We start from the raw sequence: 56824 nt of genomic DNA on the forward strand, positions 1-56824 counted from the left end.
CATGCAAGATATATAAAATATAAGACTTATGACACAAACGAACATACTAAGCATGTAAATAGAATTGCCTGTAATAAAATGTAGTTGATAGATAAATAACATGATGATAGATAAACATAAACATAAAAACTGGAATAAATGACTAAATAATATGAACACTTCATATGAGATGCAGGGTACATAATTGTTGGTTTTTAGTGCTTTGTAAAGCACTTTGCAATGAAAGCTGCTACAGAAATGAAGTTAATTATCAGATTTTTTTCGACTCAAAACTAAATTTATCGTTAATTTTCTGGGTAAAAACAGGCTATCTGTGTGTATTAAACATATTATTTTAGTTGTGGTTGTGTGAGAGGATGCTCTGCCTCCAGCTCCGGTCCTGAGGATGAACCAACTGCATGCAAGTCTTTGCCAGTGACCTTTAAAACGTCACTTGTGATGAAAAAGGTCAGCTCTTTATGATTGGCTGGGTCGGATGACGACTTTGGATGATGTAAAATGCATTTGCCTTTATTTTTTTTAGCGCTCCGTTCATTTCCGTTTTTAATATGAAATGTACAAATCCGGGTTTGTGTGGATGTGAATAAAAGCCTTTGACATTCGGGAAGCAGCTGAATCTGGAGGGCTGGTCTGGAGCTGCGGAGTCAATTTAAACACCAAACACGGGGTCAGCGCAGGAAGTGAGACACGCGGGGTTTCAAAATAAAAGCGCCGAGCATTCTGTAAGGCCGCAAACGCCGCGTTCGTCAAGAGCAAGGCTTTATATTGAAAGGTCACACCGGAAGTGGGCTTTTTGCTCTCGAGGCGGCAGCAGTCGGACGTGTAGAGTCACAGTCGGAAAACACGGGGCTAAAAACAAGACCACAGTCCGTAACAACTGAGCTGAATCCGGGGGAAAAGAGGCGAAGCGACGCCGCCGCTCGGCTCCCGTCCTCCCGCTGAGATGGTCGTTCGGTCCGGTGCTGTGAGGCTCCTGCGGCGGCACTGAAGGTGAGAGCTCCGCCGCTTTGGCCCCGTTTCTCTGCACGCTATTCATTCATTTCTCCAGCTGGAACAGGTGTGTGTGTGGAGGGCACGTTTAGCCGAATAACGCCTCTGCAGCGCTGCCGGATGCAACAAACTTTAAAGTTGCTGGCGAGAATAAAACGGGAATGGAAGCAGGCAGCGGCTTGGGCCACAGTGCAGCAGCTCGACTGAAATATTTATGCTGGAGGTGGAACAGAGAGAGTCCCGATTAGGCCAGGAAGCCCAGAGTAGAGCTGCTGCTGCTGTGGGCCTGTTTGTGCATCCTCCTGTCAGCCTGGAATGAAAGCTGATGGACAAACCGCACTGGTGCTGTTAGACTGACACCAGATTTAGCCACTGCATGAGACAAACACCTTCAATCTGTATTATCTGTGTGTAGCAAGCACTGCAATGTCATCCAAAGTGCAAAAGTTAAGGTAGACAGATAGTTTATTCTTCCCCTTGCAGGATTTCAAGCACAAACATGGAAAAAATTAGGAATTAACATGCAAAATATGGTGCAAATCGTGCTGGTATTCACAAGAAAATAGTATTAGCAAGGTTTAAGTGCAGAATAACAATAAAAATAATAGTAATTATATAGGAGTGGTGGGTTTTATTGCACAATTTAGCCATAAATAAGCAATAAAGCTGCGTGAGACTTCAATTTTTCTAGTCATTTCTAGTCTACTGATTAGACTTGTTTGGAGTTGAAGCATATCAGCGTTAACACTGGTGCTGCTATACTGAGACCAGATTTATAAATTGCATGAGACAAACACCTTCAATCTGTATTCTCTGTGTGCACCAAACATTACAATGTCATCCAAAAGTTAAAGTAGACAGATAATTTAATCTTGCGCTTGCAGGAATTTAAGCTCAGACATGTTATATTTAGAAGAAATAATGAAATTAACATGCAAAATAAGGTGCAAATCGAGCTGATATTCACACAAAAATGAATGACAATAAAAATAATACTAATCATATCGGAGTGGATTTTCTTTCGCAGTTTAGCCATATTTAAACTATAATACCTGTGTGAGATGTAAATTTTTCCAGTTTTTGGTGACTCCATTTGTATTTCGTGGTGTTTTTTCTTCTCCTGGTGTGATATTTTAGATTTAAAACCCTTAAAAAGTCATCTCAGTGCATAAGAGTTGTGGCACAAATTGTGCTGCTAGAAGTAAAAAGGTGCAAAATCGTGCTGATATTCACACAAAAATGAGTATGACAATCAAAATACTACTGATCATATAGAAGGAGTGGATTTTCTTGCACAATTTAGCCATATTTAAACTATAACAACTGTGTTCCATTTTTTGGTGACTTCAGCTATAGTTTGTGATGTTTTTTGTTCCCGTTTTTCCTGCAGCCAGACTTGCAAAGCCAATGCCAGTCCTGGTTTTCAGGGAGTAAAAAATTCCTACGTATATATAGTGTTCATCTATTGGCTAGACTTGCTTTATTCTGTAGAAAGGCTGGTTTGGAGTTGGAGCACACTGATTAAACTGACATACATGAGTTTGGCCCAAAGTTCTCACTCCAGCAGAGGAAAGACATCAAACTCCACACAGAAAAGGCAACCGAACAGCAGTTTCAAACCCAAAACCCTCTTATGTATAGTATGTTTGGGTATATCGTGTTAAAAAGGGGGAAATTATGAACTTAACAGCAACAAGCTACTTAGATTTACTGTGATATTTCCTCTGCAGAGACTGTTATAAACAATGGAGACACTTTACTAGAAAAACTACATATGTGATAACACCATTTCTAAATTATTCCAACCATCTTTTCCTCCATTGTTTTGCATGAAAACAATCCCTTTGTGCTTTAAAATGATTTCTTGCACCCACTCACTGCAGCTAGAGGACACCAGCTCACCTACAGCTCTGTAAAACTATTCTACGCTGCACAAATGTCAAGTTTTCGTACATGTTTGAGTCAGAAAATGAGACTGAAGAAGAATAATGATACTGAAACGCTCCACCTTGCAAGTTGTCAGGATTAATTCCTCCAGTTTGTTATCTCTGAAACCCCAGAAGTCGAGATCGTCATCGGCACTTTGCAGTCAAAGTGGAAACTACTTCTTTTGCTCATTAGACATCCTTCAGCATATAAAAAACACAGTTTGAACATGTAAACAAGGTTAAAAACTATGTTTTAGACAATATTTTTCACTTATGTGCTCAGTGGGATGTTTTACAGTAGAAAAATAAACCTGTCAGTGCTCTCTGGTTGACAGTGTTGTCAAGAAATATAAAAATCGTATTCATTCATATGCTAATAACTATATGCAGCATATATTATATTATATATTAGTCAGTCTACCTCTCAGAGTTTAGTAAGATTTACATTACCGATCATAAGTTTGGGGTCACTCAGAAATGTCCTTATTTTTGAAAGGAAAGCAGTTTTTTCAATGAAGATAACATTAAATGAATGATAAATCCAGTCTAGACATTGTTAATGTGGTAAATGACTATTGTAGCTGGAAACAGCTAGAATGACAAAGTGTATCTGTCAACATTTTAAGGCAATAAAGCACAATTGAAGACTTTTCCTGAATAATCAACAACCTTAGCCATGTTTTCATTTGCTTTTAATCACATTTAATGCTTTGTGCACTTAATAGCTCTATTTCAAGGTGTTCCACCCATTCAGATGGGTTTATTTTAACTCACAGAGTGTTACTCAGATGGATTAAAGCCTCAGCCGTCTGCTCACTTTCCCACTGAATCACTCATAAAGTTTCCTCATAACTTAGTCAGATGTTAAATCGACAACAACAACCTTGTTTTTCAGGCTCCTTTGTGGCTCTTCCTGCTGCCTCGGGCACGTTGGGATGCAGAGCAGAAAGAAAAGGGGTTTTCAGCGTTCAGACGTCAGCGTGACGGCTTAATTAACGTAGCCAGAGGTGAGAAGCTGAGACCCTGGGAGTCTGTGGCATCTGAACTCGCTGCTCAGCTTCCACGGTTTCATGTTTTCATTGAAAGCTTTTCCCTTTGGTGGGGCAGTCTGCTCAAAGTTGGTGAGAAATGTGGAGTGTTCTGTGGGACGAGGCTGAAGTCCTGGATGGTGTGATAAAACGCTGAAAGGTCAGAGAGGAGAGGCAGCATGTGAAGCACTCTGAGGTGTTGACAGCATTAAGGACGGAGCCAGAACTAAGGAGTGAGAGGATAGATACTGAACCGGGTCACCCTGCAATCACATCCAGACCAAAATAACCTCTGTAGCACAGCAGCGCTATGCTACTGATGTTATGAAACTACTGACAGCAGCTGGTGTTTCAGATTTAAACCTGTTTTTCAGCACTTCGTGAACTCATGAAGCATGCTCTGACTTTGCATTCTTGCAGTATCCTGTAGGAATGCACAGTCAGAGCATGCTTCATGAGTCCATTACTTCTTATTACAAGTCTGGTGCTGTTTGGAGCAGTTAGCATGTACAGTAAACAGCCCCGAGCCTGGCTGCTAATGTGGAGCAGTAGTGAAATGTTGTGGTTTGCAGGATGGACGAGATGTGGGTAAGCAAACAGAGTTCTTCAGTTTGAGGTTATTAAGTGTTTTCAAACTGATTTTCAAGGGAAAAAAGCTACATAAAAAGCAGCTTGAGGTCATTTAGAAGCAGTGCCATCATATAATCAGGCTGCACCAAGACCAGAACTGAAGTTTTTTTAGTGTAGAAGCAACGACACAATTCACCATCAGCTTTCTACCCATTGACACGTATTTTTATTGATGTGCAGAACTTCAACCAGAAAGTTTAATCTAGGACAAGATATACAAAAAATACAATGAAATTCAAAAAGGCACAAATTAAAATGTTTTAAAATGAAGTAGAAGATGAACTTGACATAGTGAAACAAACTTGGCAGCTGATAGAAATAGTCCAATGAGTTAAGTTTTTGCAAAAGCCAACAGAACAACTTTGAAACCTCTTGAATCCTTACATAAGCAAGAAAAACACTCAGAGAGCGCAGTACTCCACCAAGGCTGTTCATTCCCTACTATGGCATTGTCAGAAATACAGCATTTGTTTATTAGTTATTGATGATCAGAAATCACAGCAGAGCGGAGTTATATGACGATCAGCGTACGTTTGTCTGTGAGTTCGCTAAAATCTGGTACAGAGCATCTTTCCCCATGTTTAATGTTCTTCTGTACATGGTCCCTGTCAAATAAACTAATGAAATAAATAGAAAAAACAGGTTAAATAGAAGAGATAATAGAACTCCAGCTTTCTAAAACACATATTTACAGCTGCCAACCACATGTCCAGCTGTTCATTTCATTCATCAATATTCTAAAATCTGTCTGCAGCACATGTAGCAGAGTTCGTATCACAGCCGAGCAGATGGTGGTGCTGAGTCAGGCAGCGTCTTGATGCTAAACTGCTAGCTAGTTTGTTGAAAACATTACTGAAAAGTTTCCCTTCTCAAATTTCTCTAACATTTATATAAATATATCTTAATAATATCATCTGATAGGTCGAGATTGTAACTTTTTACTCTTTCAAAATTAGTTTCAGTCCCAAAAACGCAGCATCGCTCAGGTGAGTCATTTGTTGTAGAGATGCGCTTTGTTAATTGATTAGCTAATGGTTTGCATTAATCGTTTCTGTTGATTTTAATGTTATTATTTGTCATTTACCAAGTTAAAATGTAGCTTTTGGTTGAGTTAATTATTGTTTTTAATCCTTCAAATTTTGGACAAAACAAGACATGAAAATATTCAATCTTGTTATGGACATTTTTTCAATTTTATTTGTCATATATAAAACTGATTAATCTGCTGAGTGTAAAAGATGAAGTAGCCCAAAAAACAAACTGCAGCCACTTTTTTACAAGATGCTCAGTGCCAATTGTAAATCTGTGACTTAAAAAAAGAAACACCCACGCTTCCTCATTTTTAAAATGCGAGCCAAATGGTGCCCCTCGGTGCGTCTTCCCTCCTGGAGTTAGTGCCAGCAGACTTCCTGTCTGGAGCCTGGCAGCAGGAAGTGGGGTGCTGCTTAATCAGGCGGAGGTAAACACGGCCTGTGAGGGAAAAGGAGGGAACATTCCTGACATGGAGAGCGAGAAAGCAAGGTTACGCAGATGAAGCAGATCCAAAGACGGATAAGAAAGCTCCCTGTGTTGAGCAAGAAAGAGAAAGTGTGGCTTTAATTGATTTTCTTGAAGCCTTAAAGTGAGATCCCCTTTCAGCCGCTGCAGCATCAGAAGAGCTGCTTTACTTTAAGTGAAGTTTGTCTTGTCACATGAAGCTTCTTTCTGATCCCAGTTCAGCGCTGGTGACATCTGTTGGCTTCTGATAGCTGCTGGGAATTTCACACGGATGGAGGGAAGTGTGTTTGCCTTTGTGAGTTGTTTGCAGAAGGCGTTTGGTTACACACTGCTGCTGTAATCAGGGAAGCTGTGAACACGTTGGTCGCTGCAGGTGCAAAGAAAATGTGGAGCAGAGAAACGCTGAAGCAGAGAGGTTGAGCGCTGCAGTAAAGAAGGACACTGCAGCAGATTGTAGCACACGTGTGACCGCGGAGGTGAAGAGGATGTATGTGGTGTCACACTGCCCTTCAAACATTTCTCTCTAAAGTCCCCTGTTCTGTCCCCAGAGGATGGGCTCAGCGTCCCGGGTCCTGAGGAGATGTCTCTGGGTCGGCTCCTCCGTCGTGCCTCCTCCAAGGCCTCCGACCTCCTGACCTTTAACCCCGGGGCGGGGAGCTCGTCGCTACGCTCGGGTCTGGACGGCGAGATCATCTTCTCCAAAAATAATGTCTGCGTGCACCCTGCCGAGCCGCTGCCCGCTCTGGCCGAACACCACCCAGGTCAGGCTGCACACGGAGCTCAGTCAACTTTAACTTTATCCTCTGTGGTTTTACAAGTTTCCATTGGGGATTGTGTCATTATGTGTGTGTGTGTGTGTGTGTGTGGGTGGGTGGAGGTTGGGGGGTTGTAAGTCTATAATGTTGTCTCTGCTGTTTTTATTGGTGTTGTTGGTCCTTTGTCTACTTCCAGTGAAAAGCCCAACCAGGGACAGGAGTTAAAAATGAGCTTAATGCTATACACTCTATGTACATTACATCAGATGTTTTCTATGTTAATTACATGGTCCCTGATCAATTAAATAAATGTGTAGTAGCAATGGCACGGTCCATCACCAGCTTTTTACACATAAATGTGCAGCATTTCAACCAGAAAATGTCATTTTAAGGAACTTTATGTGTAGAATCTTTTGGAAAATGTTTGGACAAGATGTACAGTTAGTTAATGCTACATAGGTATTTTTCTACTGGCATAAAATCTGTGCGATATTAATACTTTTGTCAGTATTTCATCTCATGAAACAATCTGTGCATTACCACTGGCATGTGCAGTACTGTTATTTCTATAATTAATACTTGTACATATTTTGATTTATTTTTGTACTACATACATGCTACATTTCTTCTGTGGGATTAGCGCACAAAAAATACAGTGAAATAAAAAAAGGTGCAAGTTAAAAGACTTTAAAATGACCAAAATAAAATAGAAGAAAAGCATGATTTAGTAAAACGAACCTGGCAGCTGATAAAAATAGTCTTTCATGTAATTTAAAGACCTGCAAATGAGCAGCAGAATGGGATCACTTTTTGCAGAAAAACCGGTTAAATAGAAGAGAAAATAGAAGTTTCTACTGTAGAAGCAATGGCATGATCCATCACCAGCTTTCAACTCATAAATGTGCAGAATTTCAACCAGAAAAGATCATTTTAAGAAACTTTGTGTAGAATCTTTTGGAAAACCTTTGGATAAGGTGTACAGTTAGTTAATGCTACATTGGTATTGTTCTACTTGCATGAAAGAATCTGTGCAATACCACTGGCATGCACAGTACTGTTATTTCTATAATGAATTCTTATATTTTGTTTTATCTTTGTTGTACATACATACTGCATTTCCTCTCTTTGCTGCTGTGACTTTGCAAATTACCCCACTGTAAGATTGTCTTTTAAAAATACAGTGAAATCCAAAAAGGTACAACTTAAAAGGCTTTAAAATGACCACAATAAAGTAGAAGATGAATTTAATGTAGTAAAACAAACCTGGCAGCTGATAGAAATTGTACTTAATGAATTAATGAGTTCAATTTTTGCAGAAAATCGTGTTGAATAGAAGAGAAAATATAAGTCCACTTCATCTAAAACTCATATTCACAGCTGCCAATCACCTGTTCTGCTGTCAGGCTTTAGAATTCTCTCATTTCTGGCTTTAAATGTGGAATATTTCTCCTTTTAAATAAGCTTCCTGAACCTAACAGTGAAGTTATTCCACCTTCTTGTCTTATCTGTGCATGTAGGATTCTGGTGAAGGTTAGTGATCTGTGCTGCTGGTTTGCATTTTTCCATCGTGCTGCTATGAGACTTGACAGCGCTTCCTGAATATTTCATCTCTTATCTTCTGATTCTCTGTTTGTGTCTCTCAAGGTCACTCCTCAGCCGTCAGGTTTCTCTCTGTCGTCACCTTCTCGTGTTTCTTCTCAGATTACATGTTTGTCTTAAAGTTGTACCCGCCTGCTCATATGAAAGGTTTTGCAATTTCCTCTCTTGTTTCCAAATCATCCTCAATTGAATCATTTCTGGCGTGTTGTATCGCCCCCTGCAGGCTACCTGTGTGTGCACATGGAGAAGGATGAGAGCCTGGGCACCACTCTGATCCTCACCTGGGTGCCCAACTCCCGCATCCAGAGGCAGGATGAGGAGGCGCTGCGATACATCACTCCGGAGAGCTCCCCTGTTCGCAGGAACACCCGCCGCCGAGGACGACGGTATGAAAAACGCCGGAAAATTGGAATAAAACATCTTGAAACTGATAAAGATAAGACTTTATTAATAGCGAAGGAAGTTCTTGTGCAGGATTTTGCTCAGAAAAAATCTAAATGGCGTAAGAAATGCAGCACCTGAAAAGCAGAAAAGCAATGAGATATAATATGGAAGGCAGTAAAATTAATGTATGTTTAGGTAATAAGTAATAATCACACATTCTAATGAATTATTGCACCAGAAAAATGAGATGCAAATGACAATATTGCACAATACATTTCCAAAGGTGTACATGAAAGTGAAATATTGGACATGAAACTGAAACATTGCACCTGAAATGAAACGTGCTACACATGACAGGGAAACAAGCAAAAGTAGAGAAACTAAGGATTTTCTATAGGGAGTAAATCAGTAAAATAATGCAGCACATAATTTGTAATATATGTGATTTTAGAACTAATAAACAGTTATAAAATCTAACAGCTGAATACATAAATTACAGAAAAATTAGACATGACACTAAAATACTGCACCTGAGAGATGAAAATATGAAATGCTGCTCATTAAATGGAAACTGATTTTGCACAAACTGCTGATAAAAGTAATATTGCAGATGATGCTGGTTGTGTTGTACAGATCTATGGGACATTTTAGCTGTCATAAGTAATACTTCTCTTAGTTAGTTTGAAGGTTTTCTTGCAGGATATGGTGCAGACGTCTCTACGGCTGCAGATATCTTGATTTTTATTAGAAAATATGATGCCTTTTGATGAATCTCATCTGGTTTCCATCAAGAGGACTGACGTGTCTAAAAATCGCTTCTGAAGATGTTTTATATGAGGAAAAAAGCAGTTGCACTAGATTAAGATCATTCCTGATTAAAGTATAATACGTTCCGCTGGTGGTGTCCCTCCTTCCAGACCTCACTCTCGTCCCCCGGCGGCCCAGGAGGAAGATGAGGACGACGACCGGAACGTAACCAGCAGCACCTCTGCAGAGAGCCAGGGCCTGGCGGGGGAGGCCGGAGCCGATCCGTCCTCGCACCAGCAGCAGCTGCCGTCGGCCGGGGAGGAGGGCGACGAGGGCTCCTGTGAGCTGTCGGACGAGGTGAGCCGGGACAGCACCATGGGGTCCGACTCGGACACCTTCTCCTCGCCGTTCTGTTTGTCGCCCGTCAGCGAGGCGCTCTGCGAGAGCAGCGGATCGGTTTTCCTGGACAACGAAAGCAGGTCAGTGACACGGTGAAGAGGTTATGCAGACATTCTGAGCATTTTTAAGGTCCTTTGCGCCTCATTTATGATATTTTTTTCCTGCAAAAACTGGGATGTTTCAGGCTCACTGGTGGCTGCACAGAGAAGGTTCAAACTACAGAGCTGCAGGGATGTTTGTTGCTCTATTTCTCAGCTATTTTCATGTCTGCACTGTTTACTTTTGCAGTATTTATAAGAGATGAACAAGCTGCTCACTTTGCAGCCACCAGGTTAGGCTTCACTCAGACTGGAAGTTATGAATTATTATTTTACTATAATTTCTAGTGTAGAAGCAACTTCATGATCCATCCCCAGCTTTCTAACCATAAATATGTTATTTTTATTATGTGCAGAGTCACTGATTGCAAGCAGAAAGTTTATATGTGTAGAATCTTCCAACATCTGTCATTTATTAGACATTAAAAAAAAGCCTTTGTGTCGAGAGATATACAAAAAATACAATGAAATAAGACACAAATTAAAAGGTTATATAACTGCCAAAATAAAATAGAAGGTAGATGCAAACTACAGAGCTGCAGGGATGTTTGTTGCTCTATTTCTCAGCTATTTTCATGTCTGCACTGTTTGCTTCTGCAGCATTTATGAGGCATTACAAGCTGCTCAACTATCAAATATTCCTGCTGCTATCGCTGCATTGTTTCTGCTGCAGCTCTAAAGCAAAGCATCTTCTTGCTTTGTGCCTTTTTTCGTTCCTCTTTGAGGTTTTATTGAGCTTTCTGCTGCTTTGATTCCTGGAGAGTTCCCTTAAGTCTGAAAGCGTTTGTTTTAATAAGCAGCTCTGCATCAGTTCGATGCTGAAAAAGACATAAAAACAGTCATTTTCACACCTTTTGTTGAAGCTGATGCATTCTGCTGCTCAGCTGGAATTTGTCTGTAATGCATTAATGTTAATAAGTCCATAATAATGATCTCAGAGTTTCCCATCAGTCACAGATCTGACTTTTGTTTTGAGGCAGCCCTTTCGTTTCTGTCAGACATCTCATCACAGCATTCTTCTGTTTTCATAAACTTTATTCTTGATTTTGCGATTTTACTTTATTACAGAGCATTTAAAAAGATCTTATGTGTGTCCTCCATGATCAGGACATGAATTTCTGCTGATATGATTATATATTTAGCTGGTAGTATTTATAACTGTTCACTAGTGGTGGGGTCATTACTCCAAAAAAGTAGTATATTACAAATTATGTGATGCATTATTTTTACTTATTTACTCCCCGTAGATACTTTAGCATTGTCACTTTAATTGCATAGTCGCATAATTAAACCTTATATAAACCCATACATTCCCCTGACTACCAGAAAAAAAAAATTTTCCAATCACATTTTTAAAAAAAAAATCCCCAATCTTTCTAAGGTAATTAGAATACTGAAATCATTTTTTGAAGTTATATTTTTAACCCTCTTGTCGTCCTGCAGGTCAAAATTGACCCGATTTAAAGTTTGAAAATGTGGGGAAAAAACATATTTCCACAGTGAAACTTCTGATGTCCACATTTTCAACATTTTTGGGGAATCTTTGAACATTTTTTGGTGGAAAAAAAAGAAATGTTAAAAATGTTTCTTAAGAACATTCACAAAAAATCAACCAAAATCCAGCGAACTTCACTGGATTTTGGTTGATTTTTTTTGTGAATGTTCTTAAAGAAAATATTAGAAATTTTACTGATATATATGGAATCACTTTAGATATTTTTAGGATTTTTTCGGAAGATTTTTACTCATTTTTTGAAAATATTTACAAGAATTTTCTTGCCAAATTTGGGTTTTTTTAAAAAAAAAATAAAACTTTTAAGGGAAGCTTTTAAGGAATTATTGGAATTTTCTTCCTGAAGGTTTTGCAAATTTTCAGAAATTTGGGGAATTTTTTTGCTGAATTTTTGGATTTTTTTCAGAAAAGGAAACAATATTTTTTGGTGGCTGTAAATGAAGACAACTTGAGGGTTAAGATATCATGTGTCCACCACAGTGGACATCAGAACATCATACAAGTGAAACTGAACCTTGATGGCAATCCATTAGTCCCGGGATCTTTCTGCATGGAGTTTGCATGTTCTCCCTGTGCATGCGTGGGTTTTCTCTGGGTACTCCGGCTTCCTCCCACAGTCCAAAAATATGCTGAGGTTAATTGATCATTCTAAATTGCCCGTAGGTGTGAATGTGAGAGTGATTGTTTGTCTCTGTATGTAGCCCTGTGACAGACTGGTGACCTGTCTAGGGTGTCCCCTGCCTTCACCTGAGTCAGCTGGGATAGACTCCAGCCCCCCCATGACCCTAGTGAGGATTAAGCAGTGTATAGATAATGGATGGATGGATGGGTGGATGGACTGTAAAGTTGCTTTTGTTGGCTTAAAGGCAATTTAAATATACTGAGTGGAAAATACTATAACTACATCAGTTGTCATCATCAGCTGGTTTACAGATGAAATGAGGGAAATATTATTTTAGGGAATTTTTGACCATTTTTCTGAGAAATTAGAGTGTAAATGTAAATTTGTGTGTATTTGTCTAAGAGAGGGAGACTAATTAACACTCTGAGAGTTTTATTACAGATTTTCTATAATATCACAGCTTTTAAATATAATATTAAATGCCATAATGGAATTATGGAAACTTAGTGATGAGCTACCCTGAAAAAACACCAAAATGCAAAGTATGCAGTTCCTGTCATGTATTTATTTCTGTTTTTCTGTATCTCCATCACCACGAGTCATGAAGTAAAGAGTGAAATCAGTTTATTATTGATTAATCATGTATTAGTCACTCTAATGTAGATAACAGCCTGCATGCTGCATGTAAAAGGAAACAAATCTACCTGTCTTTAGTGCTGAAACCAGGCAGCTTTTCTTCTATTAGCTTATTTTTCTTAGTCAAATGTTAAATAATAGCAATAATAAAAGCGAAATTAAGTGCTGTATACATATTGAGTTTGTGAAAAGGTGTAGTTTGCACACCTGACAGGACGTTTGATTGCTTCCTCTGAAAACAGAAGACTGATTCTATCTGCTAACTTCTGCTGTAAAAGCTTCCTCTAAGCCACATGGTCACGTGTTGCACCAACTGATCCACTAGATGTGTTTCCAGTTGCACCGAGCGGCCAGAAGGTGGAGCCAAAAAGAAAAGAATTGACGTTATTTTGGCTGGCTTTCAGTCTGAGGCCTCCTGGTGGCTTCGGAGGTCTCCAGGTAGAAGACTTAATCACTTATTTAAAGCAGCTCTCGGCCACAGATGGCTGAAAATAAACCCCTAAGACCCCTCTGCTGCTCCCACAGGCTGTTCTGTGATCAGGAGGAGCCATCTGGACACGGGTTTAGTTGCCGTTTTGACTTTATGATTCCCCTTGTGATTGTTTCCTCTTTGGCCTGAATGTGTGTCGAGGTGTTTTTTAACAACATCAGGGCGATCAGTGCAATTTTTTGGCACTTTAACCAAACAAAAGAGTATTTCTGCTGCAAAAATATATGCTTATTGACTGCTTTTGGGGTACATCCTTCAAAATAACTTCAATTTAACAAAGAAAAACTATGAAGCATAACGGGGAGATCTAATATATGAAACAACTGCAGCAGTTGCAAGTAGAAGTATGTCAGTTTTAAAGCATCCAGGCCAAAAAACACATCAGAAACCGCTGTTCTGAGATATAATCACATGTTAAAATTACATTAGTGAAGCCTCAAAAACCAATATTTCTTTAAAAAGTTGTTTCCCAATCAAAACACCTGCATTAAACCTACTTTAATTCATTTTCATAGAGAAATAAAACAATTTCAAGGAGGCCAGTGCTATTTTTTGGCACTTTAATGGAACACAAAAGCAATAAAAGAGTATTTCTGCTGCAGGAGAGGTATGTTTCTGGATGCCTTTTTGTTACAGACTTCTTCAGGGCTTTAATCACAACTGGAAGATCAAATATATGAAGCTAGTGCAGTGTTTGCAAGTAGAAGTCTGTCAATTTTAAGGCATCCAGACCAAAAAAACATCAGAAACCACTGTTGTGGGATGTAATCACATGTTAAAATTACATTAGTAAAGCTTCAAGAACTAAGATCTCTCTAGAGAGTTGTTTCCCCTGTTGGCTAGAGTCAAACCACCTGCATTAAACCTGCTTTAATTCAAGTTTATTTAACAAGAAAGCAAAAAAAAGAGCATTTTTGCTGGTATCAAACATATGAAACTATGTCAGGACAGCGATTTCCAATGTTTTTTGGTCAGGACGCCTTAAAACTGAGACAGTTCTACTTGCTGGTTTAACATATTTGATCCTCTAGTTGTGTTTCCCAGCTTTTTCTTGTTATTTTTAACAAAATAAATACATAAACATACATTTAAACAGCAGAAATACTCTTTTTTCTCTTTCTTGCTCTGTTAAAGTACAAAAAAATTGCATTGACTCCCTGGAAGTAGTTTTATTTCTCTATAAAACTGAAGTAAAGTCGATTTAATGCAGCTTGTTTGACTCTGGTCATCAGGGGAAACAACTTTCTAGAGAAATCTTAGTTCTTGAGGCTTTACTAATGTAATTTTAACATGTGATTATATCTCAGAATACTGGTTTCCAATGTTTTTTGGCCTGGATGCCTTAAAACTGAGAGATTTCTACTGGCAAACACTGCACTGGTTACATATATTTGATCCTCTAGTTGTGTTTTCACAGTTTATCCTTAACAAAAGCAATCCATAAACATACATTTTAGCCACACAAATGTTCTTTTTGATTTCCTGTTCTGTTAAAGTGCCAAAAAATTGCATTGACCCCAGGGGTAACAACTTTCTAGAGAAATCTTTAGTTCTTGAGGCTTCTCTAATGTAATTTTAACATATGATTAGATCTCAGAACAGCGGTTTCTGATGTTTTTTGGCCTGGACGCCTTAAAACAGAGAGATTTCTACCTGCAACCACTGCAGTTGTTTCATAGATTTGATCTCCCACTTTTCCTTGTTAAATTGAAGTTATTTTGAAAGATGTACCCCAAAAGCAATCCAAAAGCATACATTTTTGCAGCAGAAATACTCTTTTTTTGCTTTCCTGTTCTGTTAGTACCTGTATGTACCAAAAAAATTGCATCAACCCCTCTTGAAGTTGTTTTATTTCTCTACAAAACTAAAGTAACATTGAGTTAATGCAGCTTCTTTGACTCTGGTCAGCAACTTTCTTGGTTCTTGAGGCTTTACCAATGTAATTTTAACATGTGACTATATCTCAGAACAGCGGTTTCTGAAGTTTTTTGACCTGGACGCCTTGAAACTGAGAGGTTTCTACTTGCAACTGCTGCAGTTGTTTCATATATTTGATCTCCCAGTTATGTTTCATAGTTTTTCTTTGTTAAATTGAAGTTATTTTGAAAGATGTACCCCAAAAGAAATCCATAAACATACATTTTAACAGCAGAAATACTCTTTTTTTGCTTTCCTGTTCTGTTAAAGTACCAAAAAACTGCATTGACCCCCCTGAAGTTGTTGAATTCTCTACAAAATTGAATGAAAGTCGATTTAATGCAGCTTCTTTGACTCCGATCAACAACTTTCTTAGTCCTTGAGGCTTTACTAATACATATGGCAACGGTTGCAGTTAGAAATGTGTCTTGCAGCTCGCTCTAAGTGCAGTCAGTGTGTGACTTGGCAGCGCTCTGGGTTTCACAGCTTCTAACCTTTACTAACCCTCCACTCTGGTCTTCCTTCGCTCTTCCTTCGCTCTCTGGCACTCGTGATTTCCCCTTTTTTTCCCCTTCTTCTTCTTCTTCTGGAATCTTCACCCATCCTCTCTCATCTTTTCCCCTCCTGCTCGTTCTCTCAGTTTTCTATCTTTCGCCCACCTCTCAAATGTCCTCCCCCTCCCCTCGCCCCATCCCTTCCTAAAAGTCTGTGTGAAGCCCTTTGATTCCCGGTGCTCCCAGGGTTGTTGTGCTGGGCTGAATGTCAGCTCTCCGGATTAGAGCCCTGAAGAGAGCCGAGCGGCAGCCAAAACCCTGGAACCCCACTCAATCTCCCTTTCTCCCTCTCTTGCTTTAATTGACACTGTTAAGGGGCCAGGAACTGGAAACATGTCACTTGGAATCATTCAAAGAGAAAGAACCTCGCATGGGAGAGCGAGAGCAGATTGAAAAGGGGGCAGAAAGAGGAGAGCGGTGGGAGAGGGCAGGGAAAAAAATAGAAATCCACAGCAGTGTCTGTCAAGCTCCTTAACAAGTTTCTTTAAAGTGTAACTGTAGTTTATGGAACTGTCAGGCTTCACTAATGTAATTTTAACATGTGATTATATCTCAGAACTGTGGTTTCTGATGTTTTTTGGCCTGGATGCCTTAAAACTGAGCTGCACCGGTTCTATATACTTCATCTCCCAGTTTTTCCTGGTTATATTTTATAAAATCAGTCAATAAACACACATTTAAACAGCAGAAATACTCTTTTTTTGCTTCTGCACTCCGTTAAAGTGCCAAAAAATAGCACTGACCCCCTTGAAGTTGTTTTATTTCTCTACAAATTGAATTAAAGTAGGTTTAATGCAGCGTGTCAACAGGGGAAACAACTTTCTAGCGAAATCTTAGTTCTTGAGGCTTCACTAATGTAATTTTCACATGCGATTATATCTCAGAGCAGTGGTTTCTGATGTATTTTGGCCTGGACACCTTAAAACTGACCTGCACTGGTTTCATATATTTCATCTCCCAGTTTTTCCTTGTTTTGTTTGACAAAAGAAGCCAATAAACATATGTTTAAACAGCAGAAATACTCTTTTTTTGGCTTTCCTGTTCTGTTACAGTGCCAAAAAGTTGCATTGACCACCTTAAAGTTGTTTTGTTATATCACAAAATTGAATTATAGTCGATTTAATGCAGCTAATTTCACCCGTCAACAGGGGAAACAACTTTCTAGAGAAATCTTAGTTCTTGAGGCTTTGCTAATGTAATTTTAACATGTGATTATATCTCACAACTGTGGTTTCCAATGTTTTTTGGCCTGGACGCTTTAAAACTGAGAAGGTTTACTTGCAAACACTGCACTGGTTACATATATTTGACCCTCCAGTTGTGCTTTCATAGTATTTCCTTGTTATATTTAACAAAATCAGTCAATAAACGTCATTTTTTGCAGCAGAAATGTTCTATTTTTTTGCTTTTCTGTTCTGTTAAAGTGCCAAAAAATTCCGTTTACCCGCTTGAAGTTGTTTTATTGTTCGGCAAACTTGAATTAAAGTAGGTTTAATACAACATGTTTGACTCCGGTCAACAAGGGAAACAACTTTCTAGAGAATCTTAGTTCTTGAGGCTTTACTAATGTATCTTAACAAATGACTATATTTCAGAACGCTGGTTTTCAGTGTTTTTTGTCCTGGATGCCTTAAAACTGAGCTGTACTGGTTTCATGTATTTCATCTCCTAGTTGTATGTAACACAAAAGCAATCCATAATCATACATTTTGGCAGCATAAATGCTCTTTTTTTTTGCTTTCTTGTTCTATAAAATTGAATTAAAATAGGTTTAATGCAGCTTGTTTGATTCTGGTCAACAGGGTAAACAACTTTCTAGAGAAATCTTAGTTCTTGAGGCATCACTCATGTCATTTTAACATGGGATTATATCCCAGAACAGTGGTTTCTGATGTTTTTTTGGCCTGGACGCCTTAAAACTGAGAGATTTCTACTTGCAACCACTACACTGTTACATTTATTTGATGCTCTACTTGTGTTGTCACAGTTTTTCCTTGTTAAATTTAAAAAAAAAATGTCAATAAACACATATTTACTGCAGCAGAAATACTTTTTTGCTTTCCTGTTCAGGTAAAGTGCCAAAACATAGCCCTGACCCCCTTGGAGTAGTTTTATTGTTCTACAAAATTGAATATAAGCAGTTTTTTGTGTAGAAAGTCTTGGAAAAGAATCCCTCTCACTTTAGTGTGTGCTGTTTTGGGATTATTTGAATATTACCTGATGTATGCTTTTAAAATAAAGATAAAATCAGGTGTTTTTTCCTGCGCTGACCAGTTTCCAGTGATCCTGCAGCGCCCTCCCCTGTGTTCCCAGCTCCTCCCTCAGCTCCCTGCAGGGTTCAGCTGAAGGACCTCTGAGGCCTGCAGCGCTCGGTTCTGGTTCTCTGCTTCTCAGGGTGACCAGGCAGCACTTTGCCCTCCGGGGTAAAACCTCCTCTCTGTGCTGGGGAGTGTTTTGAAGGGCCTTGGGGCAGTTTGATGCCACCTCGGCCTGGAGGGACGTTCAGGTTCCAGCAGAAACAAAACAGCTTGTTTACATCACCCGTACGGTTTGTGTAAATGAACTGAATCAGGCTCTGGACTCTGATGCTGCTAATTGCTTGCTGCTGCAGTGCTCTCAGGGATCAATCTGCGCTTTAAAGTCACAAGTCGAGTGCTTTCTCGCTGTGCTGTTTGTTCAGCGTTGCGTCAGTGTGGCAAAATATGCAAAAACATCTTTGCATGCGTGCTTTAAGAGTGAAGGAAATGTATGTGAACACCCTCAGCTGGACGTTGAGTGGAGTTATGTCAAAGGAAGCCCATATTTCAGGCTGACTAACGCCCTAAACAGAGCGCTCTGTGCCTCTCAGTGCTCCACCGTCTGGTTTGTGGCGTGATACATGAGACAGGGAGCAGTAAATCAGCAGATAGCATAAGGAAACTGTGCAGCTTGGATTGATCAGCCTTGTTATTTTCCCATCTGCTAACAAGGAAATGATTAGCCAGACATGATTGATTCAGGGTGCCAGAGATTAGACTGAGCCCACCTCCCTCATCGCCCAAGAGCCTCCCGTGTTTGCCTGTAAAATCGTTGTAAATGGAAAATAGTTTTCTGTTGAATTCACACCAGAAGGAGAAGCCGTATGAATGCCGCTGATATTTTCAAACTGAATGACTTGTGTTGGATTTTATAGCAAGTAGCAAGAAAACAGCTTCATTTAGACGCCTGCTTCTCAAATGTCAGTGGATTTAACGCTTTGCTGTTTCTCAGCGTTTGCATGTCTGCAGACGTGTCTGAGAGTGTATTTTGGTCATTAGTTACGGTTCAGTCACTCGTGTGTTCATGTGAGAGAGAGAAAGCCTCATTTTTTTTTTTTTTTTTAACAATTGATGTGTATTTGTGTTGACCGCATGCAGAGTTTGGTCCGTTTTCTGTGTTTCCACATGTGTGTTTAGCTGCATTTATGACTGTATTTTTTGTGTTTGTGTGTCCAGAGGAACCCTCAGCTCAGGTTTCAGTGCCGGGAACAACATGCTTACTGTTGGGGGGGGATGAGAGGGAAACTGGACGGCAGACAGTGTGATTTGTGTGTGTACAGATTTATTTGTGTATGTACACCACCGTTCAAAAGTTTGGGGTCACCCAGACAATTTCATGTTTTCCATGAAAACTCCCACTTTTATCCATGTGCTAACATAACTGCACAAGGGTTTTCTAATCATCAATTATCCTTTCAACACCATTAGCTAACACAATGTAGCATTAGAACACAGGAGTGATGGTTGCTGGAAATGTTCCTCTGTACCTCTATGGAGATATTCCATTAAAAATCAGCTGTTTCCAGCTACAATAGTCATTTACCACATTAACAATGTCTACACTGGAATTATCATTCATTTCATGTCATCTTCATTGAAAAAAATGCTTTTATTTAAAAAATAAGGACATTTCTAAGTGACCCCAAACTTTTAAACAGTAGTGTACATTATTTAAAGTTGCTCTAAATGAGTTAAAGTTTCTCGATATTAGCTAAAGTTGATATTATTAGTTTAAGTTGCTCTATATTAGTTAAAGTTGCCCTAAATTAGCCTAAGTTGATATTATTAAAGTTGCTCTATATTAAAGTTGCCCTAAAGGAGTTAAAGTTGCTCTACTTTAGTTAAAGTCATTTATGTCAAAGATATTTCTAAGTGACCCTAAACTTTTCAATAGTAGTGTATATGTTCATGTCCTCAGTAGCCTCCATCTATTCCTCCTACTCTCAGCTTCTTTATGGTGGAAGCATATTGAGACAGAAAACCAGTGGGCAGAACTGAGCTGCCAGGGATTCGTCTGCACAGTTAGCCGCTGTCTGCAGGAAATGTATTATTAATGCTGCACAGTAAAGAAAGAAAGGGAAAGAATGATGTTTTAACACCATTTACACACAAGAAACTGAATTCTTCTATCCTAACATGTAATTGTTTTGTGTAATTTCTTGCCAGGGAGCTGTGTGAGGAACCCATGAACCACTCGGTGAGCTCCGCCTCCAGCCTGGACAGCCACGCCCCATCAGAGAGCGGCAGCCAGTCGCAGGGCATGCGGTGGGAGGAGCAGCAGAAGGTTCTGGCTCTGGAGCAGCTCTGTGGAGTCTTCAGGGTGGACCTGGGTCACATGAGGTCACTGAGGCTCTTCTTCAGGTCAGCAGGGGGTCGCCTTGACTCGCTGACATGCAGCGTTGCTTTTTTTTAAGTTATTTTCCTGACTTGTCGCCGTGTCTTTGCAGTGACGAGGCGTGCACCAGTGGCCAGCTGGTGATAGCCAGCAGAGAGAGCCAGTACAAGATCCTCCACTTCCATCACGCTGGCCTGGACAAGCTGGCCGAGGTCTTCCAGCAGTGGAAGTGCTGCAGAGAAACTCAGCTTAAAGACCAGGTTGGGTTACAGTCCGCTTTGGCATCTAGTTTTATTGGGAAGGAATGTAATTTTTTAGCTTTCCTCTCTTGGTTTTTATTCAAATTTCACTTCAACATTTTTACCCTGAGTCTCTCCTCCCAGGTGTCGGATGAGAAGTCGTGCATGCAGTTCTCCATCCAGAGACCCACCCTGCCGTCAGCCGAGACCCACCCAGAGGAGAGGCTCTACCGGAGGCTGGACGTCACCACCTGGCTGCGTCACCTGAACCACAGCGGACAGGTGGAGGAGGAGTACAAGCTGCGCAAGGTAGCGTGTGATCATGTTCTTCTGCTGCATCTACAGCCTCAGACGCAGCAGAGCGGACAGCATCATCACACACAAAACACGCTTCCACAACACTTTTTTCCTGCCACGGTGAGACTGATGGCAAAAGCAAAAATGTGAACGTTTCCTGTGCAATAATTCGTCACTACCTCACCACACCTATGTGCAATATGTGATGTATGTGCAGTATCCTCCACATGTGCAGTACTCCCTACATACTGGAGTGTCAAACTCATCTTACTTCAGGGGCCACATTCAGGCCAATTTGATCTCAAGTGACCAGTAAAATCACAGCATAACAACCTATAAATAACCACAGCTCCAAATGTTTCCTTTGTTTTAGTGCAAAAAAAGCTCATTCTGAAAATGTTCACGTTTAAGGAATTGTTTTTTTTCAAAACATTATGAACAACCTGAAATTTCTGAAGAAAAATAAGTTTAATTTCAATGATATTGTGCCTCCGTTTATTGTTTACACATTAAAACTTATAGATCAGAGTGTCTACAAAGGAACAAAGCATTCAGTCACAGGTATTCACAGTAATCACAGGAACTGAACAATATAGTATTTTGCTTTATGATCAAAATGACAAAAACGAGACACAAAACAACAAAATGGTACAAACAACACGAAACAGTTGTGTTGTCTGTTGTGTCGTCTGTTCTTTAACTCAACTTCCAAGAAAAGCACGGCACAAGAATTCCTGTGTGCCTAAACTGTCTGTTTATGTGCATAAAGGGCAAATATAAATCTTGTAATCCTGAGGGATCGGTCAGAAGAATAAATCATTCCGCCCAGGCATCAGTCAGGCTGCACGTTTTCTTGCCTTTTCCTCTGAATCCCCCACGCTGAAAGTCATTCTGAAAGTCCAACCCTCAGTGTGACTTTCAGTTTTAATCAGCAACCTTTTCTGTAATAATAAGAAGGTTAGTCTTGGCCAGTGTCCCCCCCTCCAACCGCCGTGAGTCATTTCAGTTCTGTGGAATTGGCTCTATTAAAGGTTTGCGATTCTGCTGAAATGACTCAGCGGCAGTTAGAAACTTCCTCTGTAATTGAGCAGATGCAAAAACAGAAGAGCGTTGTGATTGTTTTTTCAGGAGGTTTCATTTTTGCAGCACTTGTGAAATACTACATCTGCTGTAGTTCATGAAGCTGATAGTTGAGCGTAGGCCGTGCCATCCGCCATCTGCAGGTCCTGTTTGCATACAGTCTGTTCTCACAGTTATCAGCTCTGCACCCTGTTTGCCCTCTGAACGCTGCCTTTGTGCTCACCATATTTGTTCGCCTCCCGCTCCTCCCCAGGCCATCTTTTTCGGTGGTATCGAACCCTCCATCCGTGGCGAGGTGTGGCCCTTCCTGCTGCACTACTACAGCTACGACTCCTCGTCTCAGGAGAGGGAGGCCTGGAGGCTGCAGAAACGCACCCACTACCACGACATCCAGCAGAGGAGGTGGGCCACGGAGAGAAATTTACAATAAAATATTGATTTGTTGCCCTGAAATGTGAAGATTTCCCTCCTGCTGCCGACATCTAGGCAACAAAATCCTTTAAAGATGTATTTAGGTATTTCCAGAACTGGAGGACATTTGGGCTTCAAAATGTTTGAAAAATTATCCTTCTCTTGTCCAGTTTTCTGCTCCATATTCATCAATAATAGGTACTGATTGGCTCAGCTTCCACATCAATGGTAGCATTTTTATTCCATGTTTTCTGTGTTGTTTGCTAACCCTACTCTAATCACAGTAACAGGGTTGCTAATCCATGCTAATGTGATCTTTTTCTCAGCAGTAGAAGCTAGATATTTAGCTGCTGTTACTGCTGACCAAGAGGACAAACTGACTGATGGAAAACAGTCCAAAGAATTAGTCTGATCCTGATAATATGAGGTAGAGGGAGACATTCAATCAAGGCTGACAATGGGATGAAAATGTGAAAAATAGAAGAGAGGACATAGCTTTGCTCTACACATTCTTTAGGAAAACTGATGATGTTGACTACGAAACGAGACACAAAATGACAAAAAAAGGCCCAAAATGACAAAAAAAGGCACAAAATTACAAAAACTAGACAGAAAACGACTAAAACAGGACAGAAAACGACAAAAGCAAGACACAAAATGACAAAATCAAGACATAAAGCAACAAAAACGAGACATAAAATGACAGCAAGACAGAAAAGACAAAAACATCATCATCAGGGTTGTTGTAGGACACATGTTCCATGTATAATAATTATTTCAAATATTATGTTGATTAAAAACATGTTCCCACAATTACAAGGGACATCAATGAAAAAATAATACCAAAAAAGGAGATTTAAATTTCATTTTAACTGTTTTATTAGAGATTCAGTTTGGTCATCAGGGGGGTGGGACAAGAGAAAAATGTCATTTTAGGTGGAACTCCAGACTTATTTGGTATTTTAAAAATATTTTCAATCATTCTTTTCTCCTAGTTTTTTTAGATTTGGTCTCAGGACAAGAACATTTACACAACAACTGCATGTTTTTCGTATTTTGTCCATGGATTATTTGAAATCTGATGGGTGAAATGTCCTCCAATTCTGTAATGACCCATTTGACGTTATGGGAATCAGTTAATTTTAAAGTCACATCGCTGCTCTAGACCCTACAGATAAACGGGCTGCCAAACGCTCAGTCAGTCAAACATTAAGCCACATGTGAGGCTATTGTGGCGTCTCATCGCAGCGATCAATAGGCTCAATCAGGGACGTGTTAAAGGGGAGGTGCCGAGTGTGAAATAAAAGGTCTCTGGAGAAAAAACCAAACATGTCAGCGCTTATCAGATCATACTCTCCTGTCAGGAGGAGGGAGGGGGAATAAAAGAGGCAGCACTGGTATGCATGGACAAGCACACGTCACATGAAGAGCCAGAGAGTCTTCATTTGTCTCCATCCTACCATCAGAAGGTTAAGTGTGCACATATTTTCACACGTTCCGCCGCTCCGTCTATAATGAACGTGATAATTGGACAGGTTTCATCTGTATGGCCTATTAACATTTGGACTACATCAGAGGGTCTTATTGCAGTCGGGTAATTAGAGTCCTTGTTCTGACTCCGATGTGGATTCCTTTAAAGATCCTTCGACCGGAGCAGCCTTCAGGGCCGCTGGTTGATCATTAGGAGCAAGGAGACATGTCGGCGGTTCGTTTCCTCGCCTCCTCGCCTCCTCACCTCCTGTCCTTCTCTTAGCTGTGATAACCGAGCAGGTGAAAGTAGAAGTTGTGCAGAGGTAGCAGGTAAAATGACTTAACCAAGGACTGCTCATATGTGAACAAATCGACTGGTATTATGGGCTGTTTTTCGTGTTTTTTTCCCCCAAAATAAATAATACAAAAAGCAAAACAAAACCGATGCATTGAATAAAAACATCAAAAATCATTAAAAAAATTTAACATTCATGACTTGTTTCATCGCTATAGGTGGTAGTGCATGAAGTATCCCCCATTTAAAAAAAAAAAAAAGGATTTTGCGTGTTATTTAAATAATAAATGCAAGTTAAAGGGCGTTTCTTTCTTTATTTTTGTTCACCAGTAGCTAAAATTCCAAAGAGCATAGATTTGAATTAAAGAAGATCAAATTCACATCCTCATGTGTTCACACCAGAGCTTAGTTCAAACTGACATCTTCAAATGTCAGTTAAAAAGCAAAATATTAGTTTTTTTCTTCTTGAAAATTGCCTTAAATGAATCATTTAGTATCAAAATAATGCTGATTACTTGTTTACTGTTCGACTAATTGCCTGATTATTTCAGTTTTAGTCAGTTTAGACGATGCAGCTCGTAATTTTCTTCACTTATTTCCAAATACAATAGAATAAAAAATATGTTTTTAGATTCTAACTTTAATTTTAAGGAGTGTTTGTGGAAAATTCTGTAGCCAGACTTCTTTCTCTTTTGGGGAGCTCAATCTGTGAATGTGAATTTTTTGAAAAAGGAGCATAAGTGTTAAACAGTCTGAATCTGTAAATGATTCAGTTCTGGTGCTTAGGGTGAAATTTTTAGTTGTGTTTTTTTTGTTTTGTTTGTTTGTTTTTTTTGCAGTTTTGTATGTTTATTTTTCTTAAATTCTTAGGCCAATTTGGAGAAAGTCATCTCAAGCTAGTGTATAAATACATAACTAAACTATTAATTACTCCAGTGTAAACCAGGATCTGTTTCAGCCCTGAAACACAAAGAGGTAAAAACATGTTGTAGCGTCCTCCTGAGAAACACGACTTGAGACAAACACGGCGCTGAAACTAAACAGTTGCGCGCTCTTGCGTCAGGTAAGCGCTCATTATTCCTGGTGGGGCCACACGGAAAACAAACAGTGTTAATTAAATCCCCTCTGCTTGTTAGGACTTGAGTACATTAGTGCCACACTCAGTGGTACGTTGCTAATGCAGTCGCTAACATCTAGAGGGATGGATGAGGTTTTATGGGGGTGATATTATCCTCAGTGGAGCGCTTCGTCGTAAAACACCACTGCCTGCCCACCCACACGCTTTATACTTCATTTGCAGATCGCCATTAGTGTTTTACACCAAAGCAACATTTGAGGTAAAGATTATATGATGTGTTTTTATGCTAATTACCAGCCGTTTCCTGAGAGACTGCAGCACAAACTTCCTTGCTTAACATCTATCAGAACTTTGGAAACTCGTGTCCTTTCTGTAATTATTAGGGTCCAAGCACCACATATTGCGACTTTGAATATCATCTGCTGCATTTAGTTTATGTAGGGTTATTTTCCCCCTTTTGAGTCAGGAAACAGTTTTTTCCTGATCTCCCCAATCATTTTACATTTCCCAGCAAGAAGTCAACAATAATAGTTATTCCTGTAAAATGTGTACATTTTTAAGCAGTCTCCAAACTAAAGTGCGCCAAGAATCTAAAATTTTTGTGCAACATGTCTCCTAGATGTGCACTTTCTTCCTCATCTGCAACAAAAATCAACTACAGCTGTAACTGTCAGTTAATCTGAATGCTGCTATCACAGTTACAGATATTTTTATAACGATAATACACATTACATTACAGACATTTAACTAAGAAATCCATGGGTTTCTTTTTAGTTTTTTCTCATTTTTTGAATTGCAATTTTGAAGGCCTAAAAATCCTTTAAAACGCGTGAAAATTTGCACACACATCAGGACTGGCAAAAAATTTTATATTTTATGGAATAAAATGCATAGGTGTGAGCCAAAATGGCTCAATAGCGCCACCTGGAATATTTCAAACAGGCCCTACGACCAGGACGTGTCACCTACAAGTATGAAATTTGGTATGCACAAGTAACTCGTCACGACGCTCAAAAATGTAATTGACAACCATACCTAACACACAACAGGAGTCGGCCTTTTTAAATTATGTGTCATATTTTGGACCAATTTTTGCACATTTTCAAAAACTATGTGGGTCATTCCAGAACTGGAGGACATCTGGGCTTCAATATTTTTGAAAAATAAACCTTCTCTTTTACAATTTTCTGCTCCATATTCATCAATAATAGGTATTGATTGGCTCAGCTTCCACATCAATGGTAGCATTTTTATTCCATGTTTTATGTGTTGTTTGCTAACCCTACTCTAACCACAGTAACAGGGTTGGCTAATCCATGCTAATGTGATCTTTTTCTCAGCAGTAGAAGCTAGATATTTAGCTGCTGTTACTGCTGACCAAGAGGACAAACTGACTGATGGAAAACAGTCCAAAGAATTAGTCTGATCCTGATAATATGAGGTAGAGGGAGACATTCAATCAAGGCTGACAATGGGATGAAAATGTGAAAAATAGAAGCGAGGACATAGCTTTGCTCTACACATTCTTTAGGAAAACTGTTGGATGATGTTAATTCCAAATGTGATTCACTGTTTTCTTCTACTACCAGCTGAAGAGGTTTAGGTTTCATTTTAACTGTTTTGAGATTCAATTTGGTCATCAGGGGGGTGGGACAAGAGAAAAATGGGATTTTAGGGGGAACTCCAGAATGATTTGGGATTTTTAAAAATACTTTCAAAAACTGCATGTTTTAGTGTTTTGTACAAGGATTATTTGACATTTGATAGGTGGGACGTAAAATGTCCTCCAGTTCTGGAAAGACCCATAAACTCAAACAGGGTAACTCCGACAGAGCTCAAATTCGGCCAGGATGTACACCAGGCGTGGATGATCAAAAGTTTTCAAAATGCTCCACAAAAGTCTGAGTGCGTGGAAATGGTGGCTGGTGGAATTTTGACAATTCACCACAAAACAGGAAGTGCTGTCTAACTAGCCTGTACATTCTCCAATCTGCCTCAAACTTTATATGTGTGATCAGAGTCTGGTCCTGATGAATTCTATAGACCAAAATACAGTCACAGAGAGAGCGCCACCTGGTGGATGGGTCACCATGAAACAGGAAGTGCTGTCTAACTCTCCTGTACATGCTCCAATCTGCCTTAAACTTTACATGGGTGATCAGAGTCCGGTCCTGATAACATACCTAGGTTGATATACACTCACAGTGATAGCGCCACCTGGTGGACATGCTTGGCTTCGCTGTCCAGCAAGGATGCGAGGACCCGACCAACGCTGCTTGCTGCTCTAATATTTCACGTTTTCTGGTTTTCAGGTTGTCCATGAGCCCAGAGGAGCACAGTGAGTTCTGGAGGAAGGTCCAGTTCACGGTGGACAAAGACGTGGTGAGGACGGACCGCAGCAACCACTTCTTCAGAGGAGAGAACAACCCCAACGTGGAGATCATGAGGTCTTTTCCAATCTCTATCCGTCTGTTTCCACGTCACCGTCTCTCGATCCGTCCTTATCGTTCCCCTTCCTCATCCCGACGCTACCTATTCATTTCATATTCCGAACCCTGGGGGAGCCGCAAATGAGTTTCATGCTTTATTGACTCTGACTAAGCCGTCTGAGCACTCCTGATGCATACTCAGAGCTAATGGCTTTCTAAACGAGGAGCAAGAGGATTTAAATAGCATATTAGTTTAGTGAGTCTCATCCAGGCTCCTGCTATTTGTCTTGGTATTATGTCTCATATTGTGTCTGAGGTGCAGCGATCCCAGCTTCCACACTTATTTCACATCTATCTCTGGTATTTATTCATTTATTGGGTTTATTTTAGACGTGCTGCAGTGTCATAAATGCTAAAATAAGAGGACATAAAACACAACAAACAAACAAAAACCTAAAATAATGTCTGAAAACGGGTAGGAGGAAGTTTAACATCTCATCTCACTGTTTCCTGTTTGCATCAAACCTTATGTTTATATATTTATTCAGAAACTCCAAGAACACATTTACTTTTCCACATTGTTTCATGTTTCCAGCAGTCTTTTTTTCATTTAGTTATTTATTTTAAATATATTTTTGCATATCCAGATTGTTCCATAAGTTTACATAAACTGATTCATGGTGCTGTGAGTAAATGGCTTTTTAAATTCCTCCTTATTTGTACTCCTGAAATTAACGAAATCCATAAATTTGGTGACAAAGAAGTGTTAGTTTTGGGGAGAAAAATGCATTAGTAAGCTCTTTATAACCCACATTATGTACTATCCTTCTAGCTTTTTTTGTAAAAGTTTCCTAAATTGTTTTGAACATCATTTGCACAGTCCTGAAATTAACAAAATTAATGCATTTCAGAAGGTTGTTTTGGTAAATATATTTATATAAATAAATATATATCGATGATGTGTTCATTATATCCTACATTATGTATCATCTTTGTAGCTTTTTTTGTAAAAGATTCTGAAAATGTTTCATATTTGGACTCTTTTTGAGATCCAGATTATTCCATAAGATCACACAAAATGAGAAACTTCTACTCATCATGGTGCTTTGAGCAAATGTCTTTTTAAAATTTAAATTTCTTCTTAATTTATGGTCCTGAAATAAACTGAATCAATAAATTCCAAAGTGTTTGTTTTGGAAAACAACATATCAGTGTGCTCATTATATCCCACTTTATCCTACAAGCTTTCATTTGTAGTATTTTCACTGGCTATAATGAAGTATTATGTGATACCCCACACTTCTGTACAAGATATATCAGGGATTTTCTGAACATCCTCACAGCTCCGTCTGCTTCTGCAAAAAAAAAAAAACCCTCTTAGTTCCACATGACAACAAAATTTTTACTTTGATAATGTTGCAGTGAAACAATAAAACACCCTCGGGGCTTTTCCCTTTGTTTATACAACACTTACTAATGTATGAGGACTGCCAGGGAAGTTTTCTTCAAAGTAGTAGCCTTAAAAAAAAAGAGAAGAAGAAAAATCATTAATTAGCTCCCTGGTTACCAGAGGGGTTGGCATGGCAACCACTAAAGGAGGGATTGTCATGTTTTTCTGGGCTCCGACACATGTTGGCTCGTTCAGAGTGTTTGGGTGGGACCGTGGTTTTCAGTGGTTTGGCTGGACTGTATAGAGGAATTTAAATGTTTAGGATTCTGTATTTCCCACTTCTATGTGTCTATATATAAATGCTGTGATGTTTTCTGCTAATATGTTCACCGTTTTTCCTGCTGCAGGCGAATTCTGCTCAACTATGCGGTGTTTAATCCCGACATGGGCTACTGCCAGGGCATGTCTGACCTGGTGGCCCCGCTGCTCACTGAGATCCAGGATGAAAGCGACACCTTCTGGTGCTTCGTCGGCCTCATGGAGAACACCATCTTCATCAGCTCCCCGCGGGACGAAGACATGGAGAGGCAGCTGGTAGGAAGTTTCTCTCTGTGAAGTTAAGCAAATGTCTGAAATTACGCCTCTGCAGAGAGATTTTCCAGCGCTGAACTGTGGGGGTTTGTGTCCAGCCGTGTGACCTGAGTGTCAAGCAGACTCACAAATGCCTTTATTATTGCCACAAGTGATCTTCCAGCAGTGCAAAGCAAAAATAAACTCCATCTACAAGCAACTCGATGTTGTTTTTCACCTTGTAATTAACCTTTCATGTTTGTTTCATGCATGTAGTGGTTTGTTTAGGTTTCCTGATTTCTACTACATTTCCAATGCATTGTGACTTCCCAGTCAGCGCGCACGTGCGCTCTAATCCCTGCAAGAAACACGTGCAAAACACGTCTGGATGTGTACAAGCAGCCTGAAAGCACTGAAGAATGGCTTTATGCACATATGACATGCACAACAGATATGCTAGATAGAACACACTCACTCATACAGAAAAGAAACAACAACTGAGGTAACAGAGGTATACACTCTACAACAGGACATATCCCAGGTGGTATCCCAAACCCCCACAGATCCCCAATGTGCTAAAGAAGTAATTAAATAAATAAAAAGAAGAGTAGATAAATATTTCTAACCTGGAGTGTAGCAGAGAAAGGAGCTGCATGTCGGGTTATTATGTACTTAAGCCAGAGAAGAAAACAATGGTGGCGATAGGAGAGGCTTAGTTTGGCAGATGGTTCCTGAAGTATTCCAGTAAAGGCCCCACACACTTTTTGAAATTTCACATTTGAGTCACAGATTGAGAAGCAAATGTTCTTGAATTTTAGACAGGACATAATGTCCCTGAGCTACTGAGCATGGGTGGGTGGGGCAGCATCCTTACTAAGACTAAGACTTTATTGTCCCCATGGGGAAATTGTTTTCCACACCCGACTTCCAGAATGGCCAACAGCTTCTTTCCTCAATCCATAAGACTCCTCAATAACAGCGTCCCACCTCTACCACCCCTGTGACTGTGACTGATCATGCATACAATGTGCCCTGTATAAAGTATTTACTGTTGTTTTTAGCATTTTAGGGTTCTTTTTTTCTGAGCGCTTAATTTTATTCATTTTATTTATGAAAGCCTGTTTATTTATTCTATTGCATCTTATTTATTGCAGTGCTGGTAATGCTGTTCTTCTCGTTGTTTTATAACAATGACAATAAGGAACCTTTGAACCATTCCACCTGTTTTACATTGACAGAACAGTACAAAAAAAACAAAAAACTGTTCAACATGTACGTTTAGTTTCCGCTCTGGTCAGATCATCTTGGCCTTCTGTTAAGGGTTGCTATGACACATGGGATCAGGCTTTTGCTTAGTCATGTTCATCTGCATCTGGGTGTTGTGTGTCTCTGTCCAGAGGGGAGGGGGGTGAGGTATGTGTTCAGTGGGTGTGTTATGGCCTGTCCTGTTGTGTTTGCAATTCGTGTAATGGCCCTGTTGTTTAATTCTGTGAGGTTTGGTGTGGGAGACTGATTATTTTGGAGGCTGTGGTGGTTATGAGTTTGGTTGTTTGTAGCAGAAAGCATGTTATAGAAGCAGGTGGAGCAGTACAGGAGGATGGACTGGATGATGCTTTGATACGGCAACAGCAGGAGATGGGGGGCAATATAAAGTCCTTTTAGTTTATGGATCCCTGAGAGTCTCTGGTGGCTTCTTTTTTGGATGTCTCCCCCGTAGTAGAAGCACGCCTGGTCAGGAGGGAGGCGAATGACAGTGTAGGCTGCTTCCTCGGAGTCCAGCAGGAATCCTCATCTCCAGTGGTACCAGAAAGTGTGACAAGAGGGTTTGGTTCTAAATTGAGGTTGAGGATTAGGGATAGAGTTTGAAAGACATCCCTCCAGTGTTTTTCCAGGCCGGGACATGACCAGAACATGTGGATAACAATTGGAAATCAGGATGCAAGAAACAAGGAAAAGCGCGAAATGGAAAATAATTTATATGAATGTGAAGGTGGTCATGCAGTTTCTTCTGGTTCTGGATGTTGTCCTGGGCCTGGTGGTTCATCTGAATGTGGTACTGTTGTCTCTTCTGGTTCTGAGTTTCGTCCAGGTCGTGCCGCTCCATCTGAGGTTGGTTCTGTGGTTTCTGCTGGTTCTGGGTGTGGTCCTTGTCCTGCAGGTCCATTGGAGCCTGGTATGGCTGCTGCTTTTTCTAAGAGAAGCCTCACACGTCTTACATCTGTCACATCGAGGTCAACATCTGTACAGATGTGGGATTATTTGGCCTTGGAAATATGGACTCTATGCACAACCTTAAACTGTAGCAGGCAATGGCAAGTGCAAAGGGAAGTTGAATTAACTAACCCAAAGATGGAATCCCATGTATGACTTGAAATCGACAAGTTGAAGTTCTGCTCCCAGGAGGTTTTAATTTTGTCAAGTGTCTTGGCTTTAACCGTTTTGTATCTGGCTGCAGATGTACCTGCGGGAGCTGCTGCGCCTCATGTTGCCTCGCTTCCACCAGCACCTGACCAGGCTCGGGGAGGACGGCCTGCAGCTGCTCTTCTGCCACCGCTGGATCCTGCTGTGCTTTAAGAGAGAGTTCCCTGACACCGAGGCCCTGCGCATGTGGGAGGCCTGCTGGGCGCACTATCAGGTCAGGCTGCTTTGCATGAACAAGACCGAGAGAGGAACTTTGCATACGCACAAAGATGCTAATTAGTTTCGGTGCAGGTTCAAAGTCGTAGAATAGAATAGAATATTATTAGGGTCATTCCAGAACTGGAGGACATTTGGGCTTCAAAATTATTGAAAAATAAACCTTCTCTTTTCCAGTTTTCTGCTCCATATTCTTCAATAATAGGTAATAAACTATCAAAGGCAAAAGAATTAGTCTGATCCTGATAATATGAGGTAGAGTGAGACATGCAATCAAGGCTGACAATGTGATAAAAATATGAAAAATAGAAGAGAGGACATAGCTTTGATCTACTCATTCTTTAGGAAAACTGTTTGATGATGTTAATTCCAGCGTATCATGTGATTCACTGTTTTCTTCCTCTTCTACCAGATAAAAAGGTTATGCTAACAGGGTTGTTGTGGGACACACATTTAATGCATAGTAATTACTGTTTAAAATATTATTTTGATTAAAAAAAATTTCCCACAATTACAAGAGACATCAAGAAAAAAAATAATACCAAAAAAGGAGATTCAAATTTAATTTTAACTGTTGTATTTGACATTCAATTTGGTCATGAGGGGGGTTTCACAAGAGAAAAATGGCATTTTAGGGGGAACTCCAGACTTAATTTGGTATTTTAAAAAATATTTTTAATTTTTTTTTAGTTTTTATAGATTTGGTCTCAGGACAAGAACATTTACACAACAACTGCATGTTTTAGTATTTTGTACATGGATTATTTGAAATTTGATGGGTGGGACGTAAAATGTCCTCCAATAAACTCCTTTAATTTTAATTATTAGTACCACAAGGGTGAAATTTACGTCACAGCAGCAAAGTGGCGGTAAGAAAAGCAAGAAAAACCCAACTATTTATTAAAGTGGTGAGGTAAACACAATATAAATACAATATAAATAAGAAAAACAGAATAACACAAGGATACTAAGAACACAAATTTAATAATAATACATTTTATTTGTATAGCGCTTTTCAAAACACTCAGACACTTTACATATAAAATCAGCAAACATTAAAATAGAGGAACATCATTAAAACTAGTCATAAAATACATCAGAAAAAGTACATCATGAGAGTATTTACATGAATGAATTGCACTTTGGTTTATTGCACCCGACAGTTAGCTAACTGTCATTATGTGAGTGTGTGTGGTCTGTTGGGAGCAGTGCTGATGATAAAATCTGATGCCAGCATGAAGGAACGACCTGCAGTTCCACTCCTTCACACACCTGGTGTGATCAGTCTGTCACTAAAGAGCTGCCTGGTGCCCTCAGAAGCTCCTACATGGGGTGGGGATGTTAGCTTAGCTAGCATCCTCAAAGTTCAAGGTTACTTATTTATACCGGTGGCTAGATTTTTTTTGCAGAAAAAAATGATACATTGAACCAAAAAAGTACTCCGTGTTCCGCCATTCACCAATATAGCAGCAAGGATAAGCAAAAAGATAAGATAAAATAAATAAGAATCAGAAAGCCCTTATTGCCAATTGAGTCCACACAAGGAATTTGACTTGGTGTATAGAGAGCAGTGCCTAGCAACAACAACAGACAGTAAAAGAATAAATAAACAAATCTAAATCTGTGAATTCAAATTTAAGAATTGCTACAAGTCTAAGTTTAAGTATGAGTATAAGAAGTACTGTGTAAGATCAAGATAAATAAAAACAACACAATAAATAAAAAAAATCTTAGGGAAATAAAAGCAATCTCTGGGATAAAAGCCAGGAGAAGATCATAAAATTTAATAGTCAGTAATAAATAGAGCTAAGAAATTGGATAAATAATTAAATAAAATAAAGTGTACTGTCACTACTTCTTGTTGAGCTCAGTGGCGGCAACAGGAACAGTTTTTATAACGGTTTGTTATGCACCTTGGGACTAAAAACCTCTGTCCAGAGGGAAGAAGCTGAAATTCAACTCGTAGAGGATGGGAGTCATTATTAAGGATTGATAAAGTCATCCTCTATACAGATAGGCTGGACAGGACTGTGACTCACCAGTCAGGCGACTAACTTTCTCCCACCAGCTGCACTGGATCCCGGGGGCTCCCCAGGACAGAGCTGGCCTTCTTGATCAGCTGATCAAGTTTCCTCCAGTCAGCAGCTAAGATGCCCCAGCAGACCACTCCATAAAAGATGACTGATGCCACCACAGAGTCATAAAAAGTCCTCAGGAGCTCACAAGTGCACCCCAAAAGATCTCTGTCTCCTTAGCAGACAGTCTCCTCTGACTCTTCTCATAAAGTTTTGATGATTTTCTTAAGGAGGCGTGTTGAAATGACTGGCTAACATTATCTGAGAGTCTGTGTTATTCCCTTAAAGGCTGCTGGAATCCTGATAAACGCCAACAAAATGCGTTCTTGGACTTGAAGTGGTTAAATTCGAGGGTGATTTGATTCAAAGTCACACATTTTTTTACATTCCTACAGATTTCAATCCTTAAAAGCTTATTTGCTTTTGAGGTATAAATTGTAAAGAAAAAAAAGTGAGGAAACTGTCAACAAATTAAGTATTTAGGTGAACCGGGTGCATGTTTTCACCTCTTTCTTTCACGAGGATCCAGTAAACTTGTCCTGCAATGAGACAGAGCTGAACACGACTTAACCAGTGGAATATGGGCGTCTTTGCCTCTCGCCATCTGTTCCGACTCCCTGCTAGATGTTCTGATCTGCAGGTGGCGATGGAGACGATAGGAAGGCGAAACCTTGGTTTAGTCAGTTGAGCGTCACACACCAGCTGGGCTAAAAGCAAGATGTTCTGATTGGTGTCTGATTTTTCTGTGAAGGACAAGGCCAGCACTGAGTAATTTCTGCTGCTCCTATGAGTCCTTTGATTTGCCCACTGATGACCCACTGACAGACTGTTGCTTGTGGCATTTTGTGTAACAAAACTGTGATGAAATTCCTGCTTTTGTAATTTAAAAAAAGCCATCACCACCAGGGGAACCGTGATGTTTAATCAAGACTTGGAGATCTGTGTTTAAGAGATAATGAGGGTGATCATTAACCATTTTGTCAATTAGAGGGCTGCAGATCAACATCTAAATTGATAATACACTGTCGTGTATTATATATATTATGTATATATGTATATATATTATGTATATATATACATTACCGTGTATATATATTCTTTTCTAGATGTGTAAATATCTATATTTTTTGTCTCTAGTTATTATATTGTTCTTTTTTCTTTATTCCTAGAGCGACACCAACAGCTAAAATCAAATTTGTATGTTGTGTGCGTACTTGGTCGTTAAAACTGATCCTAAACGTGTATATATTAAAAAATGCACAAGAGAACAACATTAAATCTTGATCATCCAGTTTTTCCATGATTTTTAGGTGTCTTTTTGGAATCAAGCCTATAATTAAACACCCTCCTTACCTTCACATTGGAGCTTAATGCAGAGAACTGAAGTCATACTGTCACTGAATTCACAATAATATCTGATTGCAGTCCACGGATACTGATGATTTACAGATTTTCCTGCCTTTTTCACGTCTTCGCTGGTGTCTCTCTGCAGACCGACTACTTCCACCTGTTCCTGTGCGTGGCCATCATCGTTCTCTACGGGGAGGATGTGACGGAACAGCAGCTCGCTACCGACCAAATGTTGCTCCACTTCAGCAACCTCTCCATGCACATGAACGGAGAGCTGGTGCTACGCAAGGTATCACAGCAAATGCACTCGGTTTTCAGGCCTTTATGCCGCATGTCTGCGTTAAAAGAGTGGAATAATGTGTAGTTTGTAAGGAGCAACCCTTAGGCGAAGTCCTTAGTGCCGCCCCACCTACCTACCTGATAAAAGCATGTGCGAAATGAAATTGTAAAATGTAGTTTATGATCAGGCTCATGAGAATTCTTTGAAACACGGCTGCATTGCTACACATTCAATCTGAACCCAGTGTTGCATTAAGGGGCCTTACCCAACGCTGCAGCTCAGTAAATGGCCCTCGGAGGCCTTGAGGTCCTAAACGCGATGCTGCCATGTAGAGGATTTATGATCTGCATCCCTGCTATTGTGTCTGTGTCCTCATGTTTATGGATGCTGTGTTAGCGCTGCTGCAACCACAGGCAGCGAGTTCATGTTAGCATGCAGCTGGTGTAACTCCTGTTGTTGTTGCCCAAGATTTTGCATCTGATATTCTGAGAGCGGGCACGCCGGCTTTTTAGCTTTAGGAAACACGGCGCAGCGCTGACCTTGACAGTCTTTTGTTATCTTTAAGCCAAGAGTCAGGGCTATTGATTTATTTCAGCGTTTTAATGTGCAGCGTTTGATATCGGCGAGTGTTTGTGCTGCATGTTCTGACTGTGTCGTGTCGTGTCGTGTCGGTCCTGTGTTCTGGTCCGCTCCAGGCCCGCAGCCTCCTCTACCAGTTCCGCCTCCTGCCCAGGATCCCCTGCAGCCTCCATGACCTCTGTAAGCTGTGTGGCCCGGGGATGTGGGACAGCCGCTACATCCCCACGGTGGAGTGCTCAGGTGAACACCCAGACTCCCAGAGCTGCCCCTATGGAGGCACCTCCACCCCCCAGCCCTCCTCGCCCTCCCCGTCCTCCACACCCTCACCCTCACCAAACCTCACCCCCACGCCTCCCCCGGAGGGCAAGAGAGGCTCCAAAACCCGGGACATTTTCACCTTCCGGAAACAGTCGTGAGGCGCAGCTTCTGCTCACGTCTCTGCTCCTAGTTTCACCGTCTCCATGAGGATTTCTGTCACTCGATCTGTTCACGTGGTGCGATGTGGAACACTGCCTTACTAGAATGTTGTTTTCAGCGTTCGGCATCACATGAATCTGCGATGAGGACGGTTTGCTGCCGGACAGACCAGAGGTCAAGAAGCTGCTTTCCTCTCGGAGCAGAACGGACAATCACCAGACACGAAGCCGGTCTGGAGCTACTTCAGGTTCTAATCTGCTGCTAGCTTGGCATTCTTCCACGGGCTCTGTGGGCAGGGGTCACATCAGGGTCTGAGGCAACTGGGCTGAATCCTCGCAGACTCTGACCCAGGGTCAAAACAAACTGGAGATTCATTCACAGGACTTGAACTTGAACTCTTAAAAGTGTTCCTGTGTTCTCACAATGGAATATTTGTGTGAATATCAAATTGTGTGTGCATATCTGGAGTCTGAGCAGGACGTTTTTAAACCCAGAACCCTCAGTGTTAACAAAGAAGCGAGAGTTTTCACTTTAATTTCATCTTTCAACAAGTGAATGTTTGCTTTTATATCAGCAGTTACCAATATCTAGCAATATTATATCCTTGCATGAGCAGTTCTTTACATATAGAGGGCACAACGTATGGGATGTGTTTACACGACAAACACTACATCATGATAGGGCTCCTCATGTTTCTGACGAAGGAACGTTCTCTGTCAGAATTGTTTCCTGACGAGCAGGAGGAAGAAAAACCGAATGTTTCCTTCTGATACACTCACATGTTACCTGTTGAGCAATAGGAGTTTAACCATTCACACGTCAGCGTCATAAAACATGAAATGTACTTTAAGATTTATGCGACAGCCAAAGAGAGAGCTGATCGTGGTTTTATCCCGACAGAAAGATGGATGGCTTTTCTGTGACAGGGTGGTGAAATACTGTCAGCACACTTTTATTTCTTCCACTATCACCTTAAAAGTGAATGACACTCTAAACTGAGAATCAGTCCACATGAATGTATCTGTTCTTTGTTTCTCGTCACTCTACAATGGTGTGTTTGTTGAAGGTATATGTGTGAAAATCAACCAGTTATATAGGGGGTCCTCAGTTTACGACGTATGGCGTTTTGTCTTTGCGTGGAACTAGTTGGAGAGCGGAGCAGATGAATACGTCGTCATGTGGCGCTATAACACAGCTTTGTTTACATTTGCCAGTTCTACTCCAGCTTGGATTGTGCTACATTCACTAAATGTTTGCCCTTCATGGCTACCCAGTGTCAGTCAGTCTTTGAAGAAAAGGAAAGCCATCTCCATGCAACTGAACTTAGATGTATTAAAACACTCGGGACAGGTCGACGAACATCGGCCGGTTGCTTGACCTAAGTCTCGACGATCATTTCAATCATCATGTAACGGCTTTTATTTACATTTTCGCCCGAGTTCCTACTTACGGCGAAAATTGACTTACATCGGGCAGTAGGAACTGAACTCCGACGTAAGTCGAAGACCCCCTGTATCTCAAATGAAAACTGGAAGCGAAGGAAGAAGTTTGTGTTGAGCTTTTGAGTGACACTTGCAGGGTCGAAAACATCTTTAAGTTGCCGTTAAAATCTGACCTTAAGACCATCAATCAGCCCCTCTCCACCCTCCCCGACACTCTCAGCGAGCAGTCCCTGCAAATGACATCCATAACTGCTCTTCCCCATTAGTTATCATGTGCAGCTGTTTGCTGGAAACGCCTGCAGAGCTGGGAAGACGGGGGGGCTGCGTGGAAACGAGCTCAGTCAGAAATCCACGATGGGAAAACAACCAAACAGTGTGTGTGCGAGTGTGAGTGTGAGTGTGAGAGATGTCATGAATTTTATTAACATTGAAATCACATTGTTTACACAGACACTACAAGTCACGACCTTGATTAATGGCTGCTCCTATTTAAAGGGGCTGTGACTCACGAATGTACAGTGTTGCTGTTAAACGCTACCATATGTTGATGTATTACTGTACACATCACAGAAAAGAAGAGCTTATTCTTATTATTGGTATCAATAAAAACAACAACGGTAATAAAATACAATTTTATGAAACACCTCTGGAAAATGTTTTTGCTGAACACCAAACGACACCAGAAATACAATTAATAAATGTCGCCCTGAGAAGTAAAACACCACTGGGATTTATAATACAACACAACAGTGCAATTTATCATTGAGGCTTCGTGTAGTTTATTAAATGCATACAGGTTTCAGGATTAGTGTAGAGAGAAGATTATAATGAAATCTAATTATTAGCAGATTATCATAAATCAAAAAGACTCAGTTGATCAGTCATGGAGAAATTCTGCTATAGTTTTGTCATATTAAATTAATATGCTGATCCAAAGCATTATTAACACTTATCTATATTGTTCAGTTAGTAATAGATGTAATAAAAGTAATAGGGATAATACTTTTTGCTGTGACAGTTTGTTTCAATCAGGGTTGCAGAATTCACATTTTTCCCATAAAGTCCAGAAACCACAAATTATCCCCTTTAACTGGAATTCAGAGCATCAGAATGAGATGATTTGATTATTTTTTGGAGTTCTTCCAGCTTTTCTGCTCGATAAATGACCTCCAAGTCATATACGAAAGCAGCCCTGAAAGCAGGACTTCATTCGGTGAACAGCACAAGTGACCGACAAGTTCAAACTGCGTGAACTTTTTTATTAAGTTCCATTTTTCACTCATAAGAAATATGCATTCTATTTTCTTTCAGAAAGTTATAATTGCACTTTCATCACTGTAATGCAGACCAGGAAAGTGTTTCATCATTTATTCTCTAAGGAGGAACTGCAGGATTCATCTTCAGGGTAATTCTAGTTTCTTACCTGTTACTGATGAATATAATAATAATAATAATAATAATAATAATAATAATGGATTAGCTTTATATAGCGCTTTTCAAGGCACTCAAAGCGCTTCACATTGAATCCATTATTCATTCACTCACACATTCTCACTCGGTGGTGGTAAACTACATCTGTAGCCACAGCTGCCCTGGGGCAGACTGACGGAAGCGAATATGTATAAAACTGTAAAAGAGAAGGTTCATTTTTCAAAAACTTTGAAGCCCAAATGTCCTCCAATTCTGGAAGGACCCTTCAGATTAGCATCATATGAAGAGACTTAGCATTTTAATACTGAGTTTTAAAATGAAGGAGGAACATGAAGAAGGAAGTAATGGTGAAAATCATGCTTTACAGTCATACCTCTGGTATTTTCTTACATATTTTCCTGCACTGTGAACCAGTTTTACTAGACAGTGACCTATCTGCGTGGTTTTCAGTAGATCCACATCAACTGAGGAGATAAACGGTAAGCTTGCCTGCACCCAAAATAAGACTCCCACCTTTTTCATGTTTGTGCAAACATGCATCAACTTGCACATTTTCATTTGTGGATTTTAGGACAGTTTTCAGTCCACAGTTCTGGCGTTCCCCTGAGCAGCTGCTTTGACATCAAACGCTGTTTTGTAGTGAACCTTCCTTTAGCTAAGATGAAACAGATGAACTGTGCCTCACAGGGGATTTTCATTCCAGTTCTTTTCCTTCTGACAAACAGACGTGTGTTTCCCAGAGTTCAACCTGAAATGATCCAGTTAAGTCTTATCAGTTTGTGCTGTTTGTTGTGGCTGTGCGACGCTGTGTGATGGTTCAGACGTTTGACGGCGACCAACTGACTGTCAGCTGTGAGGAGAGTATCAGGCTCCATCATCAGGTGTTCAAAAATGAAAAGAATTAGCCAAGCTGACAGGCGTCTTTTAGGGTTTAGTCACTCTGTGGTTCCAGGAAAAGGAACTGTTGTTTTTTCCCCAGAAGTCATTATATAAATGCATTCGTGGCTCACACTTCTGCAGCATCCAGTGACTAAGCAGTCAGGATTTCTTTCATGCCTCTCCTGTTTTAGCCACGTTGATTAATGTAAGACATCACCGGGATGAGCACAATGGGTTTTAAAAGGACATTTTCCTTAAGTTAAACCCTGCAAGTGCCCAGGGACCTGAGCCCAGTGTAAGCAGCTCTCTACTGTACTGTGGTTATTCTGCTGCCTCTGATGTGGAGGCCTGTCTGTCTGCAATTACAACCCATTAGCGGCTGATTGATAGCTTCTCTCGGGGCTAATGTACTTCTATCACAGAAGACAAGACGGAGGGAAAATGACAATAAATACATAAATGAATAAAACGCCACTTCTCATTACTCAAATCTTTTGGCCAGTACAGTTATTAAACACAGAGAAGAAAAAACACCTTAAAGGTCATTCCAGAAGTGGGGGACATGTTGTGTAAATGTTCTTGTCTTGAGACCAAATCTAAAAAAAAACTAGGAGAAAAGAATGTTCGAAAAATATTTTTCAAAAATACCGAATAAGTCTGGATTTCCCCTTAAGATGCCATTTTTCTCTTGTTCCACCCCCCGGATGACCACATTGAATCTCAAATAAAACAATTAAAATGAAATTTAAATCTCCTTTTTTTTGGTGTTATTTTTTCATTGATGTCTCTTGTAATTGTGGGAAAGTTTTTTTTCATCAACATAATATTTTAAATAATAATTATGCATTGAACATGTCCCACAACATGTTAGCATAACTTTTTTAGCTATGTCCTTTCTTCTATTTTTCATACTTTCATAATGTTGTCAGCCTTGATTGAATGTCTCACTCTACCTCATATTATCAGGATCAGACTAATTCTTTGGACTGTTTTCCATCAGTCAGTTTGTCCTCTTGGTCAGCAGTAACAGCAGCTAAATATCTAGCTTCTACTGCTGAGAAAAAGATCACATTAGCATGGATTAGCAACCCTGTTACTGTGATTAGAGTAGGGTTAGCAAACAACACAGAAAACATGGAATAAAAATGCTACCATTGATGTGGAAGCTGAGCCAATCAAGCCTTTGATAGTTTGTTACCTATTATTGATCAATATGGAGTGGAAAACTGTAAAAGAGAAGGTTAATTTTTCAAAAATATTGAAGCCCAAATGTCCTCCAGTTCTTTAATGACCCATGAAGCTGCTGTAAACTCTACAGCACCAGTTGGAAGCATTCTGCTTATTTCGTACGCAGCGGTGAGATTAAGGAGTTTCTGGCATGCCGTTTTGATTAATAGCATCTGTGGTTTAACAGTAGGATGAGTGTGTGTGGAATGATATGCAACCTGTTGTCTCTGGTGCGTTACCTGCAGTATCACAAGTCCACTATCAGCGACCTACGCAAAGCACTTGAGCTGTGCAGCCTCATTGTGCTGTACTCAGATACTCTGCTGCATCACTCCTGTGTTTTTGCATCCCAATTCTTTGTCCTTCTGCCCACCAGTAGCTGCCATTGTTGCACTGCAGCCCTGTCCGCCCCCTCCTGCTCCAGCCTCCCCTGCCTCCGACTGAGTGACAGTGTGGGGCCCGGCTACTCTCCTGTCGTGAGGCCTGCATTGAACGCCGGGTTATTAACCCCTAATTATCAATTACAGGGCTCGGCTTCCACACCTGGAGCAGGCTGGGCTGGGAATGAGCTTAGCCCATTAGGACGGACCTCCGGCTGGGCTGTTTATAGAGGGGGCTGGGCTCTACCCTCTGGAGGTGTTAATGGGCCTTCTAGGGGTACAGGCTGATCCACCAGTGTCTGATAACACAGGCTAGATTGGGGTTTTAGTGCTGCTGCAGGGATACATAGATTTTATTAGCTGTCGCTGTATGTGCCGTTTTATATCCCCTGCACGTCCCGACATGAATTTTCCCACTCATGAGGCATTATTTACCATCACTTACACACCCATGTGACCTGATCTCGGTGTGCGTTGCACAATGAGGGGGAAACTCCACCAATTCTATTCCCTGCAATCGTTTTAAAATCAGTCATGTGACGCTACTTGCGGCTGGACACGTGAAGTTGAATGGTTTGAGTGTTTTAACGTGCAGGGAGGAGTTGAGCCGCCTCATAGGAAAACACTGTTTTTGGAGCTTGATCCGTGTTAGGGGCGTAAAACGTTAAAAAATAAATAAATAAAAAATTAAGGTTTGTGATTCGTTGTGGTGAAACAAAAAACTCAAAAAACACCACATAATCACCCTGAAGACTCAAAACAAGCAACAGCAAGAAAAGCCCTCAGACAGCGCAGTACTCCGCCAAGGCTGCTCAGTCGTTGTATCATTTCCTTATTTTGCTGCTGACCACATTTTGAGCAGAATCTGTGACTTGCAAGTCCCCCAGCAGTTTGCAGAAGCGGTACTACATTGCTGGAATACTCGTCTAAGTATATAAATATATATATGGAGAGTTATATTACCGGGAACTCAAAATGGGCTGAGCAGGTTTGCAGGCTGGAAATGTGGGGTCGTCACCTATTAAATGTACTCAGCAGGTATGAGAACCATTTCCCCTCACTGCTGAGATTTGCAACGGCATTAAGCAAGAGTCTGCTTCTTGGATTGTGCCTCATTGCTCTGGTAAAGCGCTCATCCAGCTTTCAGACTTCACAAACGCTACTACAGGGTTTTCTTTGCAATACACAAATTCAACTCTTTATGCTGCATGTCATTTTGCTTGTAGCTGCTTATACGTTTCTGCACGAAATACCGATCAAGCATGACAGAAAACATGCATTGAACACGCTCTCATGCCGCCTGTACGCTCTCTGCTCTCTATTCAAGTATGAAGATGCACGGAAATAGATTTCTTTTCAGCCCTCGAATGCAAATAGATTGACTTGGCCTCTTATCGTGACAATAGACGCTCTTGTCTGCGCTCTATTCAACTGTTAGTGGCGTTTAGGTGAAGGAGTCAAACTCATGGCAGCCGCACGCTGCATCGTACAGAAGATTGAAATGAAAATGAGGCATTTCTCAAAATAGCTGCAGGCAAACAGGCGGAGGGGGGGAAGCTGGTAGTTGGAGGATTGAGGGTGACAGGGGTGAAGATATATGTTCTGACTCTGTGTGTATTTTAGAGCTCGCTGCTTGTTTTCACACTGCCTCTGAGATATGTCACAGGTGTGATGGATCGTCGTGTGCAGCATTAACTGCATGCAGGTGTGTGTGTTTGTGCATCCGTGTTATTGTGTTTGCATATTTTGTTTGAGGCAGAACGAGGGAGGAAATGAGTGACTGAATTTCTATATTTTTCGAAAGATCAGTGAATTATAAAAGATTGAAAATAAGCTTTTTGCATCATAAACTCAGCTCAGGAGAGATTTGTTCCCCATTATTTTTGTGTACGTGTACACAGTGTCCAAACACATAATGACTCAAACACACATCAGTGAGTCACACTGTCGACAGCCTCCTTTATTATGATGAATGGAAACGCTGTGGTTTACTGTGACTCACTACTAAATACATGACAAACTCCTTAAATGTGTATTAATCCACAGCTGAAAATAGTCCCCTAACCAATGCATCATAAGTCAAGTCATTGCTTTTTATGTAACACGTTTCAAACAAAGTATTTACATTGAAGAAATAAGATTAGAAGTGCAAATTTAAATACTAAGGCTATACGTTATTATAGAAAATGCTCAAATTAAAGTTAAAACACCACAATATTATTAGTTATGTCAATTTACCTGACTAATTTAGATTATACATTGAGGTTTAGACTCTATAATTTCATATAAAATACATATTCACCTGATTAAATTAACACAAGCTATCCTGACTAGCTTAGAAGTTACAGTGAAGAACCTACAATATTATATATTTCTCTATGATCAAGCTTATTGACAACAGTAGAGAAATAAGATTAGAATTGTGAATTTACATTAAAAAGTTTAAATAATAAAGTTAAGACCCATTAATTATGAGTGATTTAACTTTACAATATTATATATTTTTCTTTGCTAAAGCATATATCTAACAGTAGAGAAAACGACGTCCTGTAGAACCAGGCTCAGTGAGGTTGGTTATCTGCCTCGACTGGTTGGGGTGAGGCTAAAATGGATATAATAGAATACATATTTATGAGCCATTGTTGATTGCTAGTGTTTAATTAGCACAAATTAGAAAGAAAGTTAATTAGATCTGGTGACAACTTAGAGAAAAACACCAGTGTTTTTCTTTAACAGTAACACATGGATGCTGTCTGTACACTTTATAACGTTCATTATGACAACAGAAATAGAACAGAATAAAATCTGAGTCACCTTAAAATAAGACAAAAATGTAATAATCTCAAAGGGCATTCTTGTGCCAGATATCGCTCCAGGCGACATTAAAGCAATGTCAGAGTACGATACATTACTAAAATAAAATAAATAGCGAGAATAAAGCTACAATAGAACAGTAAAACGAAGGCTGGCAGTTATTCTGAGGTTCTTTACTCTGTATTTAACCGCCGCTGATAAAACTTTGCAGCTCTGAAGCATCTTGACAACCAGCATCCATGTTGCCGTGATGTGTCCACCCATTAAGCCTCCCTGCTGGCCCTGCTGTGCTGCACTGGGATCTGTGCACTGACGCAAGCTGCAGTCTCTGTTGGGCAGCCATGCAGGTAAATAAACCCAGGATTGTGTGCTGAGGGAGGGAGTGGAAGCCTGTTGATCACCGGTCGGTCGGTCGGTCGGTCGGTCGGTCGGTCGGAATGGTAATACTCTCACTCTCAGCCTTGGGATGAGCTCTTGATCAATCTTTAACAGAGTGACTGAAATTTAAATCTGCAGGAACACTCTCCTGCTGTCATTTATTTGGATTTAATTGCATCTGTGTTCGGCAGCATGTCATTGATTCCAATAAAGAGAGTGATGAAAATTCCCTTAACCCTTAGATGCACGAGTGATTGGACCCTACACTCTTCCATAAGTGGGTCAAAAAGGATGAGAATCAATGTGGTTTGTTATGTCATTTTTGTCATTTTGGTTAAGAATAATCATTTGTAATATTTTTTTCATTATGTTTTTGTCCACATAGGAATGATTTCAAGTTTGAAATATGTCTATTTTTCACTTTAAAACAGATTTTGAACATTTTGATAACTGAGAAAGAATAATATTACACAGAACAGCAATAGAAGGATGTCAGGATCCGTTTTGTAGACATTTTTCCACTCTTTTCCTCCAACTGTGGCTACTTTGTCCCTCCATCACTTTTTCTATGATATTACCAGTGACAAAAAGCTTAGGGTAGTAATATAGTATTACAATTTCTTTAAAAGTATAAAAGGTAACTTAAAAATTTAAATGGAATGATATCAAAACATGTTTTTTGAGGAATAGCTGGAATATGAAACAATAAAAACTTTTCATTACAAAGATATTGCAAGAAAACAACCTTACCAGGTCATTTTTGAGCCTCGTATGCATCTAAGGGTTAATTACTGATCACTTTAAAGTAATTAAAAGTGTCCTGTTGTTTAAAATCTAAGTAAATCTCTACAGTGTGATTTCCAGTGAGACTGTGGCTCTGACACACCTCTCCTCAGTCAGAGGATTGTAACCTTAATTATTTGTCTTTGTCAGACGGTTTGCCCCAAACTGTGAACAACTCAGCTCCTCGTGCTTTTATGCATCATTTATTTGTGAAATCTAAATGTTGGTGTTTCGTTTGACTCAGAGCTGAAATATGTTGGTGTGTAAATAAGCCATGCGTCATAGCCACGGCTGGGTTGGACATTCTTCTGAGTTCTTTTGAACGACACAGTAGGTCCTCAGTTAACGGCGTCCTCAACCTCCAGCGTTCCGTGGTTACGCAGCCATCTCCCATACATTTATTAAGAAAGTCTCATTCCATCATTCCGACGTACGGCGTTTGTGACATTAAAACAAATTTTGCACAGGAACTAGTTGGCAAATGGAGTGGATGAATACATCGTCACGCAGTGCTATAAGAGGAAGACGGTTTGGTTTACATTCACTAGTTGTACACCACATGGATTGTGCCACATTCGCTTTCTTTCCTTTGTGTTGTTTTTTTAGAAACTTTTTGCCCTTCATTATGGCTCCCAAGTGTAAGTCAGACACTTCTGATGGCAGTGCTTTGAAGAAAAGGAAGCCATCTCCGTTGAAGTGAAATTAGATGTAAAAAACACTCGGAAAAGGGCGAAACACCAACAAAGCTCCGACTTACAGTGAAAATTGCGTTACGTCGCACCATAGGTTCTGAATTCCAGCATAAGTCAAGACCCCCTGTATTGCTCCTTCTTTGAGCCTTGGCTGCATGTGTAACGCAGTGACGGTGTTAAGGAAGGTTAAAATGGGAACACACACATCATTAAGACAATAGGTGCAACAGTGCATTAATTAGAGTGTATCCGCTGCTAACAAAGGGCTTCGTTGGGGGTTCAGTCCTTCGCAGTCTTGAATCCAAATCTTGAAATGAAAGCACTCGTGACATCACAGGGCCGATCCAGCATTATCCCTCTTTATCATTATTCATCTGCAGTAAGCGCCGCTGCTCCCCTCAGGGTGACACAGCGAGGTTTGGAGCAATTCAATCCTAATCACACACTGTTTGGCTGTTTTTTTGGATCGGCTGCTATGTTCTCTGGCGACGTGAAAGGCACGGCGCCTCAGGCACAGCTGACTGCGACGGGGCCCCCACCAGGGACCCCATGGCCGCTCTGCAGGGAGGAGCTCCTAATCCAGGATTATTCTCCCAGACCCGCAGCCAGCTGGATTAGGGGATAGTCGGTGGAAAAGGGCACCATCAGCACTCTTTCCTCAGCAGCTCAGTGGATTAGAACCGTGCAGACGCTGAGCTGAGAGGAACAGCGAGCCTCGCCGGTCCCCAGCAGCACCATACATGGAGATGGAAAAAAGGGGATGGATGAGTGCACGCTCATAGTTGATTTTTCCATTCTTGACTTGAGGTGATCAAATATGGTGTCAGGAGATAACAGCTGCCTTTATGGGCGGATTGTGCTCAACTAAAGCGAAGGAAAAGGACGTTTAAATGAAACCTGCATTCACACTTTTGGGGTTATTTTCACAATAAAAGCTCCATCTCTGTGTGCTCTCAGACAGATCTATACTACCATCCATTTGCACTGTGTTTCCTGTTAGAGCAGCTACTGGTTTCATTCTCGTGGTCGACGTGAGAGAAAGCCGAGCGCAGAGCAGCTAGTTTCTCCAGCCAGTAATCAGCTGCTATTGATTGTGAAGTAGTCAATGAGAGTAAAGTCTCAATGTGCCCTCAAAGCACGCCACTGACAATCGATCCCGACCTGCTGCTGAGTCTTTGTGTGACCAGCATAATGGAACGTGCATGTCCTTTGATAAGAAATAAAAAAAGAACATCTTGCTCAGGATCTCTGCACGTTGTTGATCATTTCATTTTGCACGTGTGTGATCCTGTTCTCGTTATTAATAAATTCAATCTCTTTACCATGGTGCAATCAAACGCATGCATGAGCCTGAGATGCATGCGGCCGCATTACCTCCCCATCAAAACCACATCCTATCAACTTAATGCAGATAAAGGGGGCCATATTGAAATTGCCAGGTGCCTAATTTGGTCTTTGTCGCACATAATTGAAACCACTCATCCCTCCCCCCACCCCCACAAGGGGAGAAGGAGAGAGGGGGAGGGGGGGGAGAGAGATAATTTCCTTATAAGGCAGTAGGCTGTTATGAATGTGACGTCTCATTCCCAGCAGCGTGCTGGCAGATGATACGGTAAAGCCCACATCTCAAATCCATCTGAAGAAAGCTGGCTCTCGCAGGCTTTGGTTTGATAGCTCCAGCTGTCTCGTTCAGGACTGCATGTGTGTGCATCTACATGTATGTGTTAATGCGTGGGGTGGGGGGTGCATGCGTGTGTGTGTTTCCAGCAGAGGCGTTGTGTGTGTGAGTGTATCGTGTTATTGACTCCTGAATTACTTCTCTGCGGGGGGATTTTTTTTGAATTTTCTGTGCTTGTGTGGCGGCTGCAGGAGCACGTGGATGATGAATAGAGGTGTGTGTTGTGAGTGTGTGTGAGTGTGTGTGTGTGTGTGTGTGTGTGGACAGAGTGGTGTGCTGAGTCAGGTGGGTGATTTACAGTAAGCATTGGAGGGCAGGTGGAGGCGCGTACATAGCTATACTAAGTGTTTTTTCGCTTTTAGTCATGTTTTGTGCTGTCAGTCTACCTCCTCTTCCCTTTTTTCTCCCTCCAATCGTTTTTTTTGTTTTGTTTTTCCTGCACGTCTTTCCAACCCTCCCCTTCTTGTTGCATCCATCGCTCTCCTCCCAGATCCTCTCTTCCCCTCTCCATCACCATCCCTCTCCATCTCCCTGCATCCCAGCGTACCCTTCCCCCAACCAGACAGTCAGGCTTGGTGTGTGTGCTGTGCTGTGTTGTGCATGTGTGTGTGTGTGTGTGTGTGCTGTGCTGTGTTGTGCATGTGTGTGTGTGTGTGTGTGTGTGCATGTGCATGTGTGTTTGTGTGTGCGTACACTCCCAGCTGGGGGCAGCAGTAGGGAGGGATGTTCTTTGGGGAAATGGAGGACGGTATGCAGTCTGCTCCTCTTGGAAATCATGTCTTCCTCTCTCTCTGTCCTTTGTTGGCTGTGGATTTCTTCTTCTTCTTCTCTATTTTAAACTCACCTCTGTTTGGCTAAGAAATGCATCAGTCTACCTGTCACCCCCCCTCAGGCTCTCTATCTTCCTCCAGTGTCTTCTCCATCTCTCTCCTCCAGGATTTTTTCTGTCCTGCCGGTGTCCTCTCAGCATGCGTCGCCGTCCCCCATGGAGAGGGTTTTCTCCTGTCACTGCTCTCCTCTCCTCACAGGGTATCCTCCAGCTACCACCACCCTCTCCTAGCCCTCCATTTATCTCAGCTCTCCCTTTTTCTTTTTCTTTTTTTAATAGAAGTGCCGCAAGCTCCTTTCAATTATCTTCCCCTTCCTCTCGGCGGTCGCTGGGAGACAGCGTCTCTGTGCAAATATTTGCTTTTCATGAATATGCCATCATTAAGCGCCCTGCATAGGTGTGGGCACGGCACTGACGAAATGTTAATTGCGGCTCGGTGAGGCCCTCTCATGCATTCCTCCCCTCGCAGGAATCTGGCAGCAGCTCAGACGGGGAACAGACGTCTGGGTCAGGGCAGGCTCAGGCTGAGGGGGAGAGAGGAAGGGACGAGGAGGGAGAGAAAATAAAGGGAAATTAGTAGAGGGAATAAGAGAAAGAAGACAAAAGTAAGCATGAAGGAAGGAGGAGAATAACTTCTTAATGTAATCCTGCAGGTCTAGCAAACCTCAGGGGGTTTGGAGGAGCTGCTTCGTCCGTCCATAACTCACTTCCTGACCACCTGAAAGCACATTAAACACATTTAAAACAAACATTTCTGCACAAGTTGTCATTCTCCAACCCAACCGCCAAATTCTCATCCCGCAGAGTTTTTCTTTTTCCCTTGTTGCTTTTACCTGCTTTTAATTACCATGTAGCTCGATCCTCTGATTTCCCCTCTGAGATTTGCATGTAATGAAACATGTGTTATTTATAAAATGCATTATCACTATTATTACTAAGGCCAGAAAAAAATGAGTGCCGATGCCCCGGGGGGAGTTCAGTTGTCAATTCTAGTACAACTGGATGAGGACCAAGAGGCCGGCATGAAAAGAGGGATTAGAATCCGTTTCAACATGGAGCTGGTATCTGTTGCAAGATCGCCTTAATATGGTGAACAGCCACCGCTTTGTTTTAGGCGAGGAATGTAGCCGGTCCAGCTAAATTAGAGGTAGCCATTTCCGTTGGCATCGGGGCTCAGCGAGGTTGGCAGAGCTCCTCGATGGGGTGGCCATGTGATATGGAGCAAAACAGCTCCGATCACAAACCTGAAGAAAGTCAACGATTTAAACTACGGTTAGGGTGGGAATCTGCAGAGACCCAACTGTCAGATTCTCTTCCTCATGTTTGCAAGTAAAATGCTGACTGAAAACACATCAATACATCCAATTATTGCACAGATTGCGTTCATAGTGGTGGAAAAACCCGAGTCATCTGGTGAAAAGCTGAATCTGGTTTAACATCAGCAGCAATGCAGAACAACAGCTTTGTTTTCTGGATTTTTGAGTGTGTTCAAGTGCACATTTCTGTTGGATTCTGGAATTTATCTTGTGATTTTTGAAGCAAAAGATAAAGCAGTTGTGACTGTGATCATTTTTAAGTGTTTTGTACCATCTGATGAGTGCCTGAAGCAACAACACTTTGCATTATTCTGTCTTTGAAAAAGCGCTGCAGAAAAATCTCAATCCAAAAATTCCTCTTCTGACCCTTCAACCTAGAATTCCTGTCTGTCTTCAAAAAAACATCTCTGCGTCTGTTTCTTCTGTAAACCCTTAATATGTTTTTCTAGCAATCTCTTTATGCTTCTTTATCACCCTCTCTCTCTCTCAGAATAAATGCTATGTTCTTGTTTGTTTCTTCATGCACCTGCAACCTTGAACCTCACAAGAGCTGAGTGCTGTGGCACTTAATCTCAAGAGTATCTCCTCCTCCATCTACGGTGGTTTGGATTGTTGTCATATGTAGGTCGCTTTCAATGAATGCCCGTTGAATAAATGTAAAAAGTCTGATTATCTAATGCGGATCTCCAGACTTTAGAACAGCACATGTGACGGTATAAATGATGAAGAACCGGCAAAACCAAAGAGAAGCTGCACAGCAACCAGCAAGAAGGAGAGCAGCAGAATACAGAATATTGTATAAGCTTTAAGCCTTGGCGGAGTTATGTGACGATCTGCACACTACATCAGCTGCCTGCTGACGATCACATGATTGTGATCCTACTAAAAATCAACCGCTGTGGACTTATCGGGACTTATCCATTAGAAATGATCCAATGAACAACTGATTAAATTGTGGGGGTGTTTCTGAGTCCCATCAATTCCCGCCGCCTGCTACATGTTTAGATCACGCAATTCAGTATCCGTACATTACATACACATGCATAACACACACCTGTGCTCAACACAAAGTCATTTTGTTTGTGGGTACATCTGTATTAAACGGACACATTCTATGGTGCCGTGATTTCTGCTGTGAATTTTTCAAAATTTCATCCGTCAGAAATGATGCCTTGACAGAGTATTGGGTGCTTTTCTTGCTGTTTATGTTTCCAGCCACAGTTGTCATCTTTTCAGTCTCGGTTTATCTTCTCAGTGAGGTTGAGAATATATGTGAAATCTGCAGCAGACAGACGGAGCACAGTCACATGGTGAACATATGACATTAGTCACACCGGGTCAATGTGACTGCTGCCACTGCTGAGGGACTTTTATATGTTGTTGCCCATCACAGCAGCTGCATGTTGTGTCCGTCCTCCCTTCATTAATTAGGTTTATTATCATATATTAGATGCAGCAGAGGATCCTTCACTGATTTCCTCCTGCTCTGCTTCTTCAGGGATCCTCCAGTTTCCACCTTCTCTATGGAAATCCCTCTTTTCTCCATCACTGTCATCCACAATCCCATTTGAAGGTGTCGTGTCCCCGTGGTGCAGGTGTGCGTGGGCGGAAGGATGCTTCCTCCTTTTTTTTTCCAGATGCATCATTATCCTCCGTTTTATCCTTCTCGCTTCAACCCTGCAGCGTCGCCTCCTCCTCGGCTCGGTTCTGTTCCCTTTTTCCACAGGTGAATTTTCCTCCCTTTGTCTCTGCTCTACCACCTTCCCCCTCCCCCCTCTCTGCTGCCTGCTGCTTTCCCAGAGAAGTCAACCTGTTATCGGCAGGGTCTATGAATAGAACAGGGTTGGAGCTGCGACCCACTCGCCCTCCCTAACATGGCTCATGTCTTATGTATTGCTCCTGCAAGCCAGAATCACTTAAACTCCATTTCTACTTTTGTTACAGCTGTAGTTCTGCTGCGACTCCGAGCTCCCCCCTCCAAAAAAAAATCTGCACAATACCTTCATATATTAGAGATCGGCACACCTTAAAATGTATCTAACTGTGCAGATTTTATTGTGCTCCATGACGTGTGAGCATATCTCTGAGTTAATTAGCAGCAGACAGTTTATCTGCGTCTGGATGTGGGTGTCGCGACGGTGAGCGAACCGCCTTCCTGCTGCTCTTGAGCTGAAAAAGATGAAAAAATGTGTGAAAGTGCTAATAAATAATTACACTCGGCTGCATTCTGCTCACATTTCCTCCCACCTTTACCGCACCAGACGGCTGCATACATATATATATACTGTGTATTCATCTAAAGATTGCGGCTGCATATGTTTCCAGATGCAGCATGGAGATAAGCAAACACTGCCATCCTTCTTCCTGCTCCTGGAAATTTGGGCACGGAAATACGCTTTTTTTCCAAACACTGAAACCTGTTTACAATGCAGCGAGCGGTGGCATCATCCTCCCAGTGTTTCTCCTCCATGCCACAGCCCCAATAATACACCAGGGACAAGGAGCTTAGCAGTGACAGCCCCAAATCCCTCTTTCCACAGCACTGATTTCTGGATTAAGGAGGGGAGATTTCCACACCTCTGAATTGTATTGTGTTACGGGGCTCACACATCTTTTCATGCATCTTTTCTTCTGCGGTGTGCATCGAAATGGGAGCATTGCCTTATTTACACAGATTTAGAGCGATTCTGGATGGGGCATGGGAGGCTATAGCATGGATGCAGGAAAGAGGTGGAGAATAAGAGTGATTGTGGTGGTAAACCCCCTTTATGGAGGGATTTTGGAGCCTCATAATAAACAGAACACCTGCTTATGCATGTTTTAGTTACTGAAAAGCACTCAGAGCTGGGAGGATTTTGTTTTTTATTTCTTAAGCTATGTGGACTCATGACTCTCCCATTACTTTGACAGATTTGGAAGTCAAGGTTGGGATTATTTTCATTCCAGGGTGATAATAAAAACCTCCTTTCCTCCTCCTCCTACTCGTCTTGGTCACTCCTTTTTTCCCTCCCATCCTCCACGACCCTCCTCTTGTCCTTCGTCATTTTTCCCCTCATTCCGTTGCTGAACATTGTTTTGACTTTCCTGGTTCCGCATTCCTCTGTGCAGCATTCCAACCTGCCTGTCGGACCGCCAGAAGAATTCCTGGCCTGTGATTATCCGCTCATATTTCATTTACACACACACACACACACACACACACACACACACAGAGTGAGAAGCAATAAATGAGCAGAATGGGCTTTACCGTTTTATTACCGCTGGAGAAAGGTTTATTGTTTCTTGTTGCAAGGAGTTAAACTGATTTACTGATACATTCCAAAATGCCCAAATGCCATCGATTTGCTTCTGAGCGATCAATCTGAGCAGATTAGTGTGTTTTTTTTTCCAGCAGATGTGTGTTTGAGAGTTTTCTGCAGGCTGCTCTAATTTCTCTTCTTTGTGAGCCAAATTAAACACAGCAGCTTTTACTGCATGTTTATTTTACATTTACCGAGAAATTAGCTTCTGAAGAGCAATTAATTAGGAGCCGGAAACGATGGAAATCGAATTCACTCAAAGGGAAATTTTCTCCTCTTGATGCATCTGCAGATATGTATGTGCATTCATAATCGCAGCACATTTTGTAAGGAAAACAGTAATTTTTATCCCCGACGAATAAACAAATTAAATCCATTTATGTATGTAGAGTAGACACGTTACACAACACACACACACACACACACACACACACACACACACACACACACACACACACACACACACACACACACACACACACACACACACTCTACCAGTTGGCAGTGGGTGTTAATTGTGTTGGGCCTCAGGGCAAAAATAACATTGCACCAAAGACGGAGAGCCGGAGTGTGTTGTGTCTTTCAGCAGCCTTTCTGTCGAGACAAAACAACACATTCATGCTAATCATAAGAACAAGCCTCTTTATTAACATGCACATCATTAGATACTGTATGCACGTGGATAAAAAAGGTGCTAATTCTTGTCCTTTGTTGGGATTTCGTTCTTATTTACAGCCTATATATCCCCCAGTGGATCCCAATAGTCGGTGTTTTCATGACTATATGGCTGTTAATTGCTAATTAGGCTGGTGTAGCTGCAGACCCCTGTGCGAGGTGATAGCACTGTGTCGGCGTACACACAATAATTACAATGAAAGGTGTCGCAGGAACGTGTCAACATCTTTTCCCCGTGTGGCTGCGGGAAACAAAAAGGTTTCTGTGAGTGGCTCTCGCCACCGTGACAGGTGGCACTTATACTGGCATGGCGTATTTGTGCAAATTTGGAATCAGACAAACATTTCACGGGTCATTTGCCACCGTACAGCTGATACGAAGGACCAGATCCGGAGAGAATATCTCACAGTTTCAAGGTTTTCATGCAGGAAAAAATACAAACTAGGTATTCGGTGCGTCCCGGTATTTACATTTTGAGATGATTTATTAAAGTCAGGCCTTTAAAGAACACTTTTGTGGGAGGAATCCTTGAGCTAAAGCAGCCACATTTGTGCATGTGCATCCTTGAAGGTACAAAACAACCGGAAAGCAATGAAAATACCAAAGAGCTGGTATGATTACATCACGATGGTATGTCATGCCCATGCTACAGTACATACCATTTCTCATTCCAGAGACGGCTTTATGTGTGTGCATTTTTCTGCATGTACTTGAACAACGGTCCGACCGATCTTAACTTTCTGACGTATCCTCAGGCCCGTTTGTGGAGTTCAGGGTGAGAACGCACAATGTCTACGAGTGTTCTCGCAAAGAAACTTGTGTTTTAATGTGTGTGTGAGGCAGGAAATTTCAGGGATGTTTAAAATACGATCTTAAACGAGTACCAGGTCCGATAGTAGAACAGGATTTAAAGGTTAAGAGTGATGAAGATGCTCTCGTGAAATAATTGGAATGCTCTTGTCTTGCACTCACGTCCCCCCCATGTTCTTCTTCATTCACTGCCTATATAAAGTACGTGTGTGTGTGTGTGTGTGTGTGTGTGTGTGTGTGTATGTGTGTGTGTGTGTATGTGTGTTTGAGAGCTTGTCTGTGGGCAGAACTATTCTAGAAACACATGTTGGTCTAATGGATTTAATATGGCTGTAAATTAAAGTCAACAGTGCTGTAGCATTGGTACCACTCGCATGGAGATGAGCACTACTTGAGTGGCTTTTAACAGCGTATTCAAAGCTTTACCAGCAATGTGTGTGTGTGTGTGTGTGTGTGTGTGTGTGTGTGTGTGTGTGTGTGTGTGTGTGTGTGTGTGTGTGTGCGCGCGCACACACGGCATCTTCATTTCCATGCATCTTTCAGCAGCTGAATTGAGTGTATTCGAGGTCATCTACATGCCTGGTTATTCTTTGTTTCATCCGAGATGATTTCCTCTTTGGAGTTTCTTTTCTATCACGGATTTCATGCTGGTTTTTATGCACAGCGTCAGACTGAATGATGTTGCTGTCGGTCTGTGAGTAATTAAATGCTTCATTTCAATGGATCGTCTAATTATTCAGGCAAAAATAGCTCGTAAAGGCTTTAAATTTTGCCCTTAATCTCTCAATTCATAGCCCGCAGTATGAAAAATGGAGGATTTCTCTTCCATATTTTGTTCATGTGCTGCAGCAATGCAGCGAGCATGTCACGGCAAGAGGATATATGCATGTGTGCTATGTTTGTGTGAGTGTACGTAGGTGTTTATTTAAACTGTTGATTGTGTGAGCGGTGCTAGCATGTGGGCAGATTTTAACCTGCGTCTCTGCCTCATTAGGCCTGCCTCCGTTGCTATGGTTGTCTATTAGAGCAGCGGAGATTAAAGACTCATTTACATGTGAAAGAGGAGAGTGGAGAGAGAGAGAGGAGGGGGGGAGAGAGTACAAACTACTGCACTTGAGTGTATTCTGGAGAAGAGGGTCAGCTAGGGCACAGGCAAATGTTTGCAGAGGCTTTGA

General features: G+C 41.1%; 1 protein-coding gene across 1 annotated transcript; it reads left to right on the forward strand.

The window, feature by feature from the left end:
* The first annotated feature begins 788 nt into the window (after window positions 1-788).
* tbc1d16 (TBC1 domain family, member 16) lies at window positions 789-39099 on the forward strand. The gene is made up of 13 exons (XM_023283608.3): window positions 789-990; window positions 6622-6834; window positions 8651-8813; window positions 9729-10037; window positions 20251-20445; window positions 20532-20679; window positions 20803-20967; window positions 22289-22437; window positions 27602-27736; window positions 29516-29702; window positions 32134-32313; window positions 35883-36029; window positions 36716-39099. Exons 2-13 carry the CDS (start codon window positions 6654-6656, stop codon window positions 37013-37015), a joined length of 2259 nt encoding a protein of 752 aa, XP_023139376.1. The 5' UTR covers window positions 789-990; window positions 6622-6653; the 3' UTR covers window positions 37016-39099.
* The last annotated feature ends 17725 nt before the right edge of the window (window positions 39100-56824 follow it).

This window comes from Amphiprion ocellaris, chromosome 19, assembly GCF_022539595.1.
Source record: "Amphiprion ocellaris isolate individual 3 ecotype Okinawa chromosome 19, ASM2253959v1, whole genome shotgun sequence".
Taxonomy (NCBI): Eukaryota; Metazoa; Chordata; class Actinopteri; family Pomacentridae; genus Amphiprion; species Amphiprion ocellaris.

Bases quoted from the DNA above. Each gene is read 5' to 3' on its own strand.
- tbc1d16 (XM_023283608.3), top strand. From the start codon at position 6,654: ATGTCTCTGGGTCGGCTCCTCCGTCGTGCCTCCTCCAAGGCCTCCGAC. The intron at 10,038-20,250 runs GTCAGTGACACG...ATTTCTTGCCAG, and splicing joins TTCCTGGACAACGAAAGCAG to GGAGCTGTGTGAGGAACCCA. The intron at 32,314-35,882 runs GTCAGGCTGCTT...GTCTCTCTGCAG, and splicing joins CCTGCTGGGCGCACTATCAG to ACCGACTACTTCCACCTGTT.